Here is a 64,072-nt window from a genome sequence, read left to right on the forward strand (position 1 = left end):
AAGGGTTGCAATCATTTTTATTTAAACATACATTCCATAAAACACATAAGAAATAAGTCGACTTCATCTGTGCCATATTGACAAGAATGAATAAGAAAAATTATATATAAACAAATGAAAAATGTCATAGAATGGCATTTATATATCTGCTGTTAACACTAACGTTCAACTTCGCTGGATATTCCCATCCAATCTTCTCTTTCTCCAAAACCTGACATCCACTGCTAGACGTTATAATCAATATTCTGGGTCTTCCCTACTTTTCCCCACTCCATAGCTCAGGTTCTCATGCATCTTCTTTCAAAAAAGACTTGTGGCAACCCATAGCCTGAGCAAAACAGGCCTGCAGATCTTTGGTGCAGAGCAGTCTGCATGACCTAGCAGCCAAATGTTTAACCTATTGCGGGACACTGTTATCGAGTTCCAACTTGGCGGGCCTGGGCCAGGGGAACTGATCAGCCCCTAGGAAAGGTAGTGGGGCACGGGTGGTAGCGCCCTCCACGGCCCCCCGGGCCTGAGAAAGTGGAGCCGAATGCAGGCCCCATTTCCTCACCCCAAAGTACAACCATTGGGGAGGGCTTGCCGGAGAAACCCCCCCCCCCATGCCTTACCCGCACCCTCCACCCTCTTCGTTACCGAAGCAACTCCCGCCCCTTTTCAATCAACCTCCGCGCCCTCTCAGAACCAATCCAAGCCTTTAACCCTTACAGCTACCCCACCCTCTAAACCGCCCGATATAAGCTTGTACTCTCCCCTAATAAACTCTCTTGGCTTCCTCACCCTCAAAGAAACGTGTCCCGCCTGTTCCTTTTTCGCCGCCCTCCATACTTTGCACGCCACCGCCGGGGACCTGGCCAAGTCCCCCGCCTCGCCCTCGCCTCCGGGAAAGAGCCCCCGCCGCCGGTACCCTCCGAGCAGTCCTGAGAGCCTAGGATTTAGGATTTAGCAACCGGCCGCCACCCCCCCCCCCAGACGAATCAACTACGACCGCAACCTATTGTCTTTCTAAGCCAGTAAAGAGAAAAAGGGAAAATTGACCTTAAAATGTAACTTTATTGGAAGCAGGCAGGAAGTGAGAGGCTTTTAGTCTCACAAAAAGAGCAAAATGTAATTGTTCAACTGTTATTCTAGTCCTTCCTGCACCACCCCCAGGTCAGAGTGACCTGTTCCTGCATCTATGTTCCCCCCACCCTTAGGAAGGCCTTTGTCTTAAACCTTTATAAATGGCTTGCTGTCCTTTTGCATCACTTGGTCCTTTTCCCTCCCAATGCTACGCCTGCCCGGCCTGAGAGAGCCATCATGATGTCTCCATGACTTCTCACACTGTAAGTAAGGCCTGAATAAAAGTTCATGTATCAGAAAATGCTTGTTGTCTTCTTTGGCCTCTGGACTGGCATGGCCCTCCAGGGCTGCGACAAGACTGCTCTCCTTCAGCCTCTAATTTGCAGCATCATATATAGCAAAAAGCTTAGCAATTAGGGACCTTCCATAGGACTTTAGCTCCCTTGAAAAGAGAGGTCAGCAATGGCTCTGACTCCTCGACTTGGTTTGCTGGTAAACTGCTTTATTAGGCAGTTATAGAGGTGACTAGGGGCGCAATACCCATGATGGTGGGAGCGGCTGGTTAAGGTCGTCGAGTGCTACATGCAGGCAGCTTGTGAGCTGCGCAGAAATGGAAGTGTCATCAGTGCCATGAGCAGAAGGTAGGCGTAAAAATTAACACCATAAGGTCAAAACGATGATATGTGTCACAGTAAAACCCCACAACCAGACAAAGGATGGTATCGTTCACCTGCTTCTACCCCCAACGTAGACACCGCACAAGTTTACTGTTTTCCAGTCTATCCTCCCAAGAGCTATGGAGATAAATATTGTGTCCGTTGTAACCCTAACGGAGAGCGAGACCCAAAGAGGTGAAATTGAGTGACCTGACAGAGAGAGCCTGTGCAGTATGCAGATGAGCCAGTGCAGTGGCTGTGGGTCTGGTAGGAGAAATACTATGATCACGAAAGTGGTTATTTATTCCAAGGGAAAGCTGATCCATCGCACCCCGGGCTTTGCTGACCTCTGCGATTTCCCCACGTGGGGGAAACTGCATAATTTGTGTTGGTGAGGGGTCATATGCTCGCTTTCTCCCGGAACTCTTCAGCCTTGCAAGTTTTTGCCCTCCCCGCCCCCCAAAAGACGTTCTTGCTTGAGGAAGGACTGCATCCAGAACACTTCCCTGAGCGGGAATCGAACCCGGGCCGCGGCGGTGAAAGCGCCGAATCCTAACCACTAGACCACCAGGGAGCTACAATTTACCTTTTGAGTCTTTTCTTGTGATTTCAGGGGGCAGTGCACTGAGCTCTGGGAAGCCCCACCACCACCTGCCCTCCAGGTCACATCTGCCTCTCCAGGAATCCTCCCGAAAGCGGTTTCCTTTCGCCTTTCTCCAAAACGAGTCCGCACGCAACGCAACGAGCGGTCTGCCGGGCCACTGTAGTGCCCGTGAGGGTAAATGTCAGGGTGAGAAATTGGAGGCGGCAGCGCGTAGAGAAATGTCAGCCCGAGCCAGGCCAGTGGGTCATGTTAGGGGAGGGGAGGCGCCCAGGGAGAAAAGGGGATAAAAGGGGAAGAGCACCTAGAACTCGGTGTCTCCAACTTTAAAAAAAAAAAAAAGAGTGAGATGGATGCAGAAACGGAGACAGCCTGAATGGAAAACTCCTTCCAGTAAGAACTCGGGGTCCTGATCTCTGGACCTTCTCCCTACAACCTGCTGCACCAGCAGATTTCCCACCTTAGGTGATGGAAACTCCATGATACGCTCAGTCCAACACACGAAGAGTTCTCTTTCACGCTAGTATTTTCTTCAGACCCAATATCCAATTAGTCAGCAATTCATGTTTTCTCGTTGGTCAAGTGTGGAGACAGTGATTTACACACACCAGGGCTTCTCAACCTGGGCACTATTGATAGTTTCGGATCGGATAGTTCTTTCTTGGGGGGGGGTGCATTTTAGGGTGTTTAGCAACATGCCTGGCTTCTGCTGTACTCGATGCCAATGGAAATCCCCACCCCAAGCCCAATTCGTGACAACCAAAAATGTCTCCAGACGTTGTCTAATGTCCCAGAGGCGGGGAGTGGGGGTGGGAGTGAGGATGGGGGAGTGCAAAACTGCCTCATGTTGAGAACCACTAATGGATATGAACAATCTGAACTTGTGCAAGCGACTCTCCTGATAACCGCGCAGGGATCGATTCAACTCGCGACACGCGCAGCTAAAACAGCTTTGAGACTTTAATCTCGTAATCATGGGATTCTCTGCCGTTAGGACTTCTTTTGAGGTTCTGTGCTCTAAATCAGCCTCTTTGAAGACTGTCCTCGAAGGTCAGGTGGAGGGCTGGGTCCCCGGAGCGAGGTTCCTCTCGCCCTTTCTGGAACTTCACACCTCTTTCGGTTCGATCTGCCGAGAAGCTTTAGGGGCCATTTTATTCGTCTTTCCCCGGCATCCCAGAGGAGTACAGGAGCGGTGCACCGGGAGAAAGTGCTTAGAATGTGGTGCCCTCTCCCCTTCCTCTCCCCCAGCACATGCTGCCTGCCGGGCTCCACAATCGGATCAGCCTAAGCTCCGGCGACGTCCGTGAGGGGAGAGACACGTAGGGGGAAATCATCTGTCCCCTTCCGTCCTGTCCACGAGGGTACTCAAAAATGGGTCCTGATACAAAAACAAAACAAAACGAAACAAACAAAAAACCAGGGGAATCCTCTCGTGTTGAGAGAGGGTTAGTGGGAGAGAGATCAAAGGGAAGGTAAAAAGATCCTATCAGATTTCCGGATATAAAGTTACCTTGAGGTCCACCTGTTCTGGAACCTGATCCTCCCGTGGCTGGTGAAGGTGAGTCGAGTCTCAGTCTCCAGTTTGCCAAAGTACACAAAGCAGACGATCATGGCCCTGATACCAGTGAGTATGCAATCTCCAGACTTCTCAGTTGGTAGCAGTTGAATTTCCCTACCAAGGACGCAACCGAATACCTTTGGTTTTCAACTGTCCCTGTTTGAAGATAGGACGGGGGGTGAAGGAAATAGGGTAACCACCACAGTAGGGAAAGCAACTGTCTGAAACTGTCACAGACGTACAACACACACCGTTAATTTTAATTGCACTTTCCCAGGTAGACTGCCTGACATTGGGCCCATTTTGCTCTCAAATGCACAGTAGGTGGAAACTAACATGAATCTAGGAGTTCACATGAATATTTGAACTATAATGGTCACTTTTATTCAAATATGCATTCAAAAAAAAAAAATGAAACCCTCATAACAAGTGCACCAAGTTCATATATGCCATATTTACAAAGATGGGAAAAAAGAATTATGTATAAACAAATGAAAAATGTCATAAAAGCTTTTAAATATCTGCTGTTTCCACTGAAGTTCATATTCCATGAATATGCCCATCCAGTCTCTTTCTCCAAAATCTGACATCCATTGCTGGGCCCTGTGGGGAACCAAGCTTTTCATGTCACTTAGACCATGTCCGGGGTGGTGGCCTGGAATGCTGGGTCACAAGCCTGCATGGAATGCCGTGTAGGCACACCCTGTAAAGATGTGTGTCTTGTGACTATGACAGCAGCGTTAACCATTGACCGCAGATTGTTCCTTCTTACCTGCAGCAGGATGTAAAGATTAATATCTGAGAGACCCTAACTGCTTTTGATCACGTAGTGTAGTCTTGCTTTGTGTAACAAACGAATGAATAACTGGAGCACAGGTGCATCAGCACCCACTTAGCATGAGATGCAGTGGGTCCCCTGCTCCCTTAAATCTTAACTTTGTGTCTGTCTCATTTCAGCGTCACCCTGTCAGCAACAGGGCCCTAAAATCATTATTTTGATTCTAGTCTAGTCTTCCCACACCCCCTATTTCACTCTCTCCCCCATTTTCTTTCAAAAAAAAAGTCAGCCTCCAATTTGTAGCATCACACCCAACCACCAGCTTAGCAAATTACAAACCCTCCACAGGATGCTATCTCACTGGAAAGACAAGGAAATTTTAAATAACACAAAGCTTTGCACATTTCAGGGTTAGAAATAATTAAAGAAAATTGTTCCTAAGATCAGAGACCTGAAAATGAGCTATTTATTCATTTTTTCTGGAAAAATTGAGATTCAGTGCTAAATATGGCAGACATTTTGCCTTCTCTCACCCCTACAGACAGCTGGAGATTCATTCTCCCTAGGGTAGGATAGAGAGGAGAGTGAATGAGAGAAGGGTAGGGGGGGGTAATGTGGGGAGGCACAGGGCCAGTGGCTGTCAAAGATCAGAGCAGGCAACTATTATCAATGTTTTCACTGTATAAGGAAGATTTCTGGGAGGCCAGGACATGGGTAGCTGCCAAGCTTTCTGGGGTCAGGAGATGCAGATGAGATTTCAAAGGCTTCAAAAATGAAAACAAAAACTTCTTATGTTCCTAGAAAGTAATTTAGGAGAATACATGGATATATGCACAATCCTGGGGTAGAAAGATTTCTTAGAGAACACAAAAGGTCTTCTGCTTAAAATTTTTAAGAATTTAAATCTATAAAAGAAAAGAGGAAGACAGATTGGATTACATTAAATTTAAAGGCTTCTGCTTATCCAAAATCACCATAAAAAAGTGAAAGTTCTAGCCACAGACTAGAAATAGCTATTTGCAATAAGCATATCTGAAACATGACTCAAATCTTGAATCCATATAGAGAACTTTCAGAACCCAATAATAAAAAGCCAAGCCAATTAAAAGTGGGCTTTCTTCACAGAGGAGGATTTCTCAATGACCAAAAGGCCTGAGAAAATATGCCCAACATCATTATTCATTAGGGAAACACAAATTTAAAACCACATGAGAGGAGGCAGGGCAAGATGGCGGCATAGAGAGGAGTGGAAGCTAACTAGTCCCCCTGGAACAACTACAAAAAACCAGAAACAACTGGTAAATAATCCAGAATAACTGCGGGGGGACAAACGAGACCATCCACTCATCATACACCAACCTGAATTGGGAGGAATGCCCGAGAACACAGCATAAAATCTGTTAAGTAAAACCTGCAGGTCTAAGTCGTGAGACCCCCTCCCCCATAGCCCGAGCTGCAAAGCCTCGTGGTGCCAGAGAGAAGCTCTCTCCCAGCAAGCGAATATAGCTCAGCTGAGCTCCAACTGGGGTTTTAAGTAGCGAGTGTGAACTGCTCACTACAGGTACTCATCCCCAAAAAACAGACAGAGGCTTTGGGTGATGACTGACCTTGGAGAGCCAGAGGGTCGCCTTGGACTGGGTCTGAAGGGGACTATCTGTTTCTTTTTCCGCTCAGTGGAGAAAGCCCCAGTCATTTTCAGTTTCCAGGGCTGTGACTCTGGGAAGGGTGGAGACACCACAAGCAGAGAGCCAGACCATTGAAATGCTAATGACCTCTACCTGGGGGGTCTGTCTTCTCTAGGAGGAAAGGGGTGGGGCTCTTTCCATTCAGAACCAGACCCCAGAGCCTGGGGGAACAGGGCCAAACCTCCTCACAACAGTCAAGAATTATAGGCTAACAGGCATCACCTGCTGGGCAGAAAAGCACAGTGACCTGAGGCATCAAAGGGTGGAGCAATTTTCTAAGACACACCTGCAGGGAAACCAGATACTGAATATTTCTTCCCTCTGGAACCTGAGCCTGTTCTGGTCTGGGAAAACCTGATTTGGATAACCAAGGAAACCATGCCTAGACAACAGAAAATTACAACCTACGCTAAGAAAAACAAAGTTATGGCCCAGTCAAAGGAACAAACGTACACTTCAACTGAGATACAGGAATTTAAACAACTAATGCTAAATCAATTCAAAAAGTTTAGAGAAGATATTGCAAAAGAGAGAGAGGCTGTAAAGAAAACACTGGGCATATATACGGCAGAAATCAAAAGTTCAAAAAAACAACTAGTAGAATCTATGGAAATGAAAGGCACAACACAAGAGATGAAAGACACAATGGAAACATACAACAGCAGATCCCAAGAGGCAGAAGAAAACACTCAGGAACTGGAGAACAAAACACCTGAAAGTCTACATGCAAAGAAGCAGATGGAGAAAAGAATGAAAAAATTTGAGCAACGTCTCTGGGAACTCAAGGATGAAACAAAGTACAATAATGTACGTATCATTGGTGTCCCAGAAGGAGAAGAGAAGGGAAAGGGGGCAGAAGCAATAATAGAGGAAATAATCAATGAAAATGTCCCATCTCTTATGAAAGACATAAAATTACAGATCCAAGAAGTGCAGTGTACTCCAAACAGAAGAGATATGAATAGGCCTACGCCAAGACACTTAATAATCAGATTATCAAATGTCAAAGACAAAGAGAGAATCCTGAAAGCAGCAAGAGAAAAGCGATCCATTACATACAAAGGAAGCTTAATAAGACTATGTGCGGATCTCTCAGCAGAAACCATGGAGGTAAGAAGGAAGTGGTTTGATATATTTAAGATACTGAAAGAGAAAAACCGCCAACCAAGAATCCTATATCCAGCAAAGCTTGTGGGCAGCCAATTCAGCACCCGGCAGTCAGCCTAGTGGCACGGTCCCTGGGCCTTCAGTACATGTCGTGGTGACCGTTCCGCAAGGCGGAGAATTGAGTGGCACCTATGACTCCTGCCTAAAAGGAATTTGTTTCTTATGCTGTTTCTTATATGTTTCTTATATTCATACTGCCTCTTTTTCTCATTTGGTGTCTTTTGGGCTCTGTGGTGGTGGAATGCTCCCACACCTAGCTACATTAATGAGCCAGCGGCTTACCCTGCATTAGCGTCAGCGTAGTGAAAATGCCTGCTCCTTTCTTAGAAAACAATAGGTCACCCTTTCTGCTCAAAATCCCCTTTCCCAAGCTTTGAAAGAGTTAGCTAGAAGAAACAAAAAGGTAATGATTAGCAGACTCTAAAACATGAACACAAAAAATAGTTACAGGTTGCTTGGTACTAAATAATAGGAACTGCTATGCCTGTGCCCAAGCACTGTGTCTTGCTACGCTTCAAGGAATCTGTCCCTGCAAACCCACTGATCACTGTGTAAGAATAAATAATGTCTGAAATTTAGCCAAACTATTCTAGTATTGTATGCCTAAATGCTAGTGCGTATGTTATAGAAATTTATAAAAATAAAGCTCTGATGCTCTGCTTGGTCGGAGATTTCATCTTTGTACCCGGACACGACAAGGTGTCTGTCTCGTTTTTTCACCGACTCCAGCCCCCCTATCAGGACCCTGCCCGTTGCTGAGGGTTAGGCCAGCCCTCGGCAAAAGCTGTCCTTCATATATGAGGGAGAGCTCAAAATATTTTCTGACAAACAGACAATGAGAGACTTTGTGAACAAGACACCTGCCCTACAGGAAATACTAAAGGGAGCACTGCAGGTTGATAGAAGACAGGAGTGTGTGGTTTGGAACACAATTTTGGGAGATGGTAGCACAACAATGTAAGTACACTGAACAAAGGTAACTATGAATACGGTTGAGAGAGAAAGATAGGGAGCATGTGAGACACCACAAGAAAGGAGGAAAGATAAAGACTGGGACTGTGTAACTTGGTGAAATCTAGAGTATTCAACAATTGTGATAAAATGTACAAATATGTTCTTTTATGAGGGAGAACAAGCAAAGGTCAACCTTAAAAATGGGGAGGCATTGGGGGAGGGAAGCAATCAGCATAAACTAGAGACTGTAACTAATAGAATCATTGTATTATGCTTCCTTTAATGTAACAAAGGTGATATACCAAGGTAAATGCAGATAAGAGGGGGGGATAGGGGAGGCATGCTAGACACTTGACATTGGTGGTATTGTCTGATTCTTTATTCTACTTTGATTTAAGGTTATTTTTCCTTTTGCTGCTTCCTAGCTGTCATTTTTTTTTCCTCTTTCTTTTGCCTCTCTACCTTCTTTGACTCTCCCTCCTGCCTTGTGGAAGAAATGCAGATGCCCTTATATAGATAGTGGTGAAGGTGGTGAATACATAAATGTATGACCATGCAGAGAACCATCGATTATTTACTTGGGATGGAATGTATGGTGAGTGAACAAAACCATATTAAAAAAAAATAATGGGTTGATGACAAAACCTCGAGGGAAATATACTGAGTGAAATAAGCCAGACACATTAGGACAATTATTGCAGGGTCTCACTGATAGGAACTAATTATAATATGTAAACTCATAGACATGAAATATAAGGTACCAAGATGTAGGGTAAGGCTTAAGAATGCGGAGTGGTTGCTTAGTATGAGCAGAATGTTCAATTAGGATGAACTTAAATGTTTGGAAATGAACAGGGGTGTTGGTAGCAAGATGTGAGAATAACTAACAGTGCCGAATGGGGTGTGAATGAGGTGGAAAGGGGAAGCTCAGAGTCATATATGTTACCAGAAGGAAAGTTGGAGGTCTAAAGATGGGAATGTGTAAAACTGAATCCTATGGTGGGCAATGTCCATGATCAACTGTACAAATACTAGAAATCACTTCCATGAACCAGAACAAATGTATGACAACACAATTAGAAGTTAGTAAGAGGGGCATATAGTGAAGAACTATATACCTATTACAAACTATATACTACAGTTAGTAGTATTTCAACATTTTTTCATGAACAGTAACAAATGTACTATACCAATACTACAAGTCAACAATTGAGGGGGGTTGGTTAGGGATAGGGGAGGATTAGAGTTTCCTTTTCTTTTTTTCTTTTTTCATCTTTCACTTTACTTCTTGTCTGGAGTAATGAAAAGTTTCTAAAAATTGAACAAAAATTAAGTGTGATGGATGCACAGCTGTATGAGGGTACCCAGGGGCAAGTGATTGTACACTTTGGATCTTTGGATAATTGTATGGTATCTGAACAATCTCAATAAAAATGAAAAAAAAAATACACATGAGATAATATTGTGTTCTGTCACAATGAGAGAACACCAACTGCTGCAAGAATGTGGAGCCACTGTGACTCTTGTTGCTGGTGAGAAACCATTTTAGAAAGCAGTTGGCAGTTTCTGTTGAAGTTGAAATTACACCTACTTCATGGTCCAGCAATTTCCATACTTGATATACACTCGTGGCAAATGAACATACTGGTCCACAAAAAGAGTCATACAAGAAATTCATAGAGGCCTTCTTTACAATAGACACAACTACAAGTCACCCAATCATCCATCGACTGTGGTGTATTCACACACTGGAATAATACTCGTCAACACCAAATTTAAGTCGTGATAAGCTCAGTGACATGGATACAGTTCCAAAAAGAATGTTCCGTGGGAGGCAGGGTTGTGCGGCGGGGAGGAGTGGGGTGGGGTTGGGCGGAGACATAAAGCAGTACAGGTACATTCATGTGAATTTCTAGAGAAGGCAACGCTAGTCTAGGATGATAGACATCATAACAGTGATTAACTATGCGAGGGAGGGTGGCGATTGCCTGAAAAGGTCCTCTACGAACGTTTCTGGAATTTTCTGTAAGTGGATCTTGGTGATGATTACATTTGACAAAGTGCAATAAGTTGTGAATTATACTTGAATAAATTTAAGAATTTAAATCTATAAAAGAAAAGAGGAAGACAAATTGGATTACATTAAATTTAATAATAATTTCCTGTTAGCATAAAAATTGGGGGACGGGGTGAAGACAAGCCCGTGTAGACCACCGCAAGGTGTTTACATTTTAACGTACGCACGAAAACTCAGTTCTCAGTTCTCATTTCGTGTAAAACAAACCAACAAACCAACAAAAAACTGATACGTGAAAGAAACCTTCCAGCAAAGATAAAGGACTATACCATTTCAGTACTGGAAGATACCAACAAAGCTGAATGCGACGTGGCATATCACCTCTTGCTCAGAAAATGGGCATGGCCAGGATTTCCCTTTGAGGCGGGATTCCCACGATAAAGGAAGCAATATCCAGGAGGAGCATCCATTCGCGCAAAACGACACACCCAACTATGCCGTGACTCGGATTCGAACCGAGGTTGCTGCGGCCACAACGCAGAGTACTAACCACTATACGATCACGGCGCGCCACGAACGAGCAGACGAAGTCCCGTTTTTCTTTGATACTATTGAAGTGAATAGATTCAAACTATTGGGCTGCTTTGTTGTTGGACAACTACAGGTCTTCTTTGGTTTTCTCTCTTTCATTTTCTCTCTTCATTTCTCCCTCCCCAACCTGCTCCATCTCCCCAGGATCCGGCCTCGTCTCTCCACAGGCCTGCTGGGACGTCTCCTTTTCCCGTCCACGGATCCCCTTGCTTTCTTTCGCGCTTCTTCACGAAAGCGGAGCTGAAGCGGGAGATCAAGCGCGCAGGCGGTTCGGTGAACCGGAGCAAACCATGGGAAGAGCCTTCGCAGGAGCCCACGGGACCTCCAGCTTCCATTGAGCCCCATCCAGCTCGTTCTGAGGCCGACGAGAACCACTCAACGCCGAGTTGTCAAACGTGTCGAACAACACGAAGCATGGCCCTAACCCGTCTAGCTTCCCGAGGTCTTGGAGCCCGTACAGTTCTGAAGAAACGAGTGGCACCGCCTAGTGGTTAGTGATTGCCCGAGTGTCATTCAGGTAACGAAGGTAGTCGTGTCTCTGTGGCGCAATCGGTTAGCGCGTTCGGCTGTTAACCGAAAGGTTGGTGGTTCGATCCCACCCAGGGACGCTCAGGTGGTTTTAAAATTGCAGGGAGGCTTCTCTTAACTACCCCTTTGTGTTTAACTCTCAGGAAAGAGCACTTCTAAGCAAGGCCAAAGACCCCTCAGACAAGGGTCGTTTTGCCAACAAACTTGGTGTAAGTCTGGGAGCTTGGAAGGATCCCCTTGCTTTCTTTCGCGCTTCTTCACGAAAGCGGAGCTGAAGAGGGAGATCAAGCGCGCAGGCGGTTCGGTGAAACGGAGCAAACCATGGGAAGAGCCTTCGCAGGAGCCCACGGGACCTCCAGCTTCCCTTAATGACTTTGCATTGTTTTGGACCAGGGAAGAGACTGTATTATTTCTTCTCTTTTCTTTTCAGCAGAAAGTGTCAAGTCATTTTTTCCAGGTTGAACTTGGAAGATGTTTAATTCTTAACATTTGCAGAGAACTAGGCTCCTTTTGCTACATTTTTTTCACAGTTGACATGCAAGTAAAAGTGTGGAAATTTTGATGGTTGTTTTGGCAAACATTGATAAGTACTCTTAAAAATTTGGGAAATTTTTAGTAACACCTTTTAGTTGGACACTTAACAACATGAATCATCTATAGCTAGCTATAAGACAAAGTTGATGGGTGTGTATCTGAATTTTAATGCTTCCGAGTTGTAGGCCTCTGTGGTTTCTACCAATGTCCTAAAGAATAAAACTAATATGGCTCTTGTCTATTTACCAAATCAAGCACTAGTTTGAGTTCCTAGAGAAAATTCAAAACAAGAAATGCCACTCCATTTTCCCCTGGGGTCCAGTAAGAAGCAACTTGCTGTTTATTAAACTTCCTAGTGCTGCAGGAGACATGACTTGGCATATGTCTCTTATTTGGAGTAAGGAAACTTGATGGGCAGTTCAGAGTTGTTTTTATACACCCCATGTGCTCTGCTTTGCACAAAAAACTTTTACGGAAAATGATTTTCTGGGGCTTATGCTTGTCAGTGGTATGCTTAAAGATTCACTTATGGAGATTTGTCTGGTTGAATGGAAACCCTTCTATGAAAACTTGGCAGGTTTTATGAACCTAAAGAGAAGACTTAATGTCTCCCTAAATGCCTTTCAGTTATTGCTCAAATTACAAGCTCCTTTGGGGAAACAAGAGCATTAAAATAACTTGAAGATCTATTTTATTGGCAACTTAGAATGCAAAGATTTTTATTTTAAACCTTCTAAAACTTGAAAACAAGTTGCCCTAGGTTAAATAATACAGTTTTCCAAAGCTGAATGTGCTCTTTTGGAGTTGTGTATTTCTGCTTTTGAAATGCAGAAACAACTTCCTGAAACTCTTAGCTGGGACCACTACAGTTTTGATGACATGTGATTAGATGAACTGATCAATCTCAGTTGGTAACCTCCCTCTTTTTTCCTTTGGTAAGGGTTGAAAAAATTCTAGAATAGATGTATTTTGCTAGCCTCACACAGACTATTTCATTCCAAATGTCTCCTGAGAGGCATACAGGAATTCTTCTCACTTGCATACACTTCAGAAATCGGTGTGGAAAGGCTCACCATGCTATGGCCATTCACCAATAGGTAGATGGCCCAGCATTCAGCTGTAAGCCGCCTTCTAATTATTTTGATTAGTTCACTCATGTTGACACCTTCTAGTACAAGGAACTTGATCTTATCCAGTACAGGAAGCAGCTTTTCACCCTCATAATGTTTCTATTATCACCAGGATTTTTGTAGGGTGCTGCTCTATGATAAGTCAGACATCTTCTGCTCTTTGTTCTGAAGATGATTGACTTGTGTCTTTAGTACCACCACTCCAAAACAGACCCATCATAAGCTGGCATCCAGGAACCCAAGCCTCATGCTTGGGTCTCTGGATCCCCCCAAAAGTCAAACCTAGAAGTATGACACTTCTTAAACAAGTACACTTGCACTTTTTGGAAGGACAGAAACTGATTAAAGGAAGGCTGATGAGGCAACATGCAACAAAGTGACCCCCCACCCTCCATGAAGGGGCAAAAAAGTGATTCTGCAGCTACTCCAGAGCGTTCCTTCCTGAGAAAGCGTACTTGTGAAGGCACTAAACTTCCCCTAAGGAACACCAGCCTGCTTCAGACAGGCTCTTGGGAGCTTCTGTAACCAAGAAATTAAGAATTAAAAATAATTAGAATGACCAAATCATTATATAGATGTCTTTTTCTTACTTTCTAGTATATTGTAGTATAGCCAAAAAGAAATACCTGAAATTATTGAAACCCACTGAATTGTAACCCAGATGCCTTGATCTTTGATAATTATTGCATAACTATATAACCTTTATCTTGTGATTGTAAAAACCTGTGTCTGGCCCAGCTTGTACTCCCTTTATCCTGTTTTACAACTTTAGAGTCTTATGATCACAAAAACAGTGCACTAATGTTTATTAGTGAAGGAAGTTGAGTCAGCCCAGAACCAACTAACTGCTGACTACAGTGTTTATACTTGCTATTGTATTGGTTATTTTAGCTTAGTTCTAGGTTAGTTCCACCCCTTCACATGGTACCATAGTTTTTTATACTTGTTATTATAACAGTAATAACTCTATCTCCCCTTGTTTGAATACATAAAAACCCTAAACTAACTGCTTAGACTTGGGAGACAGATTTTAGGCCAATAGGCCATCTGTTCTCCTAACTTTGTATAATAGCAATAATCTCTTTATCCCCTTTGAAACCCCGTGTCATAGATTAGCTCTTATGTGCACTGGGCAGAGAACCCAGCATTTGATGCAGTATCACATTGATATACAGCACCTTAGAAGCCTGTTCAAGCTGAGACAAGCTCAGTGCACAAACATTTACATAACATAAAGGAGGAACTCCTCTGGGCTGTTGTTTCTTCTACAGGGGAAGGAAAATTCCTTGGGCAAAATGCCCACAGCCCATCTCCCAGGAGAAGGGAGGTGCCAGGCTCCCCTGGTCCCTAGACTGGGACCCCAGGGCCCATGCCACGCCCCTCCTGCTGGGGACATGGCACCCCAAGGCCTGAGACCCCAGATCCAGGGGCAAGCAGGTGGCCACCTCCCCTCCTTCCCTGAGGGGCAGGCCTTCCTAGCTCCTGCACTGTTATTTCTTTGACCCTTCCCATGTACTTTTTTTTTAAAAAGAAGTTTATTTAAACAACAAGATGCTTGACTTGAAGGAAAAACTATCTATGATTCATTTCTTTAAGACTAATTTATCCCTACTTAAAAGCAGATTGTCCAACATGTAAAAGCTATGTACAAAAAAGGTATAAAATTCTCCTTGGTTTTACAATGAAAAATGAAAACTATTAAAATTCTCCAATAGAACAAGGTATGCAAGGATTCTTTATGCTGTCGGTGAGAGCAACATAACTTACTGGAATCTACAGAGAAGAGTTGAATGAACTTGCCACTAATGGACAAAGGGGTATTTTCACAGAATCAGTATTTTCCTCCATCCCATCTCCATTTGATGGGATATCTTCATTAAAACATACCATTGGCCATTTAGTAAAAAAAGAAAAAAGAAAAAAAAAAAACAACAGTATGTTGTTACTTTTTTACTTTATGAACAAAAAAGGAATGGGAAAGGGTAAAATGAAAGAACAGAGAAAACTGTACTATACTTGTCATAATGTGGTGGACCCAAATTGTGGTTTTTCTAATTGAGAATGTACTCTTGGTCTGTAAGAACCGAGTTCTGGAGCAAAGTAGCAGGCCTGCTTTTTAATAGATACCTCCTGTCTGCTGCCAGAACACATCAACTGTATCTTCATCCTCTGATTCCAGCTGTGCAGGTGTGTCTATTTCATTGATTGGCTGCCTGTCAAATCAGAATCTGATCTGCCTTGGGCCGGGCTGCCAGCCGGTCTGGTTCCAGGCCGCGCTTCGGTCCCCGCGGCACCTGCTGCCAGAGGCTCGTGGCCCGGGCGGGCTCGTGATGGGACTCGTCCTCGCGAAGCTGTGGAGCCTCTTCTGTAACCAAGAACACAAAGTAATCATAGTGGGAGTGGATAATGCAGGGAAAACCACCATTCTTTATCAGTTCTTAATGAAAGAAGTGGTTCATACCTCTCCAACCATAGGAAGCGACATTGAAGAAATTGTGGTGAAGAACACTCATTTCCTGATGTGGGACATCAGTGGCAACGAGTCCCTGCGAGCCTCATGAAACACCTATTACTCAAACACGGAGTTCATCATTCTTGTTGTTGACAGCATTGACAGGGAGCGACTGGCTATTATGAAAGAAGAATTATACAGAATGCTAGCTCACGAGGATTTGTGGAAGGCTGCACTCCTTATCTTTGCAAATAAACAGGATATGAAAGGCTGTATGACAGCAGCTGATATCTCTAAATACCTCGCCCTTAGCTCAATCAAGGCCCACCCCGGCACATTCAGTCCTGCTGTGCCCTGACGGGAAGGGGTTATGCCAAGGTCTGGAGTGGATGCGCTCCCGGATTGGCGTGAGATTTAACTGTTCCGCTCAAGAGAGACTGCTCTATTTATTCTGTGGACATGGACAATCTCCCTGGCGCCTTTGGCTGCTGAGGCCGCAGCAAGTTTAATTTATAACAACACAAACCTCTGCAAACAACACTTGAATCAAGTGCAGCTGAAATGGAAACATAAAAGAGTTTTAAACTTTTTTTAAATGCACTAATCTTCAGTAGGATGAGTGTATAACTGTTTTCTTCAACAAATTCTTCTGACTGCTTATTCTAACTATTCAAAGATTGCCTCTTGATAAGTGTCTGTCATGTGTTTAATGTTGTCTGATTATTGTCATGACACTTTCATTTATTGATCCCAACCCCCACCCCCAATAAATTTCTAAATTGATAGAGTCATAGTGGGAATCATCAGGTACAACTTGCAAACTTCTCTAGCTCTACACATTTGCTTCCTCCATAAACCACTTATCTCCTGGACAGAACTTGTCATGGGGTGGGGGGGAGCTGCCTAGAGGGTGCACATGCAGAAGACCAAACATCAGGAGACCACCATATTGCAAATCATGGAATAATTTTACATTGCTATTAGCATGGAATTTAAGTAGATTATTTATTTATCTGAAAGAATGAAGGTCATTCTTTGGCCTGTGACTGGGGAGCTGGAAGTGCCCCTTTATTCGCATTTGGTCAGAAACTAATCCCAGCTTTGATGACGAATGCTGTTGGATAAATCTCATGTTAAGAATTGTCACATTATTCAAGGCAAACATAACTATAGGACATTACTAAAGCTTACCAATGCTAAAATGGAAACAATACTTGGGATATTATTACTATTGATTACAAACAACTTTATTATCAGCAAAAGCTTCAAAAATCCATTTGCAAGGGACATAATATCAGTAAATACTATCTTCTGGGCAAGAGCTAAAACAGAAATATGAACAGCTTATTTTATTTTGTAAATTTTGAAAAATACCTGTGTCTGTAATAATATTTCTCCCACCAGCAGTGTGTTACTTAAAGTACCATGTGGCATTCCTTAAATCTGTTTGAGGTTTTGGTGAAATAGGCTTGAAACAATTGCCATATTTATAGTTATGCTTCATGTTGTAAAATATTTTGCTGGATTATAGGCAACTGCAGAGTTTAATCCTAGTTTTTAGATTATTACTTCAAGACTCAAAGTTAATACACAAACAACTTATAAATTTAAAAATATTTAAAAAGAGGAAAAAGTCTTGATCAAAAGTTTATTGATAGCATTAAGAAGTTTCAAGACAGTTTTCTAATGAAGAAAAAGCTAAACATTGCATACCTGAAATTAAGAGGGAAGGACAAGCATAGTAGTTTCAATCCTGCTTTTTTCAGATGTTTACTTTTGCGATAATGAAAAGATTAAAATGCATTCTTAGGGAATAATACTTCATTGTGCAGTATTTTTTAATTTGGGTCAAAAATAAGATTCAGTGTTCATAAGAATATCAAAATACCTGTTCAGAGTCATGGTTTAATTTTAATATTTTTATTTGTATATTGATTTAAATTTCACCTTGTTTTCAAATGTACTGATTTATCATATTTAGTCTGATTTAATGTGGTAACATTTTTTTTATTTCTATTTAGTGGTAACACAACCTAGACCTGAAAAATGTCCAGAGTAAAGCTTTCTGGACTTCAGAAACTAATGGTTTGACTTGGTTTTGTGTATTTTTCTTAGTGATTCCATTTTTTTAAATGTAGTTCATAATCAGTAACATGAGAGTAAAAAAGACATAAATCAGTATGGATGCTTTGTGGTATGTGAGTATGGGTGGGGTGGAGGGAAAGTTATGAAAACGCTTTTTACCTAAAGCACATTTTGCCTGAATGTCTATCATGGTTATGTAGTTTAGCTGTATTAAGAGCAATTCTCTTAAGTCTTCTTTTGAAAAAAAACATATTCAGTACTTTATCCCTTCTTATTATGAAATGATTATCTGCCTTCTTGTACGTAGTATGATTGGCTGGCTCAATTTTCATCAATCAAATTATATAGTTATTTTTTATATTACCATATCAGTATTATATTGAAAGTGGTTTTACTAGTCAATTGTATTTTGTCAAACTACTAGTATAAACTCAAATTTGCTATTTAATTTTTGAGATACGATTTATTTTGTTTTCTAAATCTTTTTTAAAAACATGTTAGTTTTGCATGAGAAATGATCTATGTTAACTGTGCGTTGAAGATGAAATCAGCATGCAGCTAGATTTTGTGCCAAAATCTACATTTGAACGTCAATTGACTGAATGTTTTATAAAAGTTCAACTAGGAAATTTATGTAAGATTTTTAAAAGTATTTTATAAGTTCTTTTTAGATACCTCTGTTACAGTTATATGAAAGCCAGTTATCCTTTACTCCAAGAGAATGTGCTGACCCACACAGGTATCCAGTGCTGAAGTGCTGATTCTAACATTCATTGTAAGCCAGTCAATTATATGATACTGTAGGATGAAAAAGGCAAACTGTAATTGACTAGTGCTTTTATTCATGTTTTGAGATAAATTCTCAATTTTATACTGTGCCTGTTCTTTGGAGGTCAAATGATCAGCTGATTTATTAATGATCATATAATTGGCATTTCAGGCCCCTGAGAAGACCAGAGTTAACACTCCCTTCTTGCCAGGCTGGGGGAAAATGGCAGATGATCAGTCCCTAGTTAGACGAGGAAAGGTGGGGGGAGGATGACAAGGCCACTGAGCTGCTGGATTGGGAATTCTTAATCCTCCCTCCTCACCCTAGGATTTGTTCCAAACCTTAGCTCCAGACGTGATTAACAAAGTAACACGCAGGCACCAGGCATGAGCCAGAGCTGGCCACTTGGTTATTTTGTCTGACCCAGCATGTAGGACTTAACAGACTTACATGATCACAGCCGTTGGATGTTTTCTCTAAAATCCAGAAAACTATTTAACAGAGATCTAAACACTTTGAGAATATTAGTCTTGAAATAAGCTAGTTTTTATTCTTAACAGTTATGAGAATGTTCTTTACTCCACACTTTTATATAATCTAGTCAGTTTTTCATTTTTGTGTTTCTGTGTTTTTATTTCTTACTCATGGCTGAAAATTTTTTAATTGAAGCTATGAGCTCTCTACTTGCATCTTTCTGCTTTTCCTACCTCTGGGTGGTAACAACAAATTAACAAATGAAATAAATTCTTAAAATAGCTTTATTTAAATTGCCTAAAGATAAATAAGGACTTATACATAAATTAATACCCCCAAAGTCCCAGAAATTAAGGAAACCAAACATTTAATTCTTCCAATGTAAAGAGTATTTGTAGCATTAAATCCAAATGTTTTCAAAATTCAGTTGCACGTAATCCAGATAAACCTTTGGCAACCAGGACTAGTTTAATATTGTTGGCTATGTCTTCTGAGTTATCAACATTAAGTACAATGTAAGCATATAGCTTTATTGTATGCTTAATTAGTAACTAATTATTTTTCTCCCTAAATTTATACAGGTTTACTGATAAGATAAACTAGGATTATATCTACTAGATCTTTCAGATGGTGAAAAAGGTAAACTTGCGTTTAATCTAATTCTCTCTTCTACCAGTTCAATTCCACTGTTGACACCCTGTATTGATTTTTTTATTTCAATTTTATTGTACTTGACAACGGCAAGTGCATAATTTCTATTTGGTTCTTTCTTTTTATAAATTCTGTCTCTTTATTGACATTCTCTATTTGATGCATTGTTGTCATCATACCTTCCTTTACTTCTTTAATCATGCTTTCTTTTAGTTCTGTGAACATATTTATAATGGCTACTTGAAATCTTTTTCTATTAAGTTAGACAAATGGTTGCTCTCATCGGCAGTTCCTATTGACTGATTTTTTTTTTTTTTAATAAATGAGTCGTACTTTCCTGTTTCTTTGCATACCTTATAATTTTTTGTTGTAAACTAGGCATTTTAGATAATATACTGTAGCAACTCTGGATAACTGCTTGCTATGATATGCATTCAGAGTTTAATATGAAAATTATGTTTAAATGTAGTAAATAAGAGACTTTGAATTAGTTATTTCATAGAAGTTTACTCTAAAAAAGGGGAGATATTCGTTAGAATGTTGTCATTAAACAAAGACAAAAGCAGGATTTATAAAACAGACAGAAAAGAGAGGAATTAAAAAACACAGCCTGGAAATGGGGAGTGTTTTCCTTAGAAAATTTATGAGCTGAAAGTTATCAAACAGCCAGTCTGGGAGTCTAATCTGGTACAGTTGGCTAACTCATCAGGTAAACAAATTTGGCTGTTTGTGCATCCCTCAAAATTTTTGGAAAGATTAGCTGTGGAACAGATGTGGTGACTTTTTTGTGTGTCATATCTACCAGTGTCCTTTCGTTGTCACCTCTATGTTGGTTAAGCCAAGATTACACCATTTTCCTCATCATCAGGATTTCTCAATTCTCACCCTCACTTTTTTCTAAATTACTCTTTTCTAAAAACAATTTTTATTAGAAAAGTTGTGGGTTTACAGAACAATCATGCATAAAATATGGGATTCCCATATACCACCCCAGCACCAAAACTTTGCAATGGTGTATAACATTTGTTACAATTGATGGCAGTACTTTTCTTATAATTGTACTATTTTTTAAAATAGTAGTAGCCAGCATTTATTGAGAGATTCTATGTTCTAGGTACTGTGTGAAGCAATTTACATGGATTACTTCATTTAAAACACCAACACACAGGCCTGTAAAATGTCCTATTATTATTATTGTTATTATTTCTTTTAATTAGAGAAGTAGGTTTATAGAAAAATTGTGTAAAAAATACAATGTTTTCATGAACCCCCATTGTTGGCACTTTGCATTAGTGTGGTACCTTTGTTGCAATTGATGAAACATTTAAATAGTATTATTAACTATTGTCCATAGTTTACATTAGATGTATTTTTTCATATACTACCCTATTATTAATACCTTGTATTAATGTCATATGTTTGTTACAATTGATAAAAAACATTCTTATAATTATACTATTAACTATAGTACGTCATCTGCAATAGTGTTCACTGTGTTATACAGTCCTGTTTTATCTTTTAATTTTTATTCCAGTAACATATATGAACTAAATGACCCCTTTTAACCACATTCACATATATAATTTAGTGCTGTTAATTACACTCAAAATAATGTGCTACCAACACTACCATCCATTTCCAAACATTTACAATCAATCTAGTTAGAAATTCTGTACACATCAAGCATCAGCTCCCCATTTTCTATCCCCATCTGTCCCTTGGTAATCTATATTCTAGATTCTAATTCTGTGAGTTTGCTTACTATAATGAGTACATGTCAGTGAGGTCATATAGTATTTGTCCTTTTGTGTCTGACTTATTTCACTCAACACGATGTCCTCAAGGTCATCCACATTGCCATATGCATCAGGACTTCATTCCTTCTTATAGCTGAATAATATCCCATCACATGTATACACAGCATTTTGTTTACTCATTCATTGTTGATTGACACTGGGGTTGCTTCCAGTTTTTGGCAAGTGTGAACAATGTGGCTATGAACACTGGTGTGCAAATACCTGTTCAAGACCCTGCTTTCAATTCTTCTGGGTAAATACCCAGTAGTGGGATTGCTGGGTCATATGGTAATTCTATATTTAGCTTCCTGAGGCTCTGCTAAACTGTCTTCCACAGCAGCTGCACCATTTACATTCCCACTAGCAATGAATGAGTGTTCATATTTCTCCACATTCTCTTCAACAGTTGTGGTTTTCTGTTTTTTCAATAGTAGCCATTCTAGTGGGTATAAAATGATATCTCATTGTGGTTTTTATTTTCATTTCCCAAATAGCTAGTGATGTTGAACACCTCTTCATGTGCTTTACAGCCATTTATATACCATCTTGGGAGAAATGTCTATTCTTTCCCCCAGTGAGTGGACTTGACATCCTTCTAAAAAATAAGTTGGCCATAGATGTGGGGGTTTATTTCTGAACTTTCAATGTGCTGTCTTGATTACTGCAGCTTCGTAGTAAGCTTTAAAAATGGGAAGTGTGTGTCCTCCAACTTTGTTCTTCTTTTTCAAGATGGCTTTAGCTATTCAGTGCTCCTTACCCTTCCATGCAGATTTGATGATCATTGGATTTTCCATTTCTGCAAAGAATGAGGTTGGAATTTTGATTCAGATTTCACTGAATCTGTAAATCACTTTGGGTACAGTTGAAATCTTAACAATATTTAGTCTTCCAATCCATGAACACAGTGTCCTTCCATTTATTCAGATCTTCTTTGATTTCTTTTAGAAGTGTTTTGTAGTTTTTCATGTATAAGTCCTTCACATCTGTGGTGGTTTGGAGCTGTATGTATCCCAGATAAACATGTTCTTAAACTTAATTTAATGTATTCCTGCATTCCTGTGGGTATGAACCCTTTGTAAGTAAGACCTTTTGATGAGATTACCTCAAATAAGGTATGGGCCATCTCAATCAGGATGGGTCTTAATACTATTACCTGAGTCCATTAGAAGTGGAATGAATTTCAGACAGATAGAGAGAAAAGGCCATGGGAAATAAGAAGCTGAAATTCAACAGAACCCACAAAGGAACTGGGAGGCCAGGAGAGGCTGCCATGTGCACTACCATATGACAGAGGAGCCAAGGACCAAAGCGTCACTGGCAGCTGGCTCCAAAATGCCACAGTCTTCGGGGAGAATGCATCACCTTAATGATGCCTTGATGTGGACTTTTTTCTGGCCTCAAAACTATGAGCCATTAAATTCCCATTGTTTAAGTCATCCTTTTGCACAATATTTGCTTGAGCAGCCTAGGAAACTAAAACAACATCCTTGGTTAAATTTACTCCTAAATATTTGTTTCTTTTAGTTGCTGTTGCAAACAATTTTTTTTTTTCATTTCCTTTTCAGATTGTTAATTACTAGTGTATAGAATCATGACCAATTTTTTTTAAACCACAAAATGATTCTTTTATTGCTATAATACACAGCAGATATAAAAAATACCTTTGGTAAATGCATAAACTGGTGGTTATTAAAGCATAAAACTTCCAGTTTAGCTTAGATTTTTACCCAAAGAAGCTAATTTTGTGAATCTTGTAAATAATTTAAAACTAGAAATAAAATTATCTGACTGCTACTTAATTCTTAACAATTTGCAAAATAAGGAAGTCACCTTTAGGTCAAGTTAATTGACTTTGTACAGGCATCATTCACATTTACAACATTAATTCAAACCCTGTCTTCCAACCAAAGATCTGCTTAAAACTATGTTAAAAGGGTTAACCCCTTTCATGCCCAACATCCCTCTTTAATGACAGATTTCAAAGAGTAACCAGTGGTAGAACAGCAATTACTCAAAGTTACAGCTTTGAAATGCAGTTCAAAGTGGTACAACTGAGTACGTGTTCCATCAGTACTCAGATTCAGGTAAAATAGTTTTGTTCCTTTCAATATCAAAACCAGGTTTGCGACAGAATCAATAAGGACATCAACAATGAATGCATCAGATAGTTCAAGCTGTTTCTTTCATACTGAAGTTCACCGTTTGAAGTTCCTTCACAGTATATTCTACTGATAGCAAGATTTACTCAAGTTGCACACTGGATCCAGCAGAATGTTGATCACCTGAGCTTCTTGCACTTTGAGCTGACACCAGGGCATTGTCTTGAAGTACAGCAGTTTTCCCCCACCAAGGGAAGCACAGTATTTAGCCTTACCTCAGGTGACCCTCAGGATAAATCTAATTCCAAATCTTATTTCTGAAGAATCCATTTGAATTTGATATGCTTTTTTTAAAAAAATAGAAAAATATAGCTAAAACTTAGGTGCTACTGTGCAAACAAAATTCCTTTGCCCCTGGGCTGCATTCACGAGACTTACTTGAAAAGAGAAGAAAATTCCCAATAGCCTTTTTACATTAGGCTACTGGAAAAGAAGATAAATTTAGAATATGGTTGTTCTGGTTTGCTAATGCTGCTGTTGTGCAAAATACCAGAAATGGGCTGGGTTTTCAAAAGGGGGTTTATTTGGTTACAAAGTTACAGTCTTAAGGCCATAAAGTGCCCAACGTAAGTCATCAACAATAGGGTACTGAGCCAGTTTGAATGCATTATGTCCCCCAATACATCATTATCTTTGATGCAATCTTGTGTGGGCAGACATATTAGTATTGCTTAGATTGTAATTCTTTGAGTGTATCCATGGAGATGCAACCCACCCAACTGCAGGTGATAACTCTGATTAGATAATTTCCATGGAGGTGTAGTCCCGCCTGTTCAGTGTGAGGCTTGATTAGTTTACTAGAGCATTATATAAGCTCAGACAGAAGGCTTGCAACAGTCAAGAAGGACACTTCGAAGAACTCACAGGAGCTGAGAGAGGAGCTGCAGCTTACAGAGCAACATTTTAGAGATGGCCTTTGAAAGCAGACTTTTGCTCCAGAGAGGCTAAGAGAAGACAAATGACCCAAAAGCAACTAAGAGTGACATTTTTGAGGAGCTGCAGCCTAGAGAGGAATGTCCTGGAAGAAAGCCATTTTGAAAGCAGAACTCTGGAGCAGATGCCAGCCACGTGACTTCCCAGCTAACAGAGGTTTTCTGGATGCCATTGGCCATCCTCCAGTGAAGGTACCTGATTGTTGATGACTTACCTTGGACACTTTATGGCCTTAAGACTGTAACTTTGTAACCAAATAAACTCCCTTTTAAAAGCTGATCCATTTCTGGTGTTTTGCAAAAAGGCAGCATTAGCAGACTGAACGGGTACCTTCACTGAATGATGGCTGATGGCATCTAAAGACCCTCTGTTAGCTGGGAGGGCATATGGCTGGTGTCTGCTTGCTCCCAGGTGGCATTTCAAAATGGCGTTCTCCAAAATGTCAGTGTCAGCTTTCAACAGCTGTCTTCAAAATGTCTGTCTCACCTGCAGCAACAAGCTGCTTCTGCCTGAGCTCTTATATATGGCTCTAGTAAACTAATCAAGGCCCATGCTGAATGGGTGGGGTCACACCTCCATGGAAATAATCTAATAAAAGTTATCACCTACCGTTGGGTGGGTCACATCTCCATGGAAACAACCTCATCAACATTAATACATCTGCCTCCACAAGACTGCATCAAAGAACATGGCATTTTGGGGGACATAATACATCCAAACTGGCACAATAGTCATATAACAAAAGTGAGCAGTAGAAAAACAATACTAGACATCAGCTGTAACTATGTGTTTAAAATAAATCAAAGGCTTCTTCCTTTTATGGAAAAGACTGCACTCTGATGGTCATCTGATCTAACTCTTCACTTTGCAAATGAGGAAACTGAGGTCCAGAGAGACTGTAGCCCATAATCTATCTCTTTTCTTCCTCATCCCACTCTCAAAGATGGGATTGTCATTTCTACACAGCCCCAGCCCCCTACCTAGAAATCTTAAGTTTAAGAGCTCTGCCTGGGAAAAAAATAAATAAGTGAAAATAATTTTCCACAATGGATCCTAGTGTAATAAAGTTTTCAACAGTGCAGAGGAATTATAGGAGTTGCACAGTTCTGACTATTCACACAGTTTATAATATTCCATAATCACATCCCTTAACAAGTGTACAAAAGATAAAAGTAACAGGCAAGCATTTCACTTATAACTGATGAAGCAGTGAAAGAATTCCCCAAGGGGGCAGGTTTGGCAGATATACCTTTACGACGTAAAAAGAATTGAAAGATTAGGAAAAGGCACACAAAAGGAGGGTATGGGTTATTTAAGCATTTTTTTTACATTTTTTATTGTGAAATATAACATATATATAGAAAAGTGATAACTTTCAAAGTGCAATTTAACAAGTAGTTAAAGATCAAATTTCAAAGAATGTTATGGGTTACTGTTCCACAATTTCAGTTATTACCTTATTGTGAAATATAACATATATGCATAGAGGTGATAACTTTCAAAGTACAATATAACAAGTAGATATATAGCAAATTTCAAAGAATGTTATGGATTATACTGTTTCAGTTCTTTCCTTATTGTGAAATATCAGATATATACAGAAAGGTGGTAGCTTTCAAAGTACAATTTAATGAGTAGCTATAAAGCAAATTCAAAGAATGTTATGGTTTACAGTTCCACCATTTCAGTTATTTCCTTTTAGCTATTCAAATACCCTAGTATCTAAAAAAATTCATTTAAGATTCAGTATTCTTAATCCTTTGTTAAATCTTATCTTGTCTGTTCCTACCCTTCCTCTTGTTAATTCACATTCTTGATCATCAGGGATATCCTGGCAGTGACCACCCTAACTTGTTCATATTGAAAAGCGGTGTCAACATTATGGGGAAGGGGGCTGCATCTGGTTAATGTTCTTGAAGAAGCTGTTGCCTCTGGGTTTGGGGACTTATCTGGCATGGGAACACTCTGGAGGATTTAAGTTTCTGAAAAATAAATTTAAGCATCTGTTAACTGTTCTTTTGCTATCCATTGAGTAACTTAGAGGAATAGAGTTTTTCAGAAATTTTTTATATGACTCTTAGATAATATATATTTTCCAGAATGGATGTGCTACAAAGCAACCAAAAGTAAAAGGCATTTTTCCTTTTAAATTGCTGCCTTTAATAATTTCACTAATTCTGTCAACAATTTTATGGGCCTGCTTAGGAAAAAAATAAAAATCTATGCTGGAACGGCAGAAGATTAAACAAAATAACTCTGCTCTGAAAACACTTAACATCTTAGAATATAAAAAAGGCGGCTTCCTGAGTCTGATTTCTTTTTAATTACCTGTGTCAGATGAGTAAAGAGACACTATAAACATAATGAATACTTTCCTAACATGTTGACACCTTTCAGCAAACACTTGCAGAGTTGTTCAAGGGAGCCTGATTTGACAGGAATCAGGGTCATCAGCTCCCAGATGGAGCATGCTCTTTCAACACATTGGAATGCTGAAGAACTTGAATGGGGATGCTTATGTAACACACTATTATGTTATGATTTTACTTTTGTCCTGAAAAGTTTAGACAATTCCATCACCTCTAACTTTGCAGCTGGGGCAGAGACACTCTTCAGACTTATACTCCTGATTCTGGTGCTGCATCTTGGAAAGAACATACTCATAGAATGGCAGGTAAGCACTGGAGGACAGGGCCTCTTGCAGGCTGGCTTATGGATGGGGTCATCAGAAATCCACAGCCACTGATTACTGGTTGAGAGAGGGCTCTTGGCTGAGGATGGGGACTGTCTGTAAGCCACAAAGTGTCCAAAGTGCATGTCTCCATGGTGGACAACAACTACCATCAGCCAGAAGAGGTATGTGAAGGAGCTGTAGTCAAGAACAACTAGAAGAGGGAGCATCATAGGGTTCAGCAGGTTTGGCAGTAAAGATGGTGTGCTGCCCCCTGACTTTGAAGCTTATTATAAAGCCACAGTAGTCAAAACAGCATGGTACTGGCACAAAGATAGACATACTGATCAATGGAATCAAATTGAGAATTTGGAGATACACCCCCAGATCTATGGTTAGCTGATTTTTGATAAGGCCCCCAAAACCACTGAACTGGGACATAGTCTATTCAACAAATGGGGCTGGGAGAGCTGGGTATCCATATCCAAAAGAATGAAAGAGGACCCCTACCTCACACCCTACACAAAAATCAACTCAAAATGGATTAAAGACCTCAATATAAGAGACAGTACCATAAAACTACTAAAAGATAATGTAGGGAAACATCTTCAAAATTTTGTATTAGAAGGTCACTTCCTAGACCTTACACCCAAAGCACAAGCAACAAAAGAAAAAATAGATAAATAGGAACTCATCAAACTTAAAAGCTTCTGTACCTCAAAGGAATTTGTCAAAAAGCTGAAGAGGCAGCCAACTCAATGGGAAAAAAATATTTGGAAACCACATATCTGACAAAAGAAATCCTACAACTCAATGACAATAGTATAGACAGCCCAATTATAAAATGGGCGAAAGATATGAAAAGACAGTTCTCTGAAGAGGAAATACAAATGGCCAAAAAACACATGAAAAAATGTTCATCTTCACTAGGTATTAGGAAGATGCAAATTAAGACCACAATGAGATATCATCTCACACCAATTAGATTGGCTGCCATTAAACAAACAGGAAACTACAAATGCTGGAGAAGATGTGGAGAAATGGAACTCTCATTCATTGTTGATGGGACTGTATAATGGTTCAACCACTCTGGAAGTCAGCCTGACAGTTCCTTAGAAAACTAGATATAGAGCTACCCTTCGATCCAACAATTGCACTTCTCAGTATATACCCAGAAGTTCTGAAAGCAGTGACATGAACAGATATTTATCTGCCAATGTTCATAGCAGCATTATTCACAATTGCCAAGAGATGGAAATAACCCAAATGTTCTTTAACAGAAGAATGGATACACAAAATGTGGTATATACACACGATGGAATACTACCGGCAGTAAGAAGGAACGAGGTCGTGAAACATATGACAACATGGATGAACCTTGAAGACAAAATGCTGAGTCAAATAAGCCAGGCACAAAAAGAGAAACATTGTATGTTACCACTAACATGAACTCTGTGAAAAATGTAAAATAAATGGTTTATATTGTAGAATGTAGGAGACCTAGAGATAGACAGCAAATAGTGAAGGGGGAATGGTTAATAAGAACAGACAAGTTATGGAGGGTAAACTCAGTGTCCTGGGAATGCTCAGGAATGACTATGGTATGTTAATTTCTGGGGGATATGGTAGGAACAAATTTGCAAAAATGTAGTTATTTTAGGTTATTTAGTTTTCTTATTCCTTTGTTGGGTTACAGTCTGTTTATTTTCTTGGGGTAGGGTAGGAACACATTGGAAACAATGTAGTTATTTTAGATTATTTGTTTTTTTCTTATTCCTTTGTTTTGGTTTTGTTTGAAATGTTTTTTATTGTTTGTTTTTTTAATTTTTTTATAAAGTTTAAAAATTGATGAATGAGTGTGGAAAAAAAGTAAATGAACAATGGGGGGAGGAAGGGAATGGAATGTTTTGGATGTTCTTTTTTATTCTAATTTTTATTTTATTTTTTGGAGTAATGAAAATGTTCAAAGATTGATTGTGATGATCAATGCACAACTATGAACAACTGATTGTACACTTTGAAGGATTGTATTTTATGTGAATCTCAATAAAATTTCATTTATAAAAAGATGGTGAGAGCCGAGAATGAGAGAAGAGTTGGGCATCTGACCTGCACACCGTGCCTCCTCTCACTTTGCTCTTGCAGCCTTCCCACCCTCTGTCCCGCTTGCTGTACAGAACACCTTCCACCATGGCCATCTCAGCAAGTTCCCACTTGAACAAAGGCATCAAGCAGGTATACATGGCTCTGCCCCAGGGCAAGAAAGTCCAGGCCATGTATATCTGGATCGATGGCACTGGAGAAGGACTACACTGTAAGACATGCACCCTGGACAGTGAATCCAAGTCTGTAGAAGAGCTGCCTGAGTGGAATTTTGATGGCTCTAGTACTTTTCAGTCTGAAGGCTCCAAGATTGACTTATATCTCACCCCTGTTGCCATGTTTCGGGACCCTTTCCACAAGGACCCCAGCAAGCTGGTGTTCTGTGAAGTCTTCAAGTACAACTGAAAGCCTGCAGAGACCAATTTAAGGCACTCCTATAAACAGATCACGGACATGGTGAGCAACCAGCACCCCTGGTTTGGAATGAAGCAGGAATATACCGTGATGGGGACAGTTGGACACCCCTTCAGCTGGCCTTCCAACAGCTTTCCTGGGCATCAAAGCCCATATTACTGTGGAGTGGCAGCAGACAGAGCCTATGGCAGAGACATCTTGGAGGCCTACTACCGGGCCTGCTTGTATGCAGGCATCAAGATTGTGGGAACAAATGCTGAGGCCATGCCTGCCCAGTGGGAATTCCAGATAGGACCCTGTGAAGGCATCAACATGGGAGATCATCTCTGGATGGCCTGTTTCATCTTGTATGTGAAGACTTTGGCCATGATAGTGACCTTCGATCCTAAGCCCATTCCTGGGAACTGGAACGGTGGAGGCTGCCATGCCAACTTCAGCACCAAGGCCATGTGAGAAGAGAATGGTCTGAAGTACATTGAGGAGTCTATGGAGAAACTAAGCAAGTGGCACCAGTACCACATCCATGCCTACGATCCCAAGGGGGGCCTTGACAATGCCCGACGTCTAACTGGATTCAACAAAACCTCCAACATCAATGATTTTTCTGTTGGTGTAGCCAATCATGGTGCCAGCATCTGCATTCCCCAGATGGTTGGCCAGGAGAAGAGGGGTTACTTTGAAGACCGCCTCCTCTCTGCCAACTGTGACCCCTTTGGGGTGACAGAAGCCTTCATACATACATGTCTGTTCAACAAGACCAGTGATTAGCCCTTCCAGTACAAGAACTGAGTGGACTTAGACCTCCAGCCATCAAACCCCTCCCAGTTCTTCACCCCACTCCCACTTTTCCTCTCTCCCAATTGTCCTACTAGCTATAACCCAAAGGGCAGAATATCAAGGTCTTTTTTTTTCTTCATGCCCAGTTAATAACTCTTGCTTTTTTGGGCCTGGGTAGAGGGGTCAAGCTCTTAAACTCTTCATACCCACCACATCCCCCTTTTTTATCCTATCACAGAAGCTTTGGAAGACTGTGATGGTTGGGTTCATGTGTCAACTTGGCTAGGTGGCCTAGCTGTCTGGTCAAGCGGGCACTGGCCTGACGATTGCTGTGAGGATATTTGAGGCTGATTAATAAACCAACGGGCTGGTTTGTCGGCTCATCAGTCAATTGACTGCAGCTGACTGATGACTCATCAAGGGGCGTGCTTCCACAGTGAGAGAATGCAATTGGCTGGATTTGGTCCGGGTGATCAGTTGGAGGCTTATAAGCCGGACGGTTAGAGAACCTTCACTTCTTCTTCAGCTGCTCAGTGAAGCATTTCCTGGGGAGCTCGTCGAAGTTGCCAGTTCGTTTCCTGAGGAGTTCATCAAAGTTGTCGGTTCGTTTCCTGAGGAGTTTGTCAAAGTTGCCGGTTCGTTTCCTGAGAAGTTCGTCAAAGTTGTCGGTTCGTTTCCCGAGGAGTTCGTGGGGCGTCTTCCGTGGAGTTGACAGCTTGTTGACGGCTCTGCAGAATTTGGACTCGTGCGCTCCCGCAGTTGCGTGAGTCACTTTTACAACTTGATAATAAGAGACATCTCTCATTGATTCTGTTTCCAAGGAGAACCCTAACTAATACAGAAGACTGAGGAAGTACTTCATTAGTGGGGAGGGGAGGGTGGGGGAACATAACCACTGCTTGCATTTAATCAGGTGTGTTTGTCCAGTAGGCATAGTCCAGTATGGACAGAGAGCATCTGTGTTTGTGAAAGGAGAGCAGGACTTTTTCTGTGAGGTTAGCTAAGGTGAGGGGGGCTTGACTTACTGTGTAGTTAGCTGAGAATATACCCTCCCCCACTTTTAAGTGGGAAGTTCCATTTTTTAAAAAAAGATTATAACCAACTTTCCTTTTGAAGTGGGAGGTATTAAGAAGGAAGGGTTAGGGAGATTAGGAGGAAAATGCCCTTGATCTCTTGCTGTTATGCTTCCCTTGCTTGAGGCTAAATGCCCTAGCCTGAAGAGTATTAACTCATGAATAACCCTACCTTAAGAAGAAGAAAAAGTTCCTATTGCTTGGTCCTCCATTTATAACACAAAGCAGAGTAGTATTTTTATATTTAAACGCAAAAAAAAATTTTTTTTATATATGATGTGCTGGTTTGAATCTCTTATGTACTCCAGAAAAAACAAGTTATTTTAATTCAATCTTGTGGGGGCAGACCTATTGTGGGTAGGACCTTTTGATTAGGTTGCTTCCATGGAGATGTGACCCTGCACATTCAAGGTGGGTCTTAGTTCCCTTGCTGGAGTCCTTCATGAGAGGATAAAAAGCACAGACATTTTGGAGAGAACTCAGGGAAGCTATGTAATCCAGAGTTTGCCTCCAAGAGATACTAAGAGAAAAGCTAGGACAGAAGACCAGAGACGTTTTGGAGAAAGCCACAGAAACCAGAAGCTAAAACCAGGAAAGGATCAGCAGACTCTGGCCATGTACTTTCTCATGTGACAGAGGAACCCCTGATGCTAACAGCCTTTCTTCAGAGAAGGTATCATCCTGCTGATGCCTTAATTGGGACAATTACATGGCCTTAGAACTGTAAATTTGTGAACTAATAAATTCCCATTGTAAAAGCCAATCTATTTCTGGTGTATTGCATTTCAGCAGATTTTGCAAACTGAAACAGATGGGGAACAGGTGCCAATCATAAAAGTTTGTGTTTGGGGGCTCCCTGATTGATTCAGAACTGAGTTGGGGGCTGCCAGCCCATCCTTCGGTTCTAATGCCTGGGTGACATCATTCAGTTTCAGGTTGTGTTGACTGGGTTTATGTCCAAGGAGGTGATACTTGTAGATGTCCATCATCAGGAATTCATTGAACTGCACATGCTTGTGCCACATCAGAGGTGTGCCATGGTTTGACCAGCTCACTTGCTGTAGGTAAATGCATAGACACTAAGGGAGATTCCTTAATTTTAACTGTCCAACAAAAGAGTCCTCTGATGTTGCACCTTTTCATCAATCAATGTCCCTTTTGCTTCAATGTTTGTACAGTTGTCACACACAACATCCCACACTGATTCTGATGAGATGAAGTGGTGAAGGCAGTGGTCTAGGGTCCATGGATGACCCCAACTGGCAGCTGGAGTATTTAGTGAAAGGCTATCAAAGGTGTCTAATCAAACAGGACTCTGGTGTTCACAGTGTTTGCAGACCATATTACTAGTAAGTCTCCCATGAAAAAAACATTGCGACTTCCAGTGATTGGATGTGGAATTAGGTGACCCTCTTGTGTGACAGGTTATTTGAGAGTTATTTCTGACTACTACCACAAAGAATGCACATCAAACAAATGTGTGACCTGGGGCTGACAGTCTTGCTCATCTTCCAAGGACAAGGTAATGATGTGGAATAATTAATGAGCATTCTGTTCTTTAAATGAAGAGATCTGCCATCTATACTTTTTAAGGCATCCAACAAGCAGCTTGCACCCAAGACCTCATCATAAGTAACTTCCTGGCAGGACAAAGCTTTCAGGAGGTGCAACAGTGTTAATGATAAATACTGGTGTATGGGGGGTGGTGCTTTTGATCCCTGGTATACTGGGTTGTAGACTCTTCCAGCCACTTGATGAAAGCAGGGCAAGCAGACAAGCCTTGCAGCAGGGAGTTCATGAGGCAGGTAGTCCCTAAATTGACAAGGTCAGGAACATGCCCTTTTCCACACTTTTTCCTTTATTGGGACTCCAAATAACATAGATTCCTGCTGCAAGAGCAGTGGCAATTCCACCTATAACTCCTCAGATCTTCATGACTTTATATCTAGTCATTGCCCTGGTCTGCATGAAGCACTCACTGGATAGCCCTGTTGGCTGTAGTCATGCTCCCTCTGCCCAAGGCCTCAAAATTGAGGCCACCACCACTGCCCACATTGCTACAGGGGCAGTCATTGGACTGAGCAACACTACTGATTTTTGCATTTTGATTTTTACTGCACCATTTTGCTGAATTCACTTATTAGCTCTAGTAACTTTGTTGTGGATTATTCAGAATTTTCTAAATATGCTGTGACAGTGTGCTATCAGTGAAAGGCTTGTCTTCTCCCTGTTCTTGAGAGGGAAGGCTTTCAGTCTTTCACCACTGAGTATGATGTTAGCTTGGGTTTTTCATATATGCCCTTTAGCATGTTCAGGAAGTTTCCTTCTATTCCTAATTTTCTAGGTGGTTTATCAAGAAGGAGTGCTGGATTTTGTCAAATGCCTTTTCTGCATGAGTTGAGATGATCATGTGTGTTTTTTTTCCCCTCATTCTACTAATGTGGTGTATTACATTAATTGACTTATGTAGAATTGTCCTTGCATACTAGGGATAAATCCCACATGATCATGGTGCATAATTTTTAGATTTCCTGTTGGACTCAGTTTGCTAGTATTTTGTTGAGGATTTTTGCATCTATATCCAGAAGGGATATTGGTATGTAATTGTCTTTTATTGTTTAACATTTATCTGGCTTTGGTATTAAGGTGATGTTTGCCTCATAAAATGATATAAGGAGTTTTCCCTCCTTTTCAATTTTTTGGAAGAGTTTGAGTAGGATTGTGGTTAATTCTTCTTGGGAAGTTTGGTAAATTTCACCATTGCAATCATTTGGTCCTGGACTTAGCTTTGTTGTGAGGTATTTGATGACCATTTTGATCTCTTTACTTATTATTGGTCTATTGAGATCATCTGTGTCTTCTTCAGTCAGTGTAAGTTGTGTGTTTCTAGGAATTTGTCCATTTCATCTAAGTTATCAAATTTATTGGCATACAGTTGTCATAATATCCTCTTATAATGCTTTTTATTTCTGTGTATACAGTAGTAATACCCCCCTTTCATTTCTGATTTTAGTCATTTGTATCCTCACTCTTTCTTTGTCTATCTAGCAAAATGTTTGCCAACATCTTTTCAAAGAACCAACTATTCATTTCATTGATTTTCTTTATATTTTTAATTCTCTATTTCATTATTTACCTCCACTCTAATCATTGTAACTTCCTCCCTTCTGCTTTTTGTTTTTAGTTTGCTTTTTCCCTAGATCCTCCAGTTGCAAGGTTAGGTCTTTGATTTGAGACCTTTCTTCTTTTTCAATGAAGTAGTTAGACCTCTAAATTTCCTTCTCAGTACTGGCTTTGCTGCATCCCATAAACTTTTGTATACTTGTGTTTTCATTGTCATTTTCATTTGTCTCAACATATTTCCTAATTTTCTTTGTGATTTCTTCTTTGGCCAATCAATTGTTTAAGAATGTGTTGTTTATCCCGGGGAGGAATGTAGACCTGGCATCGTGGGACGGAGAACATCTTCTTGACTAAAAGGGGGATGTGAAAGGAAATGAAATAAGCTTCAGTAGCAGAGAGATTCCAAAAGGAGCCGAGAGGTCACTCTGGTGGGCACTCTTATGCACAATTTAGACAACCCTCTTTAGGTTCTAAAGAATTGGGGTAGCTGGTAGATACCTGAAACTATCAAACTACAACCCAGAACCCATGAATCTCGAAGACAATTGTATAAAAATGTAGCTTATGAGGGGTGACAATGGGATTGGGAAAACCATAAGGACCACACTCCACTTTGTCTAGTTTATGGATGGATGAGTAGAAAAATAGGGGAAGGAAACAAACAAACAAACAGACAAAGGTACCCAGTGTTCTTTTTTACTTCAATTGCTCTTTTTCACTTTAATTATTATTCTTGTTATTTTTGTGTGTGTGCTAATGAAGGTGTCAGGGATTGATTTAGGTGATGAATGTACAACTATGTAATGGTACTGTGAACAATCGAATGTACGATTTGTTTTGTATGACTGTATGGTATGTGAATATATCTCAATAAAATGAAGATTAAAAAAAAAGAATGTGTTGTTTAATTTCCACATATTTGTGAATTTTCCAGTTTTCCCTCTGTTATTAATTTCTGGATTCATGACACTGTGTTTGGAGAAGATAAATTTTTTGGCCTTTGTGTTGGTTTAAATTTGCTATGTACCCCATAAAAAGCCATGTTCTTTAATACCATCCTGTGGGGGCAGACTTATTGTGGGTGGGAACTTTTGATTATATTATTTCCATGGAGATGTGACACCGCGCATTCATTGTGGGTCTTAATTAGTTTACTGGTGTCCTCTATGAGTGGATAAAATGCAGAGACATTTTGAAGAAAGCAGAGAGAGATGCTTAGAAAGAAAATGTCCAGAGACATTTTGAAGACAGTGTTGAAACAGAACCAGGAGATGCAGATAGAAAGACATTTGGAGATGCTCAGCTAAGAGATGAAGCCCAGAGTTTGTTCTGGAGAAGCTGAGAACCCACAGATGCTAAAAGAGAAAGCCACTGGAATCAGAAGCTGAAAGCAATGCAACCTGGGAACAAAGGACCAGCAGACACCAGCCACGTGCCTTCCCAGCTAACAGAGGTGTTCTGGCCCATCTGCCTTTCTTCAGTGAAGGTATCCTCTTATTGATGCCCTAGTTTGCACACTTTTATGGCCTTAGAACTGTAGACTTGTAACCTAATAAATCCCCTTTATAAAAGACAACCCATTTCTAGTATTTTGCATTTCAGCAGCATTAGCAAACTGGAACAGCCTTCAGTATTTTAAAAACTATTGACACTTGTTTTGTGACCTAATACATGGTCTATCCTGGAAATGACCCATGTGCACCATAGAAGTATGAATAGTATGCTGCTGTTTGGTGAAGTGCTATATGTATGTATGTAAGATCTAAATGGTTTATAGTATAGGTCAAGTCTTCTATATCCTTATAGATCTTCTGTCTAGGTGTTCTATTCATTATTGAAAATGGTGTATTGAAGTCTCCTACTATTATTTCTCTCTTCAAATCTGTCAAAGTGTGCTTCATAAATTTTGGGACTATTTTGTTAGGTGTATATATATTTATAATTGGTATTGTTATATCTTTTTGTTGAATAGACCCTCTTTTTTTTTCAGTATATAGTGACCTTCTTTTCCTTTGTGACAGTTTTTAGCTTAAAGTCCGTTTTATCTGATACTGCTATAGCTATCCCAGCTCTCTCTTGGTGACCTATTTCATGGTATATTGTTTTCCATCCTTTCACTTTCAACTTACTTGTGTCTTTGAATTTAAGGTAAGTCTCTTGTAAACAGTATATAGTTGGCAGAAAACTTCCCAAATTTAATTACATAAATATGCAAATTCATATATATGAATGTTGTTTTTTTTTTAATCTGTTCTGCCACTATCTGCCTCTTCTTTTTATGGAATGCTTCATGAATTTTCATGTTTTCCTTGTGCAGGGGCCATGTTAATCTTCTCTGTATCATTCTAATTTTAGTATATATGCCATGGAAGCAAGCACCAATCTCTGCCTTTTGATTGGAATATTCAATCCACTTACATTTAAAGTAACTACAGATAATGCATGACATTCTTCAGCTATTTTTATACTTGGACTTTGTATGTCTTATGTCTTTTTTTTCCCTCAACTCTTCTGTTAATGTCTACTTTCATATTTATTTGATTTTTTGGTAGTGTACCATTTTGAGTGTCTTTTCATTTCCTTCTGTATATAATTTTCAGATATTTTCATTGTGATGACCAATGGACTTAAATTTAACATCCTACTTCTATAAAAATCATGTTTGGTTTGATACCAACTTAATTTCAATGGCATACTCATACACTGTCCCTATACCCTTTCTCCCTCCATGTTTTTATTGTATTTGTTACAAATTTATCTTTATATATTGTATGCCAAAAAACATAGATTTATCATTACTTTTTATACATTTGACTTTTAGAATTTATAATAAGTAAAAACAGAGTTATATACCAAAAAATACAATAGCACTGGTTTTATAATTACCCTTATGGTTACCTTTACTGGAAGTCTTTATTTCTTTACACTGCTTTGAGCCACTGTTTAGTGTCTGAAGAACTCCCTTTGGCATTAGCATTGCTTATAGGGCAGGTTTAGTGGTGATGAATTCCCTCAGCTTTTGTTTATATGGGAATGTCTTAAACTCTGTCATTTTTGAAGGAAAGTCTCACCAGATATAAAATTTTATTTGCTAATTATTTTGCTTTAGCTCTTTAAATATTTTCTCCCACTGCTTTCTTGCCTTCATGGCTTCTGTTAAGTCAGCACTAAATCTTTCTGGGATTCCCTTATACATAACATGTTGCTTTTCTCTTGTAGCTTCCATAACTCTTTCCTTGTTCTTGACATTCAACAATTTGATTACTATGTTTCTGGGCATGGTTCTCATTGAATTTATTCTGTTTGAGTTTCATTTGGGGTTCTTGAATTTGCATATGCATGCCATTAAATTTGGGAAGTTTTCTGCCATTTTTTTTTTTTTTTTTGAATATTACTTCTGACCCTTTCTTTCTTTCTTCTCCTTTTGGGACTCACCTAATGTGTATATTGGTATGCTTGATGGTGTCTCTAAGGCTCTGTTCACTTTTTTTCTTTCTTTTTTCTATTCCTCAGCCTGAATAATTTCAATTATCTTGTATTCTAATTCACTGATTTTTCTATTCTGCCAGCTGCAATCTACTGTCGAAACCCTCTAGGGAAATTTCCATTTTCATTATTGTGATCTTTAACTGCAGTATTTCTGTTTGGCTCCTTTTCAAAAATGTCTATGTCTTTACTGATCTTGTCATATTGTTCATTCATTGTTCTCCTGATATCCTTTAGCTCTTTCTTTGTGTTTTCCTTTATCTTCTCAAGCATACTGGAGATCTATTTTTAATGTCTTTGTTTAGTATATCCAAAATCTTGTCTTCTTCATTGATGGTTTCTGGATTTTTATCTTGTTCCTTTGGATGGGCCATTGTTTTCTGTTTCTCAGTTTGTCTTGTAAGTTTTTGTTGCACATTGTATATTTTTATATTTTAAATTGTTACCTCTCCAATTTAGTCCCTGAGTTGTCTGTTTCTTAAGTTTGTATAGAGCTAGTGATACAACAGAGATTTCCTTGACTGCTTGGAGTTAACAAAAATAAACAAACCAATGCAAATACACCTTTCACAGGCTTTGCAAAATGGCTCTGTGTTGGCTGGTGCTCTCCTTCAGAGTTTAGCCCTCCTAATAAGAAGATCAGCCTGAGGCAAATGCAAGGTCTTCTCCATTTATTCTGAGCCTGTTTCTTGTCCTGGGCTTGTACATGCTGGTGGCCTTAGGAATTCCTCCATTTGCAGGAATTCATGTGCCCCTTCTACTCCCTATGAAACAGTCTTTCTCCCCTCCTGGTGCTCTAATGTCTGACTTAAAATAGGTAATCCTTTGCCCCATGCAGCTTTGACTTAATTGTTTCTTACACAGTTTGAGCTGTATACAAGCTCCTTCTGCTTGCAGGGCAAGTTCAGGAATGGCAAGCCAGAGACCAGTTTCCTTGTTCAGAATTTCAGGCTGCCACCCAATAGACATGTGGGCGACACAGTATAGAGTTTACTCTGTAACCTCCAGGACAGAAACAGGAACCCACAATGGGAGCACAGGCTGACTCCACACAGTATCATGGAGGGTGTGGGGTAGGGGCCAGAAAGGGTACCATGAGCTTCACCTACCACTTTTAAAATCTGTTTTATCTTGATTGGTACTTGCCTAGCTACTACTACCCTTTAACTGTTTTCTGGAGTTCTGAGGAAGATGGCTCTGCCAGGTTTTGCTAGTTGTTCAAAGATTCTGTAGGGGAATTGTACCCTGGAGCATTTTGTACCACCATCTTGGTCAACCAGAAGCCTCAGTGTCAACGTTCATCCATGTTGCAGCATGTCTCAGAACTCCATTCTTTCTTATGGCAGAATAATATTCTGTTGTATGTATGTAATACATTTTTTCCATCGTTGATGGACATTTGGGTTGTTTCCACCTTGTTCTGGTTTGCTAATGCTGCCTTTTTGCGAAACACCAGAAATGGATCAGCTTTTATAAAGGGGGTTTATTTGGTTACAAAGTTACAGTCTTAAGGCCATAAAGTGTCCAAAGGAAATCATCAACAATCGGGTACCTTCACTGGAGGATGGCCAATGGCATCCAGAAAACCTCTGTTAGCTGGGAAGGCATGTGGCTGTCATCTGCTCTGGAGTTCTGGTTTCAAAATGGCTTTCTCCCAGGATGTTCCACTCTAGGCTGCAGCTTCTCAAAAATGTCACTCTTAGTTGCTTTTGGGTCATTTGTCCTCTCTTAGCTTCTCTGAAGCAAAAGTCGCTTTCAAAAGCCGTCTCCAAAATGTCTCTGTAAGCTGCAGCTCCTCTCTCAGCTCCTGTGTGTTCTTCAAAGTGTCCCTCTTGGCTGTAGTAAGCTTGCTCCTTCTGTCTGAGCTTATATAGTGCTCTAGTAAACTAATCAAGACTCACACTGAATGGGCAGGGCCACACCTCCATGGAAATCATCCAATCAGAGTTATCACCTACAGTTGGGTGGGTCGCATCTCCATGGAAACACTCAATCAAGAATTACAATCTAATCAACACTAATATGTCTGCCCACACAAGATTGCATCAAAGATAACGGCATTTTGGGAGACATAATACATTCAAACTGACACGCACCTTTAGCTTATTAGGAATGAACTTGCTTAAAGTTCAGAAAATTTTTAAATTTTGATTTGTATATTTGTCAGAAGCACTTACTTTATCAACTTAATTGTTTTTTTGTAGTGATTAAATATTTTCTTTTCTTTCTGTAGTCTAATTTAAACAATCCTTAAACAATTTTGATTTTTTCAACTATTTAGAAATTGTATTATACCAGTCAAAGAAAGCTAACCCTTGCATGCTAGAAATTCTGCTTTCTTTCTGTATTAAGAGCTCCTTTCAGTATAGTCATTTATTAAAATTGCTAGAGGGGACCAGTATGCATTGAGATAATTTTTGTTATAGATATTCCATTTTTGCAGATATTGACAACTATCAAGCCCATAGGATTTTACCTCATATTAGAAAGACAAGACACGAACAACTTCTCAATGCTGTGGTCTCAAATACCAGGAAATAACATAATCCTTTAGACAAACAAATGGACATGTACAAGAGACTCACAGATTAGATTAACTGTTATTTACCACCAACCACAGAATAGATCTCTGTTAACTACCACCCAGCAGAGCTCATTCTCAGATGTTCATTTCATAAAATCAAAATCAGAATTACATACTGCTGCCAATGATGGGAGAATGGACTAATGAGAGAGAAAATAAGACTTATCCAAGAACAATACTTAGTATGTAAAAGCCAAAGAGCTCAATGTCTGTTCATGAGATTTAACAGAAGAAACAAAGGAAGCCCAGCCAATAACTCTAAGGTCCAGGTCTGCAGGAATGCACTGTCCATAGGCTCTAATGATATGTCTCAGGTTGGCTAATTTTTGTAAAAATAGCAACAACAATAACAAAACTGTCAAGGAATAATATAGATTGTTTTCATCAAAGGGAAAAGCAAGATTTATTTTAAAAAGTGGAAAAGACAAGAGGAAAAATTGCCTGGGACTAGCAAGAATTTCTCCTCTTGTGTATGCGGCTTGGCAGGAAGTTATCAAACAGGTTACTCTAGCCAGTCTTCTCTGGATCCACAGAAAACAATTACAGTTATTAGAGGCCTTTAAAAAATATATTGGAACTTTAGCTGACAAACATGGAATAGGGTATCTCTGCAAAATGCCCGCCATGTCCTCTGTTGCACATTCCCTTTAGTTAAGTCAAGATAGCACCACACCCCTTATTAGATCATAGATAAATGATAGAAAGTTTATCATGCTGGCAGTTATATGAAGTAATGAACACTCTTAGAGTTGGAAAAAAATATATTGGAATATAAATTGGTACAGCTCCTGTGGAAAGCAAGTTTTCAGGATTCACTAAAATTTTACAGCCTATAAACACCATGTATATTAATTGCAATTCTAATTCTCTCCACTATAGAAATATCTGCACAAGTGGCCAAAGATATATGTACAAGAACATAGAACCAACTTAATTTCAAAACTGGTATAAAAGAGGGTCATACTCCCAGGGGTATGAATCCCCACAGCAACGCTGGAAATTATTCCTGGAGATTAGCCTGGATCCAGTACTGTGGAATTGAGAGGATCTTCTTGACCAAAAGGGGGAAGAGAGATGAAGCAAAGTAGGGTTCCAGTGGCTGAGAGATTTCAAATGGAATCAACAAGTCACTCTGGAGGGTATTCCTATGCACTATATAAATATCACCTCTTGTCTTTAGTGTGTTGTAATGGCTAGAGGGAAATACCTGAAGCTGTCAAACTACAACCCAGAGACCTTGATTCTTGAAGGTGATTGTTTAACTATATAGATTGCATAGTATGACTGTGTGACTGTGGAAACCTTGTGGCTCACACTCCCCTTATCCAGTATATGGACAGATGAGTGGGAAAATGGGAACAAAAATTAGATGAAGAATAGGGTGGAATGGAGGGGATGGAAAGATTTAAGTTTCTTTTTTGCCTGTATTTTTATTTTGGAGTAAGGAAAAGTTTCAAAAATTGATTCTGGTGATGAACACACAACTGTATGATGGTATTTTGAATAATTGATTGTACATTGTGGATGGTAGGGTGTGTGAATATATCTTTATTAAACTGTATTTAAAAAAAGTAAATGAACAATGAGGGGAGGAGAGGAATGGGATGTTTTGGATATTCTTTTTTATTTTAATTTTAATTTTATTTTTTGGAGTAATGAAAATGTTCAAAGTTTGTGGTGATGAAAGCACAACTATATGATGATACTGTGAACAACTGATTATACACTTTGAACGATTGTATGTTATGTGATTATATCTCAATAAAATTGCATTTAAAAAAGAGTCATAAACAATGGAAGAAATTCCTCTGTCAAAAATAATGCAGAGGACAATTATAATGATGTTGATTCTATTGACAACAACATTATTGCTAGAGCAATTACTAAATCCAGACACATCTTGGGGAATAGGATACTACTGTGTCCTTCATATTACAGATGAAAAATTGAGGCACATAAAGTTGAAGTTCCTAGTTCGACTTTGTAAAGGGCAGAATTAGGATTTTTACCCCACTCGAACATTGGCTTTCAGGTCTCTCCTCTTCTGTTTTAGGGTTCCACAGCTGTAGGCCTGGTGTGAACTCAATATATTCTGGGAGAATCGGGTTAGGAAAGTGAAGGGTCCCTTAGAAGGTATCAGGCGTGAGGTACATAGGACTTAATACGGGAGAGCAAGGAAGGTTGCTCCTTTCACTCGATGGGATTCTGCAGAGTAGAAACAGCAGGAAAGACCTTGGATAGGTTAAAAATGCGTGCTGCGTCCCAGGGTGGGGTCGAACCATCAGTCATTGGGTTAACAGCCAAACGCGCTAACCTAACTGCATCAGAAGAAAAACGATTTATTCTCCTAGTCTCAACGGTGAGCAAGTGATCACTAACTGCAGTATGTGCACCCGCTTTCTGCACAACAGTTGTGCAGGCTCCGAAGCCTAGGAAAATGGGACAGGTTGGGGCGACGAATCGTGTTTTTCCTCAGGTTTGGAGCCTGAGATTCCGAATCCACAACAGTTGAACCTTGTTCCTCACCTGCCTCTACAGCCAGCGCCTCATAATCCCCATCCCATTTCCCCAGAGCGGAGTGGGGTTCAAGGGAAGCTGGACGCCCGTGGGCTCCCGTCATAGCTCTTCCAGTGGCTTGCAGTTCTTCACCCAGCCGCCCTTCATCACCTCTTCCTCCCTTGCCCGGGATGGATGAGCGGGCTGAAGGGAGAGGGAAGGACACACTCTGGTCAGAGAATGAGTGTTTGCCCACCCTTCCGAGACTCCTTCCGCACGAGTGCGATGCTGCCGCTTCCATATTCGGATTCCTCTGTCCAGCACGTGAGCTCCCAGCGGGCTGGGGTGGTGGGATGGTCTGCGTCCTCTCCCCGAGAACAGGGTCTGGCAAAAACCAGGACGCTCAGTTAGGATTTGTTGAATTAATACATTGTCGTGTTTAAACTTTGTTCCTTTGAAGAAGCCTGAGAATGGAAACAATGAAAGGTTTTCCAGAGGAGAATTTATTTTTAAAATAGCTTTATTCAGGTTAACTAATTTCGAAGCATGCAAATATCCCATTGGGCGGGGCAACGGGAAAGGCGTGGAATGCACCGGCGCTGCTTGCGCTCCCCGGCTCCCCTATTAGTGGGGAGGTCGGTGGGGTGAGTGAGCCCGAGGGAGAAAGGAGCGGAGCTACAAGAGAAAAGTGAAGAGGGTGAAAGAAAGCAGGGGAGGCATGGATAAGGGCAATGAGACCTCTCAGGAAGTCTGTGCGGAGGCGAAGGGTGGATCCTAACAATGCAAATTGTTTTTATTATGTATTAGAATGAGGAGGGAGAAATCAGAAAAGGCACGAAAGAGAAAAAACTGCCAGGACCTGGAGCTACCCAAGAACAAGACAGTAAAACACTGTGATTACTTCCATATCAAAGGATTAAAGAAAGCACATTATTCATAGGCATCCTGTGTAGTGCCGTGATCGTATAGTGGTTAGTACTCTGTGTTGTGGCCGCAGCAACCTCGGTTCGAATCCGAGTCACGGCAAGGTTTCTATTTTATTTCCACCAGCAGGGCTCACCTGTGGTTTCAAATTTCTGTGGTCAGGAATAGGAAAGGAAACCCCCGGTGCACATGTGGGGCCCAGGCTTCAGGAAAATCTGAACCCCATGTTGAGCATGCAGAGAAATATCCCCAAAGATACAATACCACGTCTCAGTCATCCTTGTTAATACTTTCTACTAATGGTATAATATGCTTATAACTGGTTTTCCAGTATGGATATTTCAAATATCAGTAGGGCCTTTTTAGATGAAATGTGAAATGAGACAAAACAAGAGTTCACATTCAACAGTTAATTTTACAATAAAATCCAATAAATACAATAAAATCTAAGCTCAAAGCCGTCTTCCACCTCCCAATTTTTAGGCTAAAAGCAAATTATTAAATATAATTCACAAGTAAAATGTACAATCTTAAGTGTACAGTCCGATGAATTTTGACAAAAGTAACCACCACCAAGATCAGGTTACAGAAAATTTCCCTCAGCCCATAAAGGTCCTTGGAACCTCTTCCAGTCAGCCCTCCACTTAGGCAGTTGCCATTCCGATTTCCATCTCCATAGAGTAGCTCTGACTGTTCTTGAAATTCACATAAATGAATATACTTTTTGTGTCTGGCTTTTTTTCCTCCATGCAACATAACTTTTTTGAAATGCATCCAAGTTGTATTTGTATCAGTAGTTCATTTAGAGTTACTGATGAGTGTTATTCCAACATGTGAACACATTACGTTTATGAACAATTGGGCTATTTCTAGTTTTGGCTATTGTGAATAAGGTTGCCATAAATATCCTTGTATGAGATTTTTTTTAACATATACAATATTATTATTATTATTAGTAGTAGTATATAGGTACAAGTGAAATTGCTGGGTCCTAGGATAGGTGTAATTTTAACTTTATTAGAAATTGCCAAACAGTTTTCCTAAATAGTTGCGCTATTTTATCCTCACATGAGCAACAAAAGATACAGTTGCTCCACATTCTTGTCAGCATTTGGTGTTCTTTGTCTGTTAAATTTTACCCCTTCTGATAGATGTGTAATGGTATTTTGAGGTGGCTTAAATTTGTATTTCCCACATGAGTAATGGTGTTGAGAGTCTTTTCTTATGCCTTTCACCATTAAGAAAATCCTCTTTGGGGAAGATAGATTGTTCAAGTGTTTTGTCTGCTTTTAAATGACTATTTTTTTTTTTTTTTTACTTTTAAAATCAACATTTTGTATTAGAAAGGTTTTATATTTACAGAAAAGTTGAAGATAGTACATAGTACATACCCCACACCCAATTTCCCCTACCATTAACATATTACCTTAGGATGGTCACATTTACATATTACATTAGGATGTCACAATTAATGAGCCAATTTTGGTGCATTACTATTGACCAAAGTCCATGTTTTATTCAAATTTCCTTAGTTTTTACCTAATGCCCTTTTTCTGTTCCAGGATCCCACCCTGGATATCTCATTATGTTTAGTCATCATGTTTCCTTATGCTTCTCTTGACTGTGACAGTTTCTCAGACTTCCCTTACTCTTGATAACCATGACAATTCTGAGGTGTGCTGGTCAAGTATTTTTAGAATGTCCCTCAATTGGAATTTGTTTGATTTTTTTCATGATTAGATTGGACTTATGAGTTTGGGGAAGTAAAGTGCCATTCTTTCACATCATAACATGGGTATACACTATCAATATGACTTCCTCCTATTGGTGTTAATCTTGATCATCCGACTGAGGTGCAGTTTTCACCATTGTAAAGTTACTTTTTTCCCCCATTCCATACTGTCTCTTTGGTAGGAAGTCAGTATGAGTAGTCCACATTTACTTACTTACTCCATCACTTACTTATATCAATACGGACTCAGGTATTTATTTTGTATTTTGGATTATACTTTAATACTATGATATTTATTTTGCTGCTCAAGTTTTTCCAGCTTTGGCCATTGGCACTCTTTCAGTTGACCTCTGTGTCCCTTTGACCTGTCTCCATCATTGTGGAGTTATTTTGTTGTTGTTGTCATTGTTGATGCTGTTGTTATTAACGATTTAGTACTTCCTTACTTTCTGGCTGCAAGATGCTCCAGACTCATCTTGTGTATTTCTTGTCCCAGTCTTAGAAACAGTCATTTCTCCAAGGAGCCCTAGTTCCTTTTGCTAGTGCCTTGACTTTTTATATTGATGTATAAAAGTTTCTTTTGCATGCATATGCATTTCTTTCTTTTTTTTTTCTTTATTAGAGAAGTTGTGGGTTTACAGAATAATCATGCATAAAATACAGGTTTCCCATTTACAACTCTATTGTTAACACTTTGCATTGGTGTGGAACATTTGTTACAACTGATGATAGCACATTTTAATAATTGTAATAAAAGTTTTTATATATTCATAATTTGAGTCATTTATTAGATAAGGGTATTGCAAATAACTTCCCCCAATCTGGTTTGCCTTTTCATTTTCTTGGGTGATTTTTTTATGAGCATAAGTTTTGTTTTATTTTTAAATTTTGAAGAAATGCATTTTTTTTCCTTTTGTTGTTAAGGCCTTTTGTGTTCTCTGAGGAATCTCTCCTACCCAATGATAGTGAATATGTTCTCCCATATTTTGATCTAGAAGCTTTAGATGTTTGATTTTTACTTTTCAATCTATAACTCACCTCAAATTTATCTCCTGAACACAGCAGGCTTGGGAATAATAAATAGTAGAAAATCATGCTGTGCCTACTAACAACCTGACCTCCCAGAAACCTGTTTTATACTTTTTTAATGTAAAAATATTCACAATATTTTCCTGCTCTGCTCTTGTGCTTTCCTCCCTTTTCCCCACACCCCTAACCCTGCCCCCTGAGCTGGAGAAGTAGAAATCAGGTAGAAGCAATCATATGTGAAATTCAATAACTTTCCTCCCTAACTGCCATTCAAGAGTCAGAAACATCGACTGCTACCAACACCACTGCCTCTCACACCCACTAAACTGATGAGCAGAAACTAGAATGCAGCTGCCAGCCACAAGGTCTCTAAACACTTATGATTCCGTAAACTTACTTGCCATCAGCAAAAGCAGTGGGAATGTTGCCTCGCCACACTTCTGCAAACTCTTGGGTACATCAAATTGGCAGAACCTAATTTCTATCTAGAACCCAATCTGCAGGGATTTATGAGAAGCTTAATTTTTAGTTTTCTAAGCTCTTCAGCTAGAAGGAGGGTGGAATGGATTTTGAGTGAGCCAACCCACGTTTAAGGTTGTTTTGCCTCCTCTCCCCAACACACACATAAGAGCAACATATATTTTTCAAGAACACGCCCTTATTTAAATATGCCAAGAGACGGTGGAATAAAGCATATATACTAAACTCCTTAGAGTGTGTGCTTCTGGAAGTGGAGAAGTGAATGGGAGTGAGATGAACACAGAAGGAAGGAAAAACTATAAGTAGGGAAGGGCTTACTCAGAACAGTTACCATAGTGTGTCCTGAACTAAGTAGTATCATTACCTTCATTCTTTGCACCTCGATCTAAGAAAACAAATTAACCAATAGTTGACATGGAATTTCAAAAATGTTGTACAAAACAGAAAATTCTATTCAAGCAGACTAGTCTGGTGATAAGGGCAGGAAAAGATTAAAAAACAAAGAAACAGGCGGGGCAAGATGGCAGACTGGTGAGCTGTATGTTTTAGTTACTCCTCCAGGAAAGTAGGTAAAAAGCCAGGAACTGCGTGGACTGGACACCACAGAGCAATCTGTCTTTGGGCATACTTCATACAACACTCATGAAAACGTGGAACTGCTGAGATCAGCGAAATCTGTAAGTTTTTGCGGCCAGGGGACCCGCGCCCCTCCCTGCCAGGCTCAGTCCCGGGGGAGGAGGGGCTGTCAGCTCCGGGAAGGAGAAGGGAGAATTGCAGTGGCTGCTCTCATCGGAAACTCATTCTACTGATTCAAACTCCAACCATAGATAGACTGAGACCAGACACCAGAGACTCTGAGAGCAGCCAGCCCAGCAGAGAGGAGACGGGCATAGAAGGAAAACAACACGAGAAGCTCCAAAGTAAAAGCAGAGGATTTTTGGAGTTCTGGTGAACACAGAAAGGGGAAGGGCGGAGATCAGGCCTTGAGGCGCATATGCAAATCCTGAAGCAAGGCTGATCTCTCTGCCCAGGGCACCTTTCCTTAATGGCCCTGGTTGCTTTGTCTATTAGCATTTCAATAACCCATTAGATCTCTGAGGAGGGCCGTTTTTTTTTTTTGTTTTTTTTTTTTTTTTTTAAATCCTTTTTGCTTTTTCTAAAACAATTACTCTAAGAAGCTCAATACAGAAAGCTTCAAAGAATTGAAATTTGGGCACGTCAAGTCAAGAGCAGAAATAAGAGAGCTCTGAGACAAAAGGCAATAATCCAGTGGCTGAGAAAATTCACTAAACAACACAACTTCCCAAGAAAAGGGGGGTGTCCGCTCACAGCCACCATCCTGGTGGACAGGAAACACTCCTGCCCATCGCCAGCCCCATAGCCCAGAGCTGCCCCAGACAACCCAGTGTGACGGAAGTGCTTCAATAACAGGCACACACCACAAAACTGGGCGTGGACATTAGCCTTCCCTGCAACCTCAGCTGAATGTCCCAGAGCTGGGAAGGGGGAGCAGTGTGAATTAACAGAGCCCCATTCAGCCATCATTTGAGCAGACTGGGAGCCTCCCAACACAGCCCAGCAGCCCAGAACTGCCCTGGGGGGACGGCACTCACCTGTGACATAGCACAGTCATCCCTCAACAGAGGACCCGGGGTGCACAGCCTGGAAGAGGGGCCCACTTGCAAGTCTCAGGAGCCATACGCCAATACCAAAGACTTGTGGGTCAGTGGCAGAGACAAACTGTGGCAGGACTGAACTGAAGGATTAGACTATTGCAGTAGCTTTAAAACTCTAGGATCATCAGGGAGATTTGATTGTTAGGGCCACCCCCCGCCCCGACTGCCCAGAAACACGCCCCACATACAGGGCAGGCAACACCAACTACACACGCAAGCTTGGGACACCAATTGGGCCCCACAAGACTCACTCCCCCACTCACCAAAAAGGCTAAGCAGGGGAGATCTGGCTTGTGGAGAACAGGTGGCTCGTGGACGCCACCTGCTGGTTAGTTAGAGAAAGTGTACTCCACGAAGCTGTAGATCTGATAAATTAGAGATAAGGACTTCAACTGGTCTACAAACCCTAAAAGAACCCTATCAAGGACAGCAAATGCCACGAGGCCAAAAACAACAGAAAATTATAAAGCATATGAAAAAACCAGACGATATGGATAACCCAAGCCCAAGCACCCAAATCAAAAGACCAGAAGAGACACACCTAGAGCAGCTACTCAAAGAACTAAAGATGAACAATGAGACCCTAGTACGGGATATGAAGGAAATCAAGAAGACCCTAGAAGAGGATAAAGAAGACATTGCAAGACTAAATAAAAAAATGGATGATCTTATGGAAATTAAAGAAACTGTTGACCAAATTAAAAAGATTCTGGACACTCATAGTACAAGACTAGAGGAAGTTGAACAACGAATCAGTGACCTGGAAGATGACAGAATGGAAAATGAAAGCATAAAAGAAAGAATGGGGAAAAAAATTGAAAAACTCGAAATGGACCTCAGGGATATGACAGATAATATGAAGCGTCCGAATATAAGACTCATTGGTGTCCCAGAAGGGGAAGAAAAGGGTAAAGGTCTAGGAAGAGTATTCAAAGAAATTGTTGGGGAAAACTTCCCAAATCTTCTAAACAACATAAATACACAAATCATAAATGCTCAGCGAACTCCAAATAGAATAAATCCAAAAAAACCCACTCCGAGACATATACTGATCACACTGTCAAACATAGAAGAGAAGGAGCAAGTTCTGAAAGCAGCAAGAGAAAAGCAATTCACCACATACAAAGGAAACAGCATAAGACTAAGTAGTGACTACTCAGCAGCCACCATGGAGGCGAGAAGGCAATGGCACGATATATTTAAAATTCTGAGAGAGAGGAATTTCCAGCCAAGAATACTTTATCCAGCAAAGCTCTCCTTCAAATTTGAGGGAGAGCTTAAATTTTTCACAGACAAAGAAATGCTGAGAGAATTTGCTAACAAGAGACCTGCCCTACTGGAGATACTAAAGGGAGCCCTACAGACAGAGAAACAAAGACAGGACAGAGAGACTTGGAGAAAGGTTCAGTACTAAAGAGATTCGGTATGGGTACAATAAAGGATATTAATAGAGAGAGGGAAAAATATGGCAAACATAATCCAAAGGATAAGATGGCCGATTCAAGAAATGCCTTCACGGTTTTAACGTTGAATGTAAATGGATTAAACTCCCCAATTAAAAGATATAGATTCGCAGAATGGATCAAAAAAAATGAACCATCAATATGTTGCATACAAGAGACTCATCTTAGACACAGGGACACAAAGAAATTGAAAGTGAAAGGATGGAAAAAAATATTTCATGCAAGCTACAGCCAAAAGAAAGCAGGTGTAGCAATATTAATCTCAGATAAAATAGACTTCAAATGCAGGGATGTTTTGAGAGACAAAGAAGGCCACTACATACTAATAAAAGGGGCAATTCAGCAAGAAGAAATAACAATCGTAAATGTCTATGCACCCAATCAAGGTGCCACAAAATACATGAGAGAAACATTGGCAAAACTAAAGGAAGCAATTGATGTTTCCACAATAATTGTGGGAGACTTCAACACATCACTCTCTCCTATAGATAGATCAACCAGACAGAAGACCAATAAGGAAATTGAAAACCTAAACAATCTGATAAATGAATTAGATTTAACAGACATCTACAGGACATTACATCCCAAATCACCAGGATACACATACTTTTCTAGTGCTCACGGAACTTTCTCCAGAATAGATCATATGCTGGGACATAAAACAAGCCTCAATAAATTTAAAAAGATTGAAATTATTCAAAGCACATTCTCTGACCACAATGGAATACAATTAGAAGTCAATAACCATCAGAGACTTAGAAAATTCACAAATACCTGGAGGTTAAACAACACACTCCTAAACAATCAGTGGGTTAAAGAAGAAATAGCAAGAGAAATTGCTAAATATATAGAGACGAATGAAAATGAGAACACAACATACCAAAACCTATGGGATGCAGCAAAAGCAGTGCTAAGGGGGAAATTTATAGCACTAAACGCATATATTAAAAAGGAAGAAAGAGCCAAAATCAAAGAACTAATGGATCAACTGAAGAAGCTAGAAAATGAACAGCAAACCAATCCTAAACCAAGTACAAGAAAAGAAATAACAAGGATTAAAGCAGAAATAAATGACATAGAGAACAAAAAAACAATAGAAAGGATAAATATCACCAAAAGTTGGTTCTTTGAGAAGATCAACAAGATTGACAAGCCCCTAGCTAGACTGACAAAATCAAAAAGAGAGAAGACCCATATAAACAAAATAATGAATGAAAAAGGTGACATAACTGCAGAACATGAAGAAATTAAAAAAATTATAAGAGGATATTATGAACAACTGTATGGCAACAAACTGGTTAATGTAGAAGAAATGGACAATTTCCTGGAAACATATGAACAACCTAGACTGACCAGAGAAGAAATAGAAGACCTCAACCAACCCACCACAAGCAAAGAGATCCAATCAGTCATCAAAAATCTTCCCACAAATAAATGCCCAGGGCCAGATGGCTTCACAGGGGAATTCTACCAAACTTTCCAGAAAGAACTGACACCAATCTTACTCAAACTCTTTCAAAACATTGAAGAAAATGGAACACTACCTAACTCATTTTATGAAGCTAACATCAATCTAATACCAAAACCAGGCAAAGATGCTACAAAAAAGGAAAACTACCGGCCAATCTCCCTAATGAATATAGATGCAAAAATCCTTAACAAAATACTTGCAAATCGAATCCAAAGACACATTAAAAAATCATACACCATGACCAAGTGGGGTTCATTCCAGGCATGCAAGGATGGTTCAACATCAGAAAAACAATCAATGTATTACAACACATTAAAAACTCGAAAGGGAAAAATCAATTGATCATCTCAATAGATGCTGAAAAAGCATTTGACAAAATCCAACATCCCTTTTTGATAAAAACACTTCAAAAGGTAGGAATTGAAGGAAACTTCCTCAACATGATAAAGAGCATATATGAAAAACCCACAGCCAGCATAGTACTCAATGGTGAGAGACTGAAAGCCTTCCCTCTAAGATCAGGAACAAGACAAGGATGCCCGCTGTCACCACTGTTATTCAACATTGTGCTGGAAGTGCTAGCCAGGGCAATCCGGCAAGACAAAGAAATAAAAGGCATCCAAATTGGAAAAGAAGAAGTAAAACTGTCATTGTTTGCAGATGATATGATCTTATATCTAGAAAACCCTGAGAAATCAACGATACACCTACTAGAGCTAATAAACAAATTTAGCAAAGTAGCGGGATACAAGATTAATGCACATAAGTCAGTAATGTTTCTATATGCTAGAAATGAACAAACTGAAGAGACACTCAAGAAAAAGATACCATTTTCAATAGCAACTAAAAAAATCAAGTACCTAGGAATCAACTTAACCAAAGATGTAAAAGACCTATACAAAGAAAACTACATAACTCTACTAAAAGAAATAGAAGGGGACCTTAAAAGATGGAAAAATATTCCATGTTCATGGATAGGAAGGCTAAATGTCATTAAGATGTCAATTCTACCCAAACTCATCTACAGATTCAATGCAATCCCAATCAAAATTCCAACAACCTACTTTGCAGACTTGGAAAAGCTAGTTATCAAATTTATTTGGAAAGGGAAGATGCCTCGAATTGCTAAAGACACTCTAAAAAAGAAAAACGAAGTGGGAGGACTTACACTCCCTGACTTTGAAGCTTATTATAAAGCCACAGTTGCCAAGACAGCATGGTACTGGCACAAAGATAGACATATAGATCAATGGAATCGAATTGAGAATTCAGAGATAGACCCTCAGATCTATGGCCGACTGATCTTTGATAAGGCCCCCAAAGTCACCGAACTGAGCCATAATGGTCTTTTCAACAAATGGGGCTGGGAGAGTTGGATATCCATATCCAAAAGAATGAAAGAGGACCCCTACCTCACCCCCTACACAAAAATTAACTCAAAATGGACCAAAGATCTCAATATAAAAGAAAGTACCATAAAACTCCTAGAAGATAATGTAGGAAAACATCTTCAAGACCTTGTATTAGGAGGCCACTTCCTAGACTTTACACCCAAAGCACAAGCAACAAAAGAGAAAATAGATAAATGGGAACTCCTCAAGCTTAGAAGTTTCTGCACCTCAAAGGAATTTCTCAAAAAGGTAAAGAGGCAGCCAACTCAATGGGAAAAAATTTTTGGAAACCATGTATCTGACAAAAGACTGATATCTTGCATATACAAAGAAATCCTACAACTCAATGACAATAGTACAGACAGCCCAATTATAAAATGGGCAAAAGATATGAAAAGACAGTTCTCTGAAGAGGAAATACAAATGACCAAGAAACACATGAAAAAATGTTCAGCTTCACTAGCTATTAGAGAGATGCAAATTAAGACCACAATGAGATACCATCTAACACCGGTTAGAATGGCTGCCATTAAACAAACAGGAAACTACAAATGCTGGAGGGGATGTGGAGAAATTGGAACTCTTATTCACTGTTGGTGGGACTGTATAATGGTTCAGCCACTCTGGAAGTCAGTCTGGCAGTTCCTTAGAAAACTAGATATAGAGCTACCATTCGATCCAGCGATTGCACTCCTCGGTATATACCCGGAAGATCGGAAAGCAGTGACACGAACAGATATCTGCACGCCAATGTTCATAGCAGCATTATTCACAATTGCCAAGAGATGGAAACAACCCAAATGTCCTTCAACAGATGAGTGGATAAATAAAATGTGGTATATACACACGATGGAATACTACACGGCAGTAAGAAGGAACGATCTGGTGAAACATATGACAACATGGATGAACCTTGAAGACATAATGCTGAGCGAAATAAGCCAGGCACAAAAAGAGAAATATTATATGCTACCACTAATGTGAACTTTGAAAAATGTAAAACAAATGGTTTATAATGTAGAATGTAGGGGAACTAGCAGTAGAGAGCAATTAAGGAAGGGGGAACAATAATCCAGGAAGAACAGATAAGCTATTTAACGTTCTGGGGATGCCCAGAAATGACTATGGTCTGTTAATTTCTGATGGTTGTAGTAGGAACAAGTTCACTGAAATGTTGCTATATTATGTAACTTTCTTGGGGGTAAAGTAGGAACATGTTGGAAGTTAAGCAGTTATCTTAGGTTAGTTGTCTTTTTCTTACTCCCTTGCTATGGTCTCTTTGAAATGCTCTTTTATTGTATGTTTGTTTTCTTTTTAACTTTTTTTTTCATACAGGTGATTTGAAAAAAGAAGGGAAAGTTAAAAAAAAAAAAAAAAAAAAAAAAAAGAAAAAAGACAAACAAGGGGAAAAAAAAAAAAAAAAAGATGTAGTGCCCCCTTGAGGAGCCTGTGGAGAATGCAGGGGTATTCGCCTACCCCACCTCCATGGTTGCTAACATGCCCACAGACATAGGGGACTGGTGGTTTGATGGGTTGAGCCCTCTACCATAAGTTTTACCCTTGGGAAGACGGTTGCTGCAAAGGAGAGGCTAGGCCTCCCTGTATTTGTGCCTAAGAGTCTCCTCCTGAATGCCTCTTTGTTGCTCAGATGTGGCCCTCTCTCTCTGGCTAAGCCAACTTGAAAGGTGAAATCACTGCCCTCCCCCCTACGTGGGATCAGACACCCAGGGAAGTGAATCTCCCTGGCAACGTGGAATATGACTCCCAGGGAGGAATGTAGACCTGGCACCGTGGGACGGAGAACATCTTCTTGACCAAAAGGGGGATGTGAAAGGAAATGAAATAAGCTTCAGTGGCAGAGAGATTCCAAAAGGAGCCGAGAGGTCACTCTGGTGGGCACTCTTATGCACACTTTAGACAACCCTTTTTAGGTTCTAAAGAATTGGGGTAGCTGGTGGTGGATACCTGAAACTATCAAACTACAACCCAGAACCCATGAATCTCGAAGACAGTTGTATAAAAATGTAGCTTATGAGGGGTGACAATGGGATTGGGAAAGCCATAAGGACCAAACACCACTTTGTCTAGTTTATGGATGGATGTGTAGAAAAGTAGGGGAAGGAAACAAACAGACAAAGGTACCCAGTGTTCTTTTTTACTTCAATTGCTCTTTTTCACTCTAATTATTATTCTTGTTATTTTTGTGTGTGTGCTAATGAAGGTGTCAGGGATTGATTTAGGTGATGAATGTACAACTATGTAATGGTACTGTAAACAATCGAAAGTACAATTTGTTTTGTATGACTGCGTGGTATGTGAATATATCTCAATAAAATGATGATTTAAAAAAAAAAAAAAACAAAAAAAAAAAAAACAAAGAAACAAAACAGAAACCAGGCAATGATGTGAAGGAAATGAGATAACCATTGCAGGAATCCCTGGTATCACACTAATAACCTCTAACCATGCTAGGTCCAAATCTTCTCTACTGAGTATTAGTAAAGTCCAGCTGTAGCAGTTCATTAGCCAGAAAAGGATTAAATATTAAGAGCAGTACAAATCTGTATCAGTCTCATTGTAAACAAAAGAATAAAAGTGAAAATGTGAATAACAGAATATTAGACAAAAGCAAAGAGCAAAAGTTTTAAATTGGTGAGAGGATTAATGTTTTAAAGTCTACCAGGTTCGATGTTTTTCCCTGAACAGGCCACCTAGAGTGCCCAAAAAGGCTGTAGTGCAGGGAAGAAAGCCTGGAGTGAAATTTTCACTTATTGCTCATGTGTAGCTTTTCATAAGACATAATAGTTTAAAGGCAGGACTATTCAATCTTCAGCCTTTTCCAGGGGCTCAAAAATAAAGGCCTCAAAGGACAGAATTCAATTATCACACAGATCTTCTGGTGTTACTGGGGCAAATCCCAAAATGTCCAGCCTTGGGAACCATCACTGGGTCCTGAAAGACCATTTAGGAAAAGAACAGGTGGTCATCTCAAGGTTGGAGGGGGAGTGTTTGGGAAGTAGCAAGCTACAGGAAAGGCAAAGAGATTACTTTCCATGGATTCATACCATATTGAGGACCAGAGACAAGGGACTGATAGTTTTTCTGACATTTTTCTACAGAGGTCTGTTATTCAATTGTAAAGAGCTCATTTCAGAATTTGGCTCTTTGAAATCAGATATTTTGATTTGAATGCTAAACTTCATAGTGCTACCTGACATAAGTCCAGTAGGCAAGCCTTTGCTCTGCATATCCTGCCTGAGTGTTACCTGTGTCTTCCAAAGAGAACTCTGTGAAACCGGGTTTAGGACTTTTTACAAGTCCTTCTAGAGTCTTTGTGTAAATATGCTTAGTCCAGCTTTTCTTTTTCACTAGAAACATTGGTGGTTTGGTGGTAGGATTCTCACTTCTGGCCTGGGAGACCCATGTTCAATTCTCAAGTGTTGGTTTTTTTCATACTTCCTGTTCTGCTGGATTATCTTTTGCACTGGCAAGACAGGCCATTTTGGGATGTTGGCCACCTGTAAAAGTGAAGGAAAAATAGGATCTATATCCCTGGGATTACTTTAGGGGGAGAAGACATTAAGGAATTAGTCTAATGGACTTTGAGCATGGGGCACATGTGGTGATAGCACAAGAGTTAATACTTGCAGTGCGAAGCAACAACTGTCTGCTGTGGCAAAACCACGTCTTTGAAACAAATGAGTCTGATGGGTCTGCAGTTTTGAATATTTGAAACCTAAACCATTTTTACTTTTTTCCCTTTTTCCTGGTGGGTCCCCAGAATCTAAAGTGTCAGCTGGTCATTGATCTATGTCTGGGACCTTGGACTGACCATCAGCTATGTCTCATTATGGGGTAGATATAAGAAAATGAAATACTCAAAAGGAGAGAAGCTGTGGAACATGGTAGAAAATCCAGTGGTGGGGGAGGGACTAAGAGCCCAGGGAAGGAAGAGGCTTGTGGGAGAAATCTCTAAGGAGATTGAGGAGAGATATGCAGAGGTAGGCCCTAGTCTCTGCTGGTTTTGGTTAAATTGAGGACAAGGATGAGCCTCAAGTGGAAAGCAGCATGTACAAGAAAATCATTTTTATCATTCCTGTTTGTTTTACACCCCACCAGGCAAATCATCTGGTCTGACGATCATTTTTCATGATTATGTGTTAGCAGCCTGGAGAGGAGGTCACGGCATTCTGAAGCTCTGGAGGAGGAGACTCTGGAAACAGATTGGCTGGGGGCATCTGGTTTGTCTACACTTGTTTTTGTTAACTCTTTCTCAGCAAAGTTTATGTGGTTCCCAGGTATCACATAGCATCTACCACGCTGCTGGTTTCAATGCAGCTGATAAAGTCTTAAAATGTTTCTCTCCATCTTGTCTTCTCTCTGCTATCTCTGAACATCAGCCTTCCAAATATACTAGTTCAAAATAGCTTTCAGTCTCTACAGAAGTTTGAGATTTTTCATAGCTCCTGGAAGCTATGTTTCCTTCTTGCTCCTCTAATTCTTCCAGGGTTGATTCTGAGGAACCAGTGAATAGCTCAGACTAGTTCAAATCCTGCATCAATTGTATTTTCCACACTGTCAGTAAATATCACACAAATTCTGTTTTATTTTAATTTTTTTTCCTGGACATTTGCCACATGTAGTTCTCCATCCTTCTGTTCACATCTCCTCTGATCGCTGTCTAGGCCAATTACATACTTGTCATCAGGGAGCTGCCTTTCCTTCTTCTATTGTTTTGGATCTCCTATTTCTTAAATTTCTTATCTTCCTTTTCCTTGCTTTTTGCTCTTCATTTTTACTGAAGCAAATTCTCTAATACACTCTCACATATTTGACAGTTTGGGCATGTATAAAATTCTAGCTTAAAATTAGTTTTGCTAGATTTTTCTTCACAGTTAATGTTAAGAAATTTGTTGGCATTCTAAACCCAAAGGATTTTATTTTCTAGAAGTTCTCAGGATCTTTTCTTCATGTTCTGATATTCCAGGCCGAGCTATCTTACTATGGTTTTCTTTTTCCTTCTTTAGGTGGGACACTCAAACAAACCTTTATGGGACCATATGTCCTTAAGTTTAGGATATTTTCTCAAATGACTATGGATCATTTCCTTTCCTTTGTTTCTCTGCAGGTGAGAGGAATGGCTTCCATTGTGTAGTGGTTTATTATGCTCTCTTTACAGGAAACCATGTTTTTTCATGAGAAATATTCATTTACTGTCCTATGGAAATTATTACTAGATGCCAAGTAACATACAAAGAGTTACACCGTGAACTCTGAAAGGATACTGGAGGAGAGATCCTACTGGAGAAGCTCTTTTACACCCCACCTAGTCTCTATGATTTTCCAATTGTTGGTTCCAGAAATGCTAACCAATCCCAAAAGACTGCTAAAAGAAACAAAAGTGCTATATTTTGGAGAACAGTTTTCAGGATATTTTTTTTTTCAGTCACACTTTATAAATTCCTTGGATTAGTAGCCTTGTGCAGGCAGGAGAAAGTGGAGTATGGTCCTACATTTCAAGAGATGTTGAAGAAGTTTTGGGAGGCAACATCTGTCAATGCACATTGTGCTTGCACAATCAATGCCTTCCTGAAAATTAGCCCTTAATGTACTTGCCTTTCAATATTGACACCACAAGGCCACCAGATCCACAGATCAGAGGGTGAGTTGACTCATTCCAGCTGCAGCTCAGAACTGACATACACATACATTTTTGGGAGGTGGCAGTGTGTAAAAAGCTGGTCACGCAAGCCAGGGCAGAGGCGAGGTTGCTGAGGTTGCCGTGGGTAGAAGAGAGGCTCCCAGAGAGAGAAGGGAATCTGAACACTGAGTCCCTGGCTCTCCAACATCAAAAATGCTCAGAGGATATATTAATGGAGACAGCCTGAATGGAAAGCTCCTTCAAGCAGGGCCCCAGGACTGTGAACTGAATTCTGGAGCTTCCCCCCTAAAATCTGCTGCACCTGCAGTTTTCCAATCTTAGTTGATGGCAACTCCATCCTTGCATACGCTCAGGACGAAAAAAAAAATGTGTGTTCTCCTTGACACCAATCTTTCTCTGACACCCCACATCCAATTATTCAGGAACTCATGTTTTTCTCAACAGTCAGGTACAAATTTTGATCTACATAATCCCTTTTTCCTGATCTCTGATCTTGAGCAAATGATTCTCCTAATGAAGGTGCTGAGATCTATTCAACTGAGAACCATGACTTTCCTTAGACTTTCTTGTTTGAGACCCTTAATTGCAGCATTATAGGATTGGGCAGCCATCGAACCTTCACTTTGGCTCTATCCTCAAAATAAGCCTTTTCAGGGCTTTTCGTCTAGCCTCCAGGTTCAAAAAGATGTCTGGGTCCTCTAGGCAAGGCTGTTCTCACTCCTTCAGGAGATTTTAGTCAGAGATCTTAAATCAGCCGGAATCCAATTTCCCTTTTCTGAACAAAAAAGTCAACATATTTCCCCAGCATTAGTCAGGGCTAGACCTGAGATATCTAAGAGTCTTATTCTCTTGCTCAAAGGCATTTTCCTACAAATGACATGATTACAATTCTGCCTGGAATCACAGTCCACTACTGATCATCACTTCTCTTTCCTATCATTTTCCCCTACTTTCATTTATTACCTATTTTGAACCATACCTTTTCCATATTGCCGTGCTTTCCAAATTGAGTGTGCTTTTTCAAGCACAGAACTAGCAATAACAGCAGCCCCACTAACATTTCTCCTTGGCCCCACCAGCAGGCAAATATCAAAGGATTTGACATAAGAATTTCCTGCTGCTTGGTAATGGTAATTTGGCTACACGTTGTGAAGTTAAGTACCTTTGGGAATGTGTGCTAACAAATTTAATAGTGTGCCTGTAATTGATTTTGATGGGATCTTGTACTTACCTATTGTTACTGAAATGACTTAAGTTTCTGTGACATTGTGATGGGATGAATGTATTTTGTATTTGGAAAGAATATGTCTTTTGTGGTCCAGGAGGTGGAATGTGCTAGTTTGGATATATTATGTCCTGCCAAAAGCCATATTCCTTGATGCAATCTTGTGGGGGCAGATGTATTAGTGTTGATTAGATTGGAATACTTTAAGTGTTTCCATGGAGATGTGATTCAATCAACTGTGGACAAGACCTTTGATTGGATAATTTCCATGTAGGTGTTACCCTACCCATTCAGGGTGGGTCCAAAATAAATCACTGGAGCCATATAAATGAACTGACAAACAGAAGATCAGAGCAGCTAAGAGTGACATTTTGGAGAGCAAATGAGAGTGAAATTTTGAAGAGGATCTGCAGCTAAGAGAGGACAAAACACCCCAAGAGCAATATTTTGGAGAATGCCATTTTGAAACACAGCCTGGGAGCAAGTGGACACCAACCACATCCCTTCTGAGCTGACAGAAGTTTTCTGGATGCCAATAGCCATCCTCCAGTGAAGGTACCCTATTATTGATGCCTTACCTGGGACACTTTATGGCCTTAAGACTTTAAATGTGTAACCAAATAGCCCTCCTTTTGTAAAAGCCAATCTATCTCTGGTGTTTTGCAAAATGGCAGCATTAGCAAACAGGAACAGATTGTCAAAGGTCTTGAAAACTGACATAAATAGTATGGGCATCATGTTTTTGGCACTGACATTGCCTTTCTCAGTTACTTATATATTAAACATGGGCCTGGGACCACAAAGTCAGGCAAAATGAAAAAAAAAAAAAAAAAAAAAAAAAAGACCGGAAAGATATAAAGTTGTATAAGTGCATCTTCTCCCTATCTTTTGATCCTAGAAACTTTCCCTGTGAAGTCCCCAACTTACAAACCCTCAAATTCCATCTGAAGTCTGATATCATCAAGTTGATAGAGTCAAATGCTCCAGGGTCTGTCTTCCTACAGAATTTTTGAACAACAAGCAAAATCTAGCAGATCCCTCTTATTTGGAGCTCCAGAAAACAGTTAAAGGGTTGCAGTAACTGGGCAAGGGTCAAGTTTTTTTTAAACAACTTAAAAACAGTTGGTATGCATTATTGCACCTTTACTGACCCTTCCCCTAACCCCTACCTGGCTTGGTGAAGTGCCAGCCTGTGTTCCCAGTGCAGGTCCCTGGTTCCAGTTCCAGAGGGTGACAAGTAAGCCATATGCCCATTCAGGGTGTATATATGTTGGTACCAATTTGTCTGGCTGCAGTCTGGAGGACTGGACTAGGGGGCTGTGCTAGTATGGATGTATTATGTCTCCCAAAATGCCATGTTCTTTGATGCAGTCTTGTGGGGGCAGATGTATTTAGTGTTGATTAGATTGGAATCCTTTCATTGAGTGTTTCCATGGAGAAGTGACTCAATCAACTGTAGGTGATAACTCTGATTAGATAATTTCCATGGAGGCATGGCCCTGCCCATTCAGTGTGGGCCTTGATTTGTCCACTAGAGTACTATATAAGCTCAGACAGAAGGAGTGGGTTTGCTACAGCCAAGAAAAACACTTTGAAGAACACACAGGGGCTGAGAGAGGAACTGCAGATGACAGTTTGAAGACAGCCATTGAAAGCAGACTTTTGCTCCAGAGAAGCTAAGAGAGGACAAAAGCCCCAAGAGCAACTGAGAGTGACATTTTGAAGAGGAGCTGCAGCCTAGAGTGGAACATCCTGGGGGAAAGCCATTTTGAAACCAGAACTTTGGAGCAGATGCCAGCCACGTGCCTTCCCATCTAAAAGAGGTTTTTTATATGCCATTGGCCATCCTCCAGTGAAGGTACCCAATTGTTGATGACTTACCTTGGACACTTTATGACTTTAATACTGTAACTGTGTAACCAAGTAAACCTCTTTTATAAAAGCCAGTCCATTTTTGGTGTTTTGAAAAAGGGCAGCATCAGTAACCTGGAACAGATTTTGGTACTGAGACTGGGGTGCTGCTGAGTATGCAAATGCCAAACATGATGGAACGGCTTTTTAAATGGATAAGGGGAAGTTTCTAGAAGAATTGTGAGGAGCTTGATAGAAAAGGCCTAAACTGTTTTGAAGAGACTGTTTGTGGAAATATGGACCCTAAAGATACTTTTGATGAAGGCTGGAGCAGAAATGATGAATGTGTTGTTGTGAACTGGAAGAAAGGTGATCCTTGTTTTAAAGTGGTGGAGAATTTGGCAAAATTGAGACCTGGTGTTGGATGGAAGGAAGAATTTGAGAGCGATGAGCTGGGATACATGGCTGATGAGATTTTGAAACTAAAATTGTGTGTTCTAGCTTGCTAATGCTGCCAGAATGCAAAACAACAGAAATGGATTGGCTTTTATACAAGGGGGTTTATTTGGTTACAAAGTTACAGTCTTAAGGCCATAAACTGTCCAAGGTAAAGCATCAACAATAGGGTACCTTCATGGAGAAAGGCCATTGGCATCTGGAAAACCTTTGTTAGCTGGGAAGGCACGTGGCTGGCATCTGCTTGCTTCCAGGTTGCATTTCAAAATGGCATTCTCCAAAATGTCAGCTTTCAATGGTCATCTTCAAAATGTCTGTCTTAACTGCAGCAAGCTCCTTCTGTCTGAGCTCTTATATAGGGCTCTAGTAAACTAATCAAGGTCTATGTTGAATGGGCAGAGTCACACCACCATGGAAATTATCTAATCAGAGTTATCACCTACAGTTGGGTGGGTACATCTCCATGGAAACAACCTAATCCAAAAGAATGTTCCAACCTAATCAACACTCATATGTCTGCCCCCACAAGATTGCATCAAAGAGCATGACTTTTTCTGGGAGACATAATATAGCCAAATTGACACAGAGTGCAAGGGCAGTTTATAAGGGTTTAGGACAAAGACATTCCATAAGGTGTGAGAACAGAGTTTCAGTAGAGTCTCTTGACACAGGGTCTGGAGGTTTGTTAGCAACATTCAGTGGTGGAGGAGAATTTCAATGCTTTGTTTATGATACCATTTGTACATTCTTTCTTCCATGAGGAGTTCTGATGATCTTTCACTTCTATCCCAGTCACCCAGGCTGCTACATGCCGTGGGGCCTAATTCCCCATTAGGGAGGGGGACCCTAAGACTTGGGTCCACAGAATCCACCCTACACAGCAGACTATGTTGCCCATAACACAGACACTGCATCCACATTCCAACAACAATATAAGAGACAACAGAACACTAAGAGCCCCACACACAGATATAACAACTCTACAAAGGGTTTGCATGGACTTGCCATTTTTTGGTGCTACCAGCCTCCCTTGGACTGTGACCCCTGTGAATTAAACTGCTTGGAATACTCTGCTGGACTGGCAGAATTCAGCACATCAGAAAATCTGGAAAAGAATCTTCTCATTTAAGACTGAAATCCAACTACCATCCTATAATGAGACTGGGGCTTATACCTCCTCCCTTTTACAGGAATAGGTAAACAAGCCCCAACCTGTATTGGGGTATGCAGTTGTCACAGCCCATGAGGGTCATGCCAGTCCAGAGGCCAAAGAAGAGAAGGACCATCTTCTGATACATGAACTTGTATTCAGGGCTTACTTACAGGGTGAGAGGTCATGGAGAGATCATGATGGCTCTCTCAGGCCAGGCAGGCATGGCATACACAGGAAAGTTGACTGCATGAT

At 40.2% G+C, this 64,072-nt stretch overlaps 6 non-coding genes and 3 pseudogenes across 6 annotated transcripts; 5 read left to right on the top strand and 4 right to left on the bottom strand.

Moving 5' to 3' along the window:
- Nucleotides 1-1,982: 1,982 nt before the first annotated feature.
- LOC119528373 lies at nucleotides 1,983-2,140 on the top strand. Its single transcript, XR_005215677.1, has one exon. It is a non-coding gene; the product is annotated as a U1 spliceosomal RNA (small nuclear RNA).
- An 80-nt stretch (nucleotides 2,141-2,220) lies between these two features.
- On the bottom strand, nucleotides 2,221-2,292 carry TRNAE-UUC. The gene has a single exon. It is a non-coding gene; the product is annotated as a tRNA-Glu (tRNA).
- An 8,681-nt stretch (nucleotides 2,293-10,973) lies between these two features.
- Nucleotides 10,974-11,045, bottom strand: TRNAH-GUG. Its single transcript has one exon. It is a non-coding gene; the product is annotated as a tRNA-His (tRNA).
- Nucleotides 11,046-11,603: 558 nt separating this feature from the next.
- On the top strand, nucleotides 11,604-11,677 carry TRNAN-GUU. Its single transcript has one exon. It is a non-coding gene; the product is annotated as a tRNA-Asn (tRNA).
- A 3,805-nt stretch (nucleotides 11,678-15,482) lies between these two features.
- On the top strand, nucleotides 15,483-16,281 carry LOC119526758 (annotated as a pseudogene).
- A 10,862-nt stretch (nucleotides 16,282-27,143) lies between these two features.
- LOC119513099 lies at nucleotides 27,144-33,586 on the bottom strand (annotated as a pseudogene).
- Nucleotides 29,442-30,557, top strand: LOC119526757 (annotated as a pseudogene).
- A 3,427-nt stretch (nucleotides 33,587-37,013) lies between the features above and the next one.
- LOC119528289 lies at nucleotides 37,014-37,120 on the bottom strand. Its single transcript, XR_005215606.1, has one exon. It is a non-coding gene; the product is annotated as a U6 spliceosomal RNA (small nuclear RNA).
- A 7,141-nt stretch (nucleotides 37,121-44,261) lies between these two features.
- TRNAH-GUG lies at nucleotides 44,262-44,333 on the top strand. The gene has a single exon. It is a non-coding gene; the product is annotated as a tRNA-His (tRNA).
- The last annotated feature ends 19,739 nt before the right edge of the window (nucleotides 44,334-64,072 follow it).

This window comes from Choloepus didactylus, chromosome 2 (assembly GCF_015220235.1).
Source record: "Choloepus didactylus isolate mChoDid1 chromosome 2, mChoDid1.pri, whole genome shotgun sequence".
Classification (NCBI taxonomy): Eukaryota; Metazoa; Chordata; class Mammalia; order Pilosa; family Megalonychidae; genus Choloepus; species Choloepus didactylus.